Consider the following 67935-nt stretch of genomic DNA (forward strand, 5'->3'; position numbering starts at 1 on the left):
GAATGCTTCCATAACTGCTGCCTGCCTTCCATGCAGTGTAGCTCAGGACGCGCGGAATTTCCAGGCCGTGAGGCCTTGGGGGCTGTACCTGCAAGTGGCCAGGTGAGCTCCGGCAACGTGAGGCCATTCTGAAGATAGCCGGCAGGCCCCCCTGGGGCTCACTGGAGGCCTTGGTCCACATCCACCAGGCCCCATGGAAGATTCCAGGCCCGCGCTGCCACCCCAGGCCTCTCGTGGGAGCCCCTCCCCTGTCCTAGGCCTGTGACTCGGCCGGCTTACCTGGCCTCAGCGTCCTTCTGTGTCCCCATCAGTGACCGTCCTGCCATGTACCCATCTCCCAGCTAGAAACGCTGTCTCCCAACCCCCTGCCCCCATATTCAGTCTCCAACATCCTCCATCTTGCCTTCTGAGTCCCCCTGGAACAGGCTCCCTCTGCAGCCCCCGAAGGCCCCACCTCCTCTTGGGTCTCCTGCCTCTGCCCTCACTCTTCTAGACCAGGCTGTAAAGGGCCAGAGAGTAAATATGTTTGGATTTGTGGGCCAGACAGACTCTGTCAGGACTGCTCAGCTCTGTCCTTGTAGTGAAAGCACCATAGATGATAAATGAATGAGTGGGCATGGCTGTGTGTCAATAAAATTTTATTTATAAAAACAAGCCAAGGGCCACAGTTTGCTGACTCTTGATCTAGACCACCCCAACAGTGACATCAGGAGGCTCTTTCTCACTTGAAGACTTGGTACATACTTCCGCTTCTCTAAAACTTTACTATGCCTCTTCATTGCCTGGGGGAAAAGGTCCCACTCTCCTGGCTTGGCATGGAAGATTCCTCAAGGATTTGACCTGGCCTGTCTCCAACACTGCCCCCCTTTACAGCTATGTTCTCTCTCTCTCTCACTGATGCTGTTCCCTCTGCCCTACACCTTCACCAGGCAAACTCCTACTCATCCCTCAAAGCCCTGGCCTCCAAACCCCCTTCTCTGGGATTCCGCATCTGGGTCCCAAGGATAGCTTTTAGCCATACCTTCTCCTCTGCTCTTCCACACTGCAACCCAGTCCTTATTGTCTGGGCCTGGAAATATGTGTTCAGCACTGTCTTCTCCCGATCTTGGTGATCCATCCCAATCATGTCTTGGCCATGAGAACGGGTACCTTACATAAGCCAGCCAATCATGCAGTATCTCCTCCTCCTGGCGGTGGTGATTGGTCCAGAAATGGACACGTGACCCACACTGGCCAATCAAAACCTTCCCTGGGATCTTTCAGTTAGCACCAGCAAGGAGGAAACTTTCCCTCCATTGCTGAGAAGCCAGAAGGCTGTGCAGGGAGGCTGACCCGAGAGAATGAAGCAGGCCCCTCTTTTACTCAAACATCCTGACGTCAAGGTACCGTCACCGCTAATACATAGTAGGCATTTAACAAATGTCATCAATATATGACCTCCACAAATAACCCGAGCCTCCCCAATCTTCCTACCACTTGACTTTGCTCACAGCTCATATCACCTTCTTGCACACCTTACATTTGAAATACTCATTTATTTCTTATCTGGTCCATGTCTGTTCACAGTTGTTCCCAGAACCCCATGCGCTGGGCTGGCCACATAATTTGCAGGGCTCACTGCAAAATGAAAATGCAGGAAAAGAGGTGTCGTTCAAGGTGCTAAACTTTGAAGCTTTTCCCTTTCTCCCAGTGTCTCTCTCCCTGCACCCGTCACGGTTTCTTCCGTTTGCTATTCCATGTCTTTCCATAAAGAAAAATGAACCATTTGAACGACCAGCAGGAACGTTACCATTTCTGTCGTGCAATGCTGATTTTAAGTGCAAATAAATCCGAGAGCACGCCACTTGTCCACACAGCCACCGAAAGCGCACGGTTGCATCTTGCAGATTATCCACGCCTATGTGTTTTGTTCTTACCAGAACAATTGAAACGCCGTGCAAAACCAACCAACCTGTTTTCATGTCACTGTGGACGTGCGAACACGCTGCTACCACTGTGGAAGCCGGCAGGCGCAAACAGGGAGGCAAGGAGCCAGGACAAGCTACGTGGGCCTGTGGCTTCCCCGTGTTCTGCTCCCTTGTCCCATTGGACTCCACTCACGAACATGCGCTCAAAGATCAAACTGGCAGGAATTTCAAGGCGGCGACAGCAGAGCATTAAACCGAGTGTGGAGCCTTGGGCGGCTGCACAGGTCACACGTCCACAAAGCCACCCTGCTAGAGAGGTCTGGTATGCAGCAGGTGCTCAATAAATACTTACGCATGCAGTGAGTGATCAGACGTTGGAGATCATCAGATCCCCTGGGGGCTCAAGCTACTCCCGCAGCCTCAGAGGCTATGAATGGTGTCCTAGCTCCAAGTTAGAATTGGGGGTGAGGGAGGGTTAGTGGCGGGGTGTCCTCTGTGATGGGCTGAACAATGGTCCCAAAGACATTCACCCTTGATCGCAGGACCTGGGACGTGTCCCCTCACGCGGCAGAGGGGACCTTGTCAGGGCCCCCGAGGAGGGGGTGACCCTGGGTTCCCGGGGGGGCCGGCGTCCTCACGAGGTCCTCACGAGGGGGAGGCAGAGGGTGGGAGTCCCAGAGATCGGCAGACCCCGCGCTGCTGGGGGTGAGGATGGAGGGGGGGCCGCGGACCAGGAAAAGGCCGGAGCTGGGTCTCCCCGGGGGACCAGCCCTGCCCACCCTGGGATTTTAGGACTTCTGAGCCCAGAACTGTCAGGGAATGAGTGTGAGCGGTTTAAGCCCTAAATTGGTGGTGACCTGTCACAGCAACCACAGGAAACCTCTACACCCCCAACACCTGCACCCCACCTGGAGGAGTGGACCCTGCTTCATCCTTCTGAACCACTGGCCTCCTGCAAATTGATCCTTTGAATAAGGCATCGTGCTGCTACATGCAGAGATCTGAAACCCTGGTCTGAGCCCCTGTGCCCCTCGGTCAGCTGGGGACACGGAGGTCTGCACGCGGGTCCGGCTGAGCGGGGCTGCACGCCCGCCTCGGCCAGCCTCCTGGCTCGCACACCCACGTTCTTAGGTGGGTATTCTTCCCCGGAGGGTGAAGGTGAAATTCAGGAGCCCTCATGGGGCCGCTGCCTGGAAAACTCTGGTGGTTCCAACAAATCACAAATGTAGAGTCACCGCACCACCCACCGACTCCACTCCCAGGCATCCCCACCCGGAAGGACAGAAAACAGGGCCTCGGACAGAAGCCGGTGTGCGCATGTGCGCAGCACGGCCGCCCCCTGCCAGGAGGCCGGGCGACCCAGACCCGAGCCTGCTCAGCCTGCTCCGGGGTTAGGCAGAGGGGGCGTGAGTGCACTGAACGCCGCCGAATTGTTCGCTTTCACCACTAGCTTTACGTTATGTCCATTTCACCTTGCTTTTTTTTTTTTTTAAGATTGTATGTATGTATGTATGTATGTATTTAGAGCGGGCACGAGCTGGAGGAGGGGCAGAGGGAGAGGAAGAGAGAATCTTCCAGCAGACTCCCAGCTGAGCGCAGAGCCCCATGTGGGGCTCGATCCCACGACCCCGGGATCACGACCTGGGTCGATTTCAGGAGTCGGAGGCTTAAGGGCTGAGCCACCCAGGCGCCCCATCACCTCGCTTTTTAAAAAATCCTGGGTTGCAAGCTGAGGCCGCAGGCACCGCCGGCCCGGTCCCGGGGGCGGCCCCCCCGTCTGGCGAGTCCGAGACCGCTCCCGCCCACCTTGCGCCGGCGGTGCTGGGGCCTCCGGCAGCACGTCCTCGCCCACGCGTGCTCTCTCCTGGCTTCGGGCGGCCCATTTCCTAAAGACGCTCTGATGGGCGTGAAACCTGGTGTTTATGCAGAAACCGGAGAACGGGAAGTTTTAAGCTCTGACAGCTTGACATGCCCGGAGATCCCAGATGCGCCCATCCCGGGGGAGCAGAGCATTTGAGGAGCCGGGTCACTCCACGGGAGACCCCCACAAGGGGCGCACAGGCCAAGGCGGGGTGATGCCCCTTCTTTTCCCCCACTACTGCCCACCAGGCGCCCAGAGCCCCACCTTCCTGCTGCGGCCACCGGGGTGACCCAAGGCAGGTAAGGACTTAGGTGAGTCAACAGCACCTGGAAAAGGATAAGTACCTCACCTCCTGGGAGGCCCTGGGTGAGACCCCTCTGCGCACAAAGAGCAGCCTGCAGCGTGGTGGGGCCCTTCCCAGCCCAGACATCAAGGCGGCCCCACCGTTCCAGGGCTGCCGACCAAGACACCTGGGGGGGGGGTCCCCCGGGCTGAGTCCATTTCTTGGGTCAGGGGAACCAGAGAGTCCCACTTTGGAGGGGCGGCTTGTGTCCAGCACCACCCTTGGGCCTGGGCAGCTGGGGTCCAGGGGGCCTGGGGAGGAGAGCATTCCATTCCTACTGCCTGGACAGTGGGTGAGGCCGGGCCAGAGAGGCCGCCAACTTTGTGCTGATGGCTAAGAACGCTGGATTCACGGGTTTGTCAGCCCAAAGCGGTGAGCGGACCGGCGAGGGCCGAGGTGAGCTCAGGACAGGGCCGGGAGACGCGCCGGCTCAGGTCGACAGGGACACTGCGGTGGGGCGTGGGTGGGCCCTGGGTGTGGAGGGCAGGATGAGGCCTCTCAGGGACAGGTGGGAGGCGGGAGACATTGCCTTGGGGGGATCATGCTGCGTAGGGGAAGGCTGGGGGGGATGCTGTCAAGGGCTGGTGTCAGGCCGGTCCATGGCCACCCAGATTTCTGCCCAGACGTCTTGCAGAGTTGGTGGGCGGGAGGAAGGGGGGTTGTTTCTGAGAAGGGAAAGGAGTCCCTCAGGATCTAGGGGTTTCTGAGAACTGTTTCCACCTCTTCTCAGAACTGCCTCCTCCGAGTCTGTCCCAGGCCCCAGCCTGACACACATCAAACCTCCACCCAAGAGCTCTGGGGAGGGGGTGAGTTCCCTGTCCCTTGGCGCATGCAAGCAGCATGGAGAAGGGGGGCCAGGCTGGGGGAGAAGCTGTGCTCAGAATGGGTGAGGGAATGTTCTCGGCTCAGAGAGAGGCATGCCCGTCTGTTGTGGTTGTTTTGGAGTTGGGGAAACTGAGGCTCAGAGGTAGCGGACCTTCTGCAGGCCGCTCACACGAGTTTCGAGAGGCACCGATCCCCTCGAGGGAAGGGGCAACCCTGGCCACCGATGCCCAAACGAAGATGTACTTTTTCTCAAACCTCCATCACCTTCCAGCTGGGCCCAGAGACGGGGGCACCTGGGAAGCCCCCCACAGCCGTCCCGGGCAGACATGATTATTGTGATTTTGTTTGCCTGCCCCTCAGCCAGACCCAGATGGGGACACTGAGGCCCGGAGAGGGATACTCCCATGCCCCCTCCCTGGTAGTGCCTCCCCGTCGTCAGCTACCCTGCCCTGACCCCTTGGGCCATCGGGCACCCCCAGCCTAGACCTGGGAGTCCCCAGGGGTGGGGCGCACAGGGCAGGTTCACACCAGTTGCCCTGCATGCAGAGCCCCCAGCAGCAACTTCTCTTCTGGGGGGGGTCTACATAAAGGCCCACTGCACAGAGGAGTAAACTGAGGCCAGCCAGGGTGGGGAGCCAGGCCTGCCTGGGGCTGCACATTTGATGCTGGGCCAGGAACAGCTTGCTCTGAGGCCTGGCTGTGCTCCCTGCAGCCATCAGACGTGATGCAGAGCTGGGCTTCCAGCTTAGAGGCTGGGCCTGAGGTCCGTTTATGAATAACATTCCAAACAGCCCTGAACCAAGCCACCCACCCACCCACCGCCATTGGGGTTCAGGCGGTTGTGAGGGGCAGGGCGGGGACAGACCACCATTGGTGTCTGCAACAGGGAGGTGTCTCTGATTCTCCCAACCCCCCTTTATTTTTTTTTTAAAGATTTTATTTATTTATTTATTTGACAGAGAGAGACAGCGAGAGAGGGAACACAAGCAGTGGGAGTGGAAGAGGGAGAAGCAGGCTTCCCGCCGAGCAGGGAGCCCGATGCGGGGCTCGATCCCAGGACCCTGGGATCATGATCTGAGCGGAAGGCAGTCACTTAACCGACTGAGCCACCCACGCGCTACATCCCCCAAACCCCCTTTAAAATCAATCCCTGCCCCAGCCACTCTCCCCACCTCTGCACCCCTCAGCCCATGGTACCCCTTGTTTTCTGCCTCGACCTCCTTCCTTCCCTCCTGAACCTGACAGCCTCCAAGTGGCAGCAGAAGAGACTTTTCCAAAGGAAAATCAGACCGTTGCCTTCCACCCTTCTGGAGCCCCCCATGGCTCCCTCCCTTCTCAGTGAAACCCAGTCCCTGCCCCAGCCACCTACTTTTCCACCTGATCTTTGGAGCTCTCCTGTCCCTCAACCCCACCAAACAAGCCTCTTTGCTGTGCCTGCCTCAGGGCCTTTGCACACCTTCCAGTCACCTAACCAGCTCCTTCTCCTTCTTAAAAGCCCTGTCCTTGGGGAGTTCTCCCTGCCTCCCAAGCAGAGCCTCTTCATGGTCCTCCCCCCAGCCTGGTTTCCCTCCTTCAGGCCCCCTCTGGCCCCACAAACCTGGAGGAGGTCTGAGTCCAGGTCCATCTGCCACCAGCCTCTGCAACGTTGAGGTAGAGGTCTCTTGGGTCTCAATTTTGTCCAAACACTCCCTGGGTGGGGGAGTATTTGCTACCTAAGCCCTGGTCCTCAAAGAGGGGAGACCCTGCCTGATGCCCACCTTGGCCCAGGCCACAGCCCACATGGACCACACCCCCAATTCTGTGTGCTGACACCCCCACTCCATTCAGTCACGCTTCTCCAAGACCACTCTGGGCACTCCCTCCCAGCTCCGGGACGGTTCCAAGTTTCAGGCCTTTCTGGAGCCCTTTCATGCCTCTCCGACTCTCCATCTGTTCTTGGTGGCATCACTTTGCCCTTGGCCACCTCTCCCCCTCAGCCAACCTCCACCTCCAGGGAGCCCTCCCTGAACCCTCCAGTTTTCTACTTAGACATTCATTTGTTTGTCTCTATTACATAAAGAGGTCACTCCCATGTGGTCACCGCCTTGTTCCCAACACCCAGGTCAGGGGTCAGTGCCCAGGAGGTATTCTTGGTACCTCTGTGTAGACACACCAGAATGCCAGGTCTCGGTCCCACTGAGTGCTCCTGGAGACCCCTGCCTGGCCCCCTTGGGAGGGCAAGTCTCATAGACGAGGCTTGTCCAGAGGGGTGGCCCGTGAGCTGCCTGCACCATTCGCCTCCTGGGACCCCCCCATCCTATTCAAGCCTACCGAGTCCTGAAGACTTGGGGGCCTTCTTCCCCCAGAGAGTTCGGGGTGCAGGACCTTCTGGGGGATTCTCAGCCCCTCTTGGCCTCCTCCAGATACAGCAGGCACACAATGTGACAGGAGACCACCCACCAAACCCCAGCCCTCAGATCAGGGGGTGCCGCGGGACGGGGCTAAACCAGGCTCTGGGGCCCAACACCCCGGCTCACTCGACCCCTCCCATCCCCAGTGGGGACACCTGGGAAAGGTACAGAGAACCGCACAGATGCCTTGCACACCCCCGGCCAGGATTCAACTGGGGATTCTTGGCAGCAGCTGGGTCCCGCGACATGCTGAGGGCTTGTTGTATATCATCATGTCTTCCTCTCCGGGCCCGGTGGCAAGCTCACCCCATTTCACAGATGTGGAGACAGGCTGGGAGAGGGGCTGCGGTGCCCCCAGACCTCTCCAGCCCCCAGGCCTGGGTGGAGGAGATAAAGGCACGAGTCGTTATCAGCCGAGCGTTGTGACGGCTGAGCAGAAGGATTCCTTGCCGTCCTGCTGCCCATCGATCGGGCGCTCCAGCCTCCGTGGCCGGCCACGCTTAATTTATGTGGGACTGGAGAACACTAATTAAGTCTGTTTAAGAGGAAGTTAACTTTAACGCCCTGGCTGCCCGCCTCCTGCGCCTCTGGTGTGGGCACTCTTCGGCGGGCCCCAGGGAGACCCTGCACCGGCCCGGGACTGAGCTGGCACCGGCCTGCACACATCCTCCGGCGCAGACAGAGCCCGGGGCTGGCCCGTCCCCTGCCTGACGTCACCTCCAAGAGTGAGGACAAAGCCTGGCGCGCAGCGGGTGCTCAGCCGGTGCTTCTTGCTCGCACTCACACCCAGAGTGGAGTCACAAATCTGGAGGCCAAATCCGGGACACGTCCCTCCCTGCTTGAGACATTCTATGGCTCCCCAGTGCCCTCCCAAAGGAGCGCGGAGCCTTAACAGGCCCTGGAACACAGGGCTGAGGAACTCAGCCTGAGCCTCACCCGCTCTGGCCACAGCCGGTCCCCAGGGCTGCCCTCCACACCTCCGAGCCTCCGCACACGCTGGCCCCTCTGCCGGAATTCCCTTCCCTCCTCTTAGCGAGTACCCCCTTCCTCTTCCTTGGAGCTCCTCCTCCCTGCAGCCCTCGCCCTTCTCTGACTCCCCCAGCCCCCACCCCAGGTCTGGGAATGTCTGTACCCACCTCTGTCTGCAGCCTGCCTGGACTCAGCAGCCGGGGCTCCACGTGGGCCTGGATCAGAGCGGCGCACCCGGGTGTATAAGTGAGTGAGCGAACAACTGACAAGCCTCTCACGACAACCCCACGGGAGGCATTCTTCCTGCTGCCGGGCAAGACTGCTAACCTCTGAGCCTCAGTTTCCCCATCTATAAAATGAGCGCTGCGGGGGGAGGCTGTAGCTGGGTGGGCCGAGAGAGCTGCTGGCCAGCCCCCCGGGGGGCCCCTCGCGCGTGCCCATGGAGGGGGTGAGCTGAAGCTCCGCAGAGCTGAGACCCCTGGTCCTGGGGCGGGGCCCTAGCTCAGCCTGCAGAGCGAAGGACGGGTGGAGGGGACCGCGTGTGCCGAGGCCAGGAGGGTGTGGGCCTCGAGGGCCCTGGGAGATGAACGTGTTAGAGATGGCCCGGGTGGGGAGAGGCGAAGACCATGAATCCTAACTCAAGGCTGGTGTCCGAATCCTGGCCTCGACATTCGTTCGCCGCGTAACCTCTGGCATCCATGCACCTGCTTGGTCCTCTGTACAAAGGGGACAATGACTGTGTCGATGATCGCGTCGGGCGCTGTGCCTACGAGGTGAGGAAGGTGTCAGCCTCCCCCTTCGGAAACGCAGCCCGGGGCCCATTGGCCAACCACGTGGCGCGCGGCTCCGGGGAGAAGGGGCGGCGGAGGAAACCCAGCCCGACCATGTGCCAGAGGGGCCCGGAGATCCCTCAGGACAGAAGTGCCCTCCCCCTCCAGAGTCCGTGTTTATCTCTGGAGGAGACTAAAGAGACAAACTCCAAAATGCATGGAATCCTGAGGTCCCGAGACCCTAGGATGCCCACACCCCTATATGCGGGGGTTCTGACATCCAGAATCCTGGGCCCCAAGGTTGTGCCTCTTCCCATTCTCACCCTCATCTCTGTGTTGGCCCCCTCGACGCAGATTTCCGGAAGTGCCTGGCTTTACACGTGGTTTTTAAACAGCAGAACCAGGAGGAAGGACGTGGGAGAGCTTCACGGTGTGCGTTTCCCATCCGTGGGCCTCAGACACTCCGATGGGGCATCTCAGTGCAGGCTCCCCAAAGGCCAAGCCCAAGACCAGGGTTCACTGGTGAAGTGGGTTATCCTCGAGGCGAGAGGTCACTGCCAAGGGCACAGGACTGGCCATCACCCATCAGGTCCTGGAGGAACACTGGCCCTCACGTCCGGTGCCTCCAGAAGCACAGACGAGAAGAGGCACCCAGGCGCGCCAGGAACAGCAGACTCGGGCCCCCACAGGGTCTGCTGCAGGGGAGGGGGTGATCGCTGAGTGGCACCCACACTCTGGGACAGACAGTGCCCCTTCCCTCGCCAAGGTGAGCCTGGAGGGGAAAACAGACGGCAAAGAGGTCCATAAATAAACCGCCAAGACCAGTGGAGAGAGGGACGTGATGGGGGCCCCTGGGACTGGGGGGTCAGGGAGGTCAGCAGAGACAGAGGAGTTTGGATTTCCTCTGCAGGGCACTGGGGAGACACAGGCAGCTCCGGAGCAGTGGAGGGATGTGCTGACTTTTGTTCTCAAATGTCCCTGTGGACATATCCACCCAGCAGGCGGGGAGATGAATGGGAAAGCCAACCTTTCAGCATTTTCGGCGGCGGCCACCTAGCTGGTATTCGCCTTCCAGAAGGGCGGCAGGAAGCCGGTCCAGCAGATGTCAGACCCATCCTCACGGATTGCCCAGGGGCCTCGAGGCAGCTCACCTTCTGCTCTGGCCTCAGTTCTCCCTGTCGGCCCAGCGGCATGTTGGCGTAACCCTGACCTCCCGGGACACTTCAGCCTTAGCTGGCTCCTGGTGCCCGGGAGACCCCCAGACCCAGGTCTGAGCCCCCGCCCTGCAGCCCTGGCCCGCCACCCACCGGCCTCCCCTCTCAGGCAACATCTTCATTACGGAGCCGAGTTGTTTAAATAAATGAATTAATATTGACGAAACATCAGTGACCTAATAAATGATTAGTTAAGGCGCACATACATCATGCCGCGGGGACGCCGGGAGCCCTTAATTACTGCTTCGGAGGGGCGAGCAGGGCCACGGCCACTGCCCGGCACCCCTTCCTGGTGCTGGACCCCTTCCTGGCCACCAGGCTCGGGGCCAGGTCTCTCCCCGTCTCTCCATCTCTGCCCTAGCTCAGGCTCTGCCTGGTCCCAGCCTCCTTCCTGCCCCCAACATCCCTTCCCCCCAGCACCCGAGGGCCTGGTCACAGCATGACTCCTTCCTCATCCCTCCCTTATTGTGGCTCCCCAGTCCGCCCCAGAGAGACCCAAGCCCTCACCACAGCCCAGAAGAGCCCAGCCAGCACCAGCGCTGCCTCCTTCCTCCCACATCCCGCGTCCTGCCTCAGGGCCTTAGGCTACTGTACCCTCTGCCAAGAACTCAACTCCCCTCGGGGCCTGGGCAAACCCTGTTCACCTGAGGCTGCAGCCCCTCTGGGGGGGTGCCCTGGGGGGATAGCACAGGGGTACCCTGGGGGGCCTGGAGGGAAAGGGAATCTGACCAGGAGGGAACCTGGGGGGATTTCTGGGGTAGGGGTGCTCGAAGCCCAAGCCCCCAGCTGAGGCATCTCCACCATCCCCACGGCCTTTGGCCCTCCTCTGGCGCTCTTGCCCATCTGTGCCTCAGTTTCCCTAGCAGGACGTGAGGGGGAGAATGGCGCGGGGGATTCAGCAGAAGGGAAATGAGACACCAGACATTGCCTGGCTCATGTGTCCCCCTTCCCCAGCAGGGGCGCCTGGCCCTTAGGGGGCCCCCACTCGGGCGCGGACTCTGCAGCAGGCATGATGGCAGCGGACCCCCCCCCCCCCAGGCTCTCCCTGGCGCAGGGGGGAGGGTACCTGGAGAGGCCATGGCTAATGGCTCCTGAGAGGCACGGGGAGGGGGAGCCGAGCCAAGCTGAGAAGTGGGAGAGGCGCCACCACCACGGCTTTGCAGAGCTGAGGGGCAAAGGACGGGAGGAGCGGGAAGGGGAGGGGGATGGCCAGAGAGAGGCGGAGATGGAGAGGGGGGCAGACACAGGGAGAGAGAGCAGGGGGAGCCCCACTCCACTGGGCCGCGTGCAGGGGGCCTCTGAGAGGCCTGGGAGCCCTGGGCAGGCCCTTGCTGGGCATCTATGAAGCTCCTGCTGTGTGTAGGGCCCATCTGGCTGTCAGGTCTGGAATCCCCTGGGGGCGGGCAGGGGCATGCTCCCCTCCCTGGACCTCCCTCTACTCAGACCCCTCCTCCCTGCAGGTCAGTCATATTTCCTGCCTCAGGGTGCTGTTGAGGGGATGAAGTGGGTGGCCGGGGCATACAGCCACCACCCAATAAATGTGGAGGCGTTCAGGAGGATGAGGCTGGGAGAGTAGAGAGTAGTCCAAAGCCAAAGTCCAATGTAAGCGGCTGGGATTTAAATTCCTAGTATTACCATTACTGCTAAGTACTATTGTGTAGTCGATCGACAAACGCTCACCGTGGGAATATTTGGAGCTGGGCCTCGGAGGGCGGAGGGGGACATTAGGGGTGAGTGTGGGCGGAGGGCGGAGTCAGCTTGCTGCGCACAGTAGGTGTCCCACGAATGTCCGAGCCTCAGGGGAGCGAGCTTTCTCCTGATGCGTGGGAAACTGTGGTGAAGTAGCCCCCCAGCCCCCCACCCCTCCTGAGGCCCATCAGTTCCTCTCCACTCCGCCCCTCCCCGCTGGCCACCTCCTCAGTCCATACTGGCGCTCCATCTGCCTTCAGCCCTACACCCCGACCCAGGTCAAGCACCTCCCAGAGGCCTTTGCGGGTGCACAAAGGGGTAGGGATGATGGAAGGGCTGGCCGTCTCCCAAAACCAGTCCTTTACCTTCCCTCTCCAAGTGACCTCGGCAGGGAAGTTCCCCAGGAACCAGCAGGGGCAAGCGCGCTCTGGCTCAGCCACTCTGGCCCCAGCCTCAGTTTCGCTGTCTGTATAATGGGATCATGGACTCCCCCACCCCACCCCAAGTGTTGCGCGCAAAGGCTTCGCGGGACCGCAGGGGCCAATCAGGAGCCGCAGTCACTGTCTAACAGTAATAATATACCTGCTTCTATTTTTCTACGCGGTGACTCTTGGTTTCATGCGCCCCGCCCTGGCACACAGGACGCGCCGCATAAATGCAGCCGGACACGCTTGGCCTCCAGCTGTGGGCGCCCCTCTCTCGGGGGCTCTGCGCCTCGGTGTCCGCGCGCACGGACCCGGCACCGGTTAGCCACGCCCTCGTCCGGGGAGCACCGGGCCCCAGCGCCCTGCGGGGAGCCGTTTACAAGAAGCCCCGCGCTTCCCCCGCGCGGCCCCCGCCAGCCTGCCGTTCCCAGCCGGATAATCTAATCGCGTTTCCAAGGCTGCGATCGATAACCCCGAGGCGGCGCCAAAACGAGGCTCTTAAAGGGCCAGCAGCCCCGCCCAGCCTCCCCCCAGAGCCCGCCGCAGGGATGGGGGAGCCTCTGGGGAACGACAGGCTCTCCCCATCAGCAAAGCGCCTTGCGGCCCCCACTTCCGGGCTGTGTGGCCCTGAGCCAGCAGCCTGACCTCTTTGAGCCGGCAGGTGCCTCTTCTGGAAAAGGGGACCCCAGGACGCCCACCCACTGCAAACCTCCTCCACATCTGCACCCCCCTTGTCAGATGGGGAAACTGAGGCTCAGAAAGGGGACAGAGCAGATGAGGTATCTTCTGCAGGCTGGTGCTCCCTCTCCCACCAGCATGTCCACTCAGCCCCCCAATGTCCCCTGAGGCCCCCTTGGCCCTGCCTCCCCTCCTCTTTCAAGCCCAGGCTACCTGTCCCAGGATCTATACAAACACACTTAGCAATCGATGTCCCTGCAGGGCCCAGCCGATCGACCTGAGGTGGGGCCCCCCAGTGGCCCCCACGTAGGCCAGCTGCCCTGCTGAGCTGTCCCCGCCACGGCAGAGAACCAGGGGAGAAAGCCACCTCTTCCTGGTGTGTTTGGGAGACCTTCCCCTGCCTGCCTGCCTCTCTCCCTACTCTGGTCCTAAAAGGGAAAAACCTAAAAGCCCCTGACATCTTCCTGCCTGCCCAGGAGCTAGAAGGGTGAGCTGCTCAGAACTGGAATGGTGGACTCTTCCAGAGGCCATCATGGAGGAATATTCCAGAAGCAGTGACAATGGACTGAGCTAAAAGCAGGAATGGTGGACTGCTCAGTAGCAATAACAGCAGAATCTTCCAGGACAGTGAGGGCAGCCAGCTCAGGACAGAGAATGCAGGCTTGCTGCCTGGCCTGGTGTGGCTTCCAGTGCCAGCCCTGGCCAGCGCCTGGCCAGGTGGCCTTGCTATCAGCTGTAAATTGGGCCGAGGACTGGCTGGAGACCGCACCCCACACATACCGAGGGCTCCAAAGAACTGGCTTGGGCCAGACCTAGAATCTGGAAGTCAGAGAGGCCATGCCCTGGGGAAACAGAGGCCCCGGGGGGGTGGGGGTGGGGGGTCATACCATCAGTGCCTGCCCAGGGCTCACTTGACCTCTGACCCTGCTGACCCTACCCCCAGGGACCCTCTTGCTCTCTCCAAGGCTTGCCACCCCCCGCTCTGCCTGAGTGACCCCTGTCCTAACCCCACAGCATTCCCCCCACCCGGACACCCAAGCCTGACCCCACTTCCTTGTCACCTTCCGGGTCCAGGGTTGGGGCTGCAGGGGTGAGAGGAGATTGATCGAATGGCTGACCCTGTGGCCACCGTTGCCAAGGAGATGGCCCATGGGGGCTGGAGGGGTGGCCAGGGCCAGGGGGTGACAGAGGGACAGAGAGAGGGAGAGAGAGAGGAAGGGGAGGGAGAGAGGGAAGGAGAGACAGACAGAGGGAAGGACAGAGAGATGGAGGGAGGGAGCCATGGTAAAGGGGCACAGTCTTCACATCAGAGCCTCTCCTAAGCGATGCTAACAGCCCCGGGATGGGGGCTGGGAACCGGCATTCACCCACCCTTGAAAGTGCACCTTTCATGAACCACTGTCTGCAGACGTGGCCTGGAAGCCCAGACGCAGTGACCACCACCCGAGGTCACCCAGCAGGTCTGTGAGCCGGGGAAGCCAGCACATACCTGTCGTCCAGTCACACCTGGGGGGGGGCGGGGAGAGGAGGGCAGGTGTCCTGGAAGAGGGGTCAGTAGCACAGGGCTCTGCAGGATGAATAGGAGTTCGTGGGGGTAGAGCAGGGAATGGTAAGGAGGGAGGCAGCCCCTCGTATGACCCAGGATTGGAGAAGAAGTGGGTGGGTGGCCTATCAGGGAGGATCCCTTCCCTGCTCAGCAGGCACACTAATAGGGGAAACTGTTTGGCTGGGTTGTTGGAGCCGGGGAGCCGGGCCTGGATTTCCCATAATCATGCCTATGGGCTCGTCATTCAGCCCGTCCAGCTCTGAGCCGTTTATTGGGTGCCCACTGGGCGCAGACATCAGGGGTGCCTTCAGAGAGCACAGCTCTTCATGGGAGGACAGGATCAGGTCAACAAAGGAAGGAAAGGCGGTGGGGGAGAGGATCATTTGCGGGCCAGCGCTAACCAGAAGGGACGCCGAGCTGGGACACGTACATACGTGAACGTGCATAAAATGCCAGGACATGTGGACACACATGTTGGCCAGGACACGCGCATGCGTGAATATGCTGGGCAGCACATGAAAACGTGCCCCGAGACTATGCCCGAGGGCAGCAGAAGGAACATAAACAGGTCTCACACGTGCGGACACGCAAATGCGCACGCACGTGCACGGCCGCGCCAGGACGCGCGTGCACGGGCGTGAGCACGTGCCCGAGCGCGCCGGGGCACACGCGCGTTCTCGGTTCCTCCCGTGGAGCACGGGCCCGCGCGTGCACCGATCGCAGCCGCGGGCGGCGGGCGCCCCCTGGTGGGCTCGGGCCAGGGCGCGGGGCCCCGCTGCGCGTCAGGCCGGGCTCAGCGCGGAGGCCGGATGCTCGGGTCCGGGCGAGAACGGCCCGGAGGGGTTCGGGCGGGGTTCAGACCGGGCTGCCGGCTCGGGCCCCCATTCCCTTCCTCCCGGTCGAAGCCCCTCCGTCCCGCCCGTGGGCGCCCGCGCGCCCGGGTCCGGGGGGAGTCTAGCCCATTCGGTATCCCCCCACGCAGGGGCTTCCCAGGGGTCCCCCAGTGCAGGGTGGGTTCCGTGGGTGGGGGGCTCTAAGGAAGACCCGCGGCCTCACCCAGGGGCGCCGCTAGGTGGCAGCACGAGCCCAATGCGCACCTCGGGCCTGAGCCCCCACACCCGGAGCCCCTCCGCTGCCCAGCACCCTCGCGGGCACTGGCCAGTCCAGTCAGTTTCCCAGCTCCGCGATGGGTACGTGGGGGTGACTGGATTGGACGCATGCGGGGTGCAGGGCGGCCCTGGTTTTCCGGCCTGAAGCACAAGTCAGGGTCTTTGACAGAATCCAGAGGTTTAAGACAGATTCTGATCCTAAACTTTCCTAGTACCGGAAGCTTCGGATGGAGCCACCTGCAGAAAATTTCAGAATCCTGCCCCCTGGCTGATGGCAGGATGGATGCCCTAACTGCAAGAGCGGGACACACTGGGACTCCTGAGGGGTGGGGTCCTTGGGACGCAAGGGTGGATGTGACACTGAGGGACAGGCATGCTTGTAGCCAGAGACCCACACCCCCCAGGCCTGGTGAGGAAGGCCTGTCCTCACTCCCTCCACAGCTCCAGAGTTTCTGCACCTTTAAAATAATGCGGCAAAATTAGCAGCTCTGCCATCATTAATATGCAAAAATTCAAATCAGGGGGTGATTAAGCTGCAGGCCCCAGGGTGTTTCTGCTGTGACGGATTCTACTGTCAGCGAGGTGGGGATTGCTGTGCTGGCAGGGTTGGGGGAGATGTAGATCTGTGCAGTAGAGCGTCCTGGGGGGGTTGCCCACTTCCCTGCTTCCCCCCCAGCACTCTCTTTGCTGCAGCTACGTGCACAGCCCCTCCTGACCCCCTTCCCCGTGGCCTGGGGGGGGGCCCTTAATGGGGGAGCAGGTGCGCAGGGTCAGCCAAGTCAGCTCACTGTGTGGCCTGGGGGCGGAGACCCAGCAACTTGGCTGAGGGTGGCCCTGGGCCTCAGGGCCTTTGCACTGGCCATGAGCCAACCAGGATCACTCCCAGCTTCCATACCCCCTCCCTGAGACCTTCTCTGGCCACTTAGCTCTGACCCCCAGGACAGCTTCAGATGCCTATGAAGTGGCTCCTTCGTCACTGTTTCTTCCCCAGGCTGGCTGCGAGCCCCAAGGGACAAAGCCCTCCAGCCTGTGGTCCCACCAAGCACCTGTGCCCAGCACATCCCGTCCCAGGGGTCCACAACCACTGTGCAGATGGGAAACAGGCTCACAACGGGTCCCCAGCCCATGAATGGTGCCTCCCATCGGGGGAGGAATAGGGACCATAATGGGGGTACAGAGGCAGGGCCGGTCCCGTCCACTCACAGGCAGGTGAAGGTGAGGGGGGCATTCTAACGCCACAGAGTGGGCCCAGCCTTCAGCCCTGACCGCCAGAGGGGGCCAAGTGCAGGAAAGGGGAGGGGGACAGAGACAGAGAGATAGAGACAGAGAGAGAGAGAGAGACAGGAACAGAGACCCACTGAGACAAAGAGAGTGAAAGAGACGGAGAGACAGAGAGACGGCCCCAGAGCAGGGCTCCTCCCAGCCGGGGATGGAGCTGGCCCCGTGCCAGCCACCAGCTGCGGCCTCCCCTCCCCCTCCCTCCTGCGTGCAGGGTGGGGGTTGGGCCCTCGAGGAGCCCCAGCTGCCGCTGCCACACACCCCAGCCCTCAGGCCGCTGTGGCGGGCCCCACCAGCTGTCCAGGACCCCGCAGCCCCCCGGCCCAGAGAAAATGCTTTTGCCTGGGCCAGGCGCCACTCTATCTGCCCTCAGGTCGTCCCTCTGAGCCTCAGTTTCCCCACCTGTGAAATGGGGACCACTGTCCTCTCCATCCTCAGCATCCACTGAGCACCTGCTGTGGGCCAGGCCAGGCCGGGTGCGGGGGATGCGGCGGAGGCCAGGCCGGGCCCAGGGGCTGCGCTGGTGGGAGGGGGGGCACTGAACAAGCAAATCAGAATGCTGTGGATATTGGTAGGTGCGAGAAAAGGTAATAGACTAGCACAACAGGCTGGAGACTGAGGGAGAGGGGCTTCCTGGCAGGGCACCAGCTGTGCAAAGGCCCCAAGGTGGGCGTGAGACTCGAGGTCCAAGGAGCAGCCGTGAGAAGTGCTGGGGGGAGAGCACGCCAGGAGCACATGCTGGGTGCTTGCGCTCCAGTTTGCCTCTCTCCCTCTGGGCCTGCCCAGGCCCCAACACTGGCGCAGCCGTCTGAGCTCAGCTCTGGGGCCTCCCCGCGCCCCAGCATTGCTAACACGGCCAAACCACAGGCAGGGAAGAAATTAGGAGCCGGTGGGTGAATTTCTTGTTCTTCGTGCCCATTTTGTAGACCTCGTCAAAACGAGGCACAGAGAGGTCATGGGCCAGCCTGGGACCCAGAGTTCTGTCCTGCCCTGGGTCCACTGCGGGGGAGGGGGAATGGAGAAACAGTGAGGGGACCAGGCCCCTCACCCAGACGGTGGGGAGGGGAGGGCCAGGCCTGAAAACCCTAGAGCCAGGGACCTACAGGACCTGGACGCAGGGCCTTGATTCTTCTCCAGCCTCAGTACAAGTTGGGAAATTGAGACTAGCGACCTTCACAGGAGAGGATCCCTGACCCCCCCATGACCCAGTTCCTCCTGGGCAGTGTTTGGGGCTGTCCCTGCCCTCAGGAAAGGGGCTGTCCCTCCATACTCCCCCAGCACCTGCCCAGAGACCAGGAGGCTCAGTCTCTGCTTTGGTGTGACATGGACTGTAATCCCCTTTAACTGGTGAGAACTTGGGCTTTGAGTTGGGGGGGTGACCTCGCTGGACTCTGCAGCACCCCTCAGACTCTGCTCACTCTTGGATTGCCCTGGGGACGCCTCCCTGGAACACCAGGGCTTTCCCCCAGAGGACCCCAGGGCAGCCGGAGGCCTGTCCCCTCCAGGGAATGCCCAGTGAGCATTGTCACTGAGGGGGTTAGGGATACCCCTAGTGGAAACCCACCCCCATTCCGTGGCTCTGCAGGCTTACCGAACTTTAGCCGTGAGGTGGAAAACTAAACTTTCTTGTAACTTAAAAAGTGCCCCCCCACACACACAGAGAAAATAAAGTCCAACTTCTCAGCTAATTCCACTTCTTAAATATAAATATAAAGTAAGAACTGAAATTCCCCCCCACACACCCAGAGTAACCACTGAACCCTGGGGACATTTCCTCCTGCACTTTTTCGATACATGCTTTTTTTCCTTTACAAAATCTCTACACCCAAAATGGTGCCGTGGGTCTCAAACTTGTATTTTATCTGAAGTGTCCACCTGAAACATCTTTCTTGCTCAGAATATGTATGCAAACCCCATTCCTTGTAAGGCGAGGACAGCATTCCTCGTATGACTGTGTTGTAATCTTCTTGTGCATCCCTCTTTTGCTGGACACAGGTTGTTTCCAAGTATTCACTGTCACAAACCACATTCTCTTGAACATGTCGGCTGGTGCTATCATTTTTATTAGATTTATCAGTCTTAGGACTGGAATTGGAGGAGGAGTTCAGAGGGATGCAGTAGAGTTTCTTTATTGGAATACACACCCTCCCGTGGACCCCCACACCTAGTTTCATCACCACAGGATATGACCAATCTTTTACCATTTTGCCAACTGTGAGCTCAGTAAGTGTTTTCTTGTTTGTGAATTTGCATTTCTTTCATCGTGAATGACTTTAAGGTTCTTTTTCTCTGTCCCTTTAACTGCCATTCATATTTCTTCTTGTATGAACTAATGTTCATTTCTTTGCCTGGTTTTGTTTGGTTATTTTTCATTGATTTGCAGGAACTCTTTGTATATGAAGGATATAAATCCTTCTGTTACAATGTTGCAAATATTTTCCCCCAGCTGTCACACCTCATCTAACCTCCTTTGTGTGTCTGTTTAATTCAGAAGTGTTTAGTTCTTATATAGTCTCATATGAAGATTTTTCTTTTTATACATCTTGGCTTTGGGCCTTTTCTACCCCTGAAGAGGGCAAGGTGGTGGAGGGGGTATGCAAGGCCTGCCCTTTTGGAGACTCCCCACAATCCTAGGAGTACAGGGAGCTCAGATGAGTCCAAGCACTTCCCACCCACGGATGCTGCCTCACGCACTCCCTGCCGGCCATTTGAAAACTCCTGTCCGCACAAAGGCAAGTAAGGGCCAGGCCTGGGCCCAGGTGCCTGGGAACCCAGAAGGGGCTGGACATCCCCCCCGAAAGGAAGAACCAGGGAATGCCTCCCTCCCTGGGCCTCTTGGGTGACCTATTTTTGTAACTTTTTAACTTTCTCTTTAAATATGCAGTAAGGCCATGTCAAGCCGGAGTCAGGAGGGAGGACATGCGATTTAATTCCGCTTCATGGGGGCCTCAGTGTCCTCTTCTGCAAAATGGGGCCAATCACAGCCCCCCACTCTTTGGGCTGGTGGGAAGATCTCAGGAGACGCTGGGCATAAGAAACTATGTCACAGAGTGGGGCACAAAGGCAGCACCCTGGTGACCCTGTTGACCTGCCCACACGCCCCCCCCCCCCGGTAGCACAGGAGTGAACACCCACGCAGGGACTCTCCCTCAGCCAGTCCTGGGCACCGAACCCTCCACGTGGCTTTGGTCAAATGAGTGCATCCCTCTATGCCTTAGTTTCCCCATGTGCAAAATGAGCGCTATAATGGCCATCACCTCCCAGGGCCAAAGTGAGGTCCAATATGGCGTGTGCAGGGAAGATGACCTACCCCAGCCCTGATTTTCAGAAGGGAAACCAAGGCCCAAGCAGGGCAGCCTCCGCCAGTCATATAGTCACAACATGGTGGAACCAGGATTTGAACCCAGTTCTGTTGGCGAGCTGGGCCCAGGGGCTCCTGCTCGTTTCTTCCCCTAGATACTGTCTCTCAGGCCCCCAAACCTGACCTTGAGAACCAGGAGCCCTCTGCACCATGCTGCCTGTCTCTTCACTGCCACCCGCCAGACCTCTGGGCACCTGTATGTGCCACACCTCACTCCCTGCCCTTGGGGGGCCCTAAGCTGGTGAATGGCGAGGTAACCAGAAACGGCACAAAGTGAGAGGGGTTCCAAGATGGGTGGGGGTCTGGTTTGCTCTGGGCACCTGGGAGGCTTCCTGGAGGAGGCAGCACCCGAGCTGAGAGCTGAAGGATGAGGAAGAGACGGCCAGGCACAAGGAGAGGAGCACACAGCCAGGGCCAAGATGTTTGAGGAGCAGCAAGAAGGGGCTGCGGCGGGCTGGTGAGGCTGTGCGGTGGGGGTGGGCTGGACTGGGGCAGGGGAGGAGTCTGTGCAGCTTCCCCACTCCAGACAGAGCGGCCAGGACTGGGCTGCCACCACGAACTGCCAGGTGCTCCCCGTGGCCCTCAGCACCAGGCTTGCTCAGTGGCACCCTCTTCCTGGTCACCCTCACCAGCCTGGGCCTTTCAGGGTCAGCGCCCCGTGGGAGCCCCCAGGGACACCACATTGCCCTCCTGGCTTTGCCCCAGAACCGCTCAGTAAAACCCAAGCTCCTCAGAGTAGCAAGGTGCTGGTGGCTAAGATTCTTGCATTTCTGGAAAGCACCAGGAAACAGGTGAAGGAGCTTGGCCAGGCAAGTAAACCAGGTGTGTGAGCCTCGCCAGCCTCAAGGTGGGGCTGGGGCTCGAGACTCCGTTTCCCCATCTGAGCAGTGGGGGTGATTTGCACAGCCTCATCTGTGAAGCTCCGGGGAGCCGAAGAACACCGGGAGAAGAGGGTTGCCCTTGGTGTGGCGAAGTCGACAGGAGCACCCCGTGCGGCCACAGGCAGAGGTCAGTGAGGCCGCCCCGTGGGTGGGTGTGTGGGCAGGCAGCGGGAACCCGGCCCGGCTCCCTGTCCCCTGCCCACACCCCCCTCCCCGGGAACTAGGGCGGGCAATGCCCCTGGGGGCTGCTGGGGAGGCACCCCATGTTTGCACAGGCCACCCCGGAATGTGGTGGGACAGGCCCTGGGGGCCCCTGAGTCAGGAGCTACAGGCACTGGGCCAGGAGGGGGAAGGGCCACCCTTGGCAGGTGGCGCTGGTCCTGTGGGTGGATGGGCACAAGGCAAGGTGGGGGCCCAGGTGGAAAGAGGCTCAGTGTGGTTGGGTTTGGTCCACAGCTGGGGGCTCAGCCCGGGTGCGGGGCTCAGTCCAGGGTCGGGGTTCGGCCCAGGTTAGGGCTTCTTCACTCACTCCTCGCTTGCTCGCTGGTTGCCCCCGGTGCACAGCCCTCCAGCCAGGCACGGCTCCGTCCCGCGGGCCTGGGCATGGGCGGGAAATGAATTTTCTGTGTGTAATTCATTCCTGCCACCAGCTCTAAGATGTCCCTGCTGGGAGAAGGGCACCACTATTAATGCCCCCAGCCCCCCGCCCCACACCCAGCCCTGATGGGTGGCTGTCTCTTCACCACCCGCCCCATCGCAAGCCTCCAGTCCCCCTCAAACCTATCCCCGGTCCACGCACTCTTCACCCCCAGGGGCCAGCCCTTCTCTCCCCCTAATGTCTATCTCCACCCGTGCCCCCCCCACCAGCCCTCCTCCACACAGCAGCCATAAGAACCACATCCCTCTCCTGCTCAGATCCCTGCCATGGCTCCCTAGGGCCCGCACCATTAGGGCCCGACCCACGCTCTGACCTTGGCTCCTTCACCTTCCATTTCCCTGGGCTTAGGCCTCATACCTCGAAGTCTCCTTAAATACACCAAATACACCGCGTGCAGTCCCGCCTCCCAGACTTTGTCCCTGCACATCGCCCACTGATGTTTCTCACCCTCTGGTCACACCCAAGTGTCTCTGCCCTGGGGCTCCACCCCACTGAGGTCAGGGTCCTGCGGGGGCACATTCAGAGCCCCTTCTGGATCTTTATCTGGTGCCTGGCAATGGGAGGCATGAGGCTGGTGTGCTGGCCGGTGTCTGCCCATTTCCCAGCTCTCCTGGCCCCCTGGCTCCCCAGGACACGGCTGGGGTGGAGGGGCAGGGGTCGATCACCGCTGGGTCCCCTTCCTTGGACTTAGAGCTGCAAGGGCCGGAGAAATCAGGCCTGGGGAGGGGCTGGTGGTCTGGCTGCTCCCCATCCCACTTTACACCCAGCACGGCAGCAGCTCCTTCCTCCGGGATGACCTGTCAGCCCCAGGCCAAGCATCAGGCCCTCTAGAAACCTCCCTCCCAGAAACCAGGGAGAAGGAATGAAGGAAGGAACGCATGAGCCCTGACCCAGGCCACCCAGGGTGAGCATGCCCATGTCTGGGTCAGGCCCCTCCGTGGGGGTCTGAATGGACCGAGAAGCCCCCAGCTCCAGAGGCACCCGTCCCCGCCGCATGAGTGCACACTGGGGGTGGGGAGATGTCTGTGCCAGGGGTCTGGCTTGAGTGATAAGTGCCCCTCCCTCCCGCCAGGGCTTCTGAAAAGCAGGGAGGAGCAGTGCGTGTTGCAGGGGGGCGGGGGGGCTCTGCTCACACCCCAAGGGAACGGTCCCATTTTGGAGACAAATGAAAACAGATGTCAGGAGGATGGCCCCAAAGTCCTAGATTCAGTTACATTCTGTCTGTGTGGAGGACCCTGGCCTGCACATGTACTGTGTCTCTTCCGGAAGCCTGCCCTACCATGTCTGTGTTCTAGCCCTCGTCCCCCCTGCTCACTGGTGAGGATCCGTTCTTGGCATTCGTCTTTCCAACCAGAAATGGGGTTCTCTCCCGCAACGTGGGGTCCCCAGCCTGGGGCCAGCGCACAGTAGGTGTGGCTTGTGTGGAAGGAGGAAGCAGGTGGGGCGGGCAGGGCTCGGGCTCCTGCCTGCCCAGGCCAAGCGGGCGGGCGCGCACCCAGAGGAGAACAAAGGCCGCAGGCAAGCAGGCAGGCGGGGGTGGGCGGGCTGTGGGCCGGCCTCAAGGGGCCCCTGGCACCAGCCACTGGCGGCATGTCCCCATGCCAGGGCCTTGTGGGGCTCACCCAGGCCTCGGGGCTGGGCAGAGGTGGCCCCGTGCGGGGGCCCCCACGGGCCGCTCCACCCAGTGACTCAGCCCGGGCTGGGCCTCCCCAGGGAGGACAGTGGTGGCCTGTGGGCGCCAGGAGGGCCTCCTGGCAGGTGTGAGCCCCGGGGCGACACTGGACCCAGGGAGGGCCTAAGCCTCAGTTTCTTCATCTGTACAATGGGTCTCATCGCTCAGTCATGGGCACCTGACAGCCAAACAGATGGATGCAAAGAGTCACATTTGGAACTAAAGGGGGGCCTCTGATTGCCCACCTTGCCTTGGAGGGCAGATGCAGGGCGTCTGGGTCTCAGGCGCCACCGTGGCCCCGTGTCCAGCACCAAGCGAGGCGCACGGTGCGGTCCGTGATGGATCTTTCCCGTTTCAGTGAGTGTGTTGAGGGCCACTCGGGGAATGGTAACCCCAGTGCTATGGTTCAGGCCCTGAGCGTTCTTGGGGAAGGGAGGACTGACATACCCTGAGCGAGGCTGGGGACCCTGAGAGGCCTGGGCCCCAGCCTGCTCCGTGAGAACCTCCCCAGGCTGGGAGGAAGCTGGAGTGAGTCTAGACCTGTAGCGTCAGGGTTGGGCCACAGGGAGCGGCTGGGGACTGAGGGGGCCTTTATGCCGTCCGAGACACAGGTCCATCAGTGGGGAGAGGTTGAGGGATGCAGCCTCAAGCTGTGGGCGCTGACTCTGCACCCATCACTGTGCCTTCCATTTTCCTGTTGGGGAAACTGAGGCTGAGAGCATGTCAAGAATTCGCACGAGGTCACAGTGAGGGAGGGAGGAATGAGGAATTCGAACCCAGACCCCAAGACCCACACCTCCCTCTCCAGGCATGCAGCACAGGGAAATTCTCTGAGCCAGAAAAGGTCAGGGTGAGGGTCAGCCGAATTTGGGTGTAGCAAGAGGGGCCTGTGACTTTGTTAGAAGGCCCCTGAGCCCTCTGGCCTCTCCTTAGAGTCTTCTCCACTCACCCTGCACCCTGGACCACCACTTTGTTTCCTGGGCTGGGGGCAGCACTGAACTAGGGTGATTTGGGGTTTCCAGGTGTGAGTGGAAAAGCATTCCAGGCAGAGAGCACAGCAAGGACGACGGCCTGGAGGTGAGCGTGAGCCTGGCAGGTTCCAAAACAGCCAAGAGGCTCTGGTGGCCAGAGTCTGTTGGGTCAGGAGGATAGTGGCCTCTTCCCAGGCCTGGAAGGAAGTGTGGCTTTCTGGGGACACAGGAAGCAGCGAAAGATTGTGATAGTTCTTTAAAAAGATTTTATTTATTTGAGTGAAAGAGAGAGAATGAGAGAGAGCACAAGAGAGGCAGAGGCAGAGGCAGAGGGAGAAGCAGGCTCCCCGCCCAGAAGGGAGCCCGATGCAGGACTCGATCCCAGGACTCTGGGATCATGACCTAAGCCGAAGGCAGATGCTTCACCGGCAGAGCCACCCAGGGGCCCCAAGATTGTGACATTTTCATTTGTAGTTTTATTATTCCCATCCTGTAGGGTCTGTGGTCCTTCAAAGCTGGAGAGCCCCTGGATGTGCGAAGAATTTCGGACCTAAAAAGAGACACAGACCACCCCGACCATCAAAAGGCTGGATCCTGCCTCAGCCAGATGAGCAAACTGAGACTCGGGTAGGAGAAAGCAAGCAGCAAGTCAGAGGCACACGGGGGGCTCCCCGCCGTGGGCCTCTCTACCCTGAAACAGAGCTGGCTTCCATTGCCCTGCCAGCAAAATGGGTTCAAATCCTGTCCTCCGGCGTTGGTGCCCGCTCTCAACACCCAGCACCGGGGGCCAGCCCTAGGAACTGAGACACGACCTAGTCCGAGAGGCCGCGCGGGCGGCCACGCAAACCTGACAATAAAACCCCAAACCCCACCCCCATTGCTTCTCTGGGCCTAACGCTCCGAGAGTCCCACCTCTTTCTTCGCTAGACCTCGCGGAGGAGGCGGGGAGGGGGCGGGGCCGCGTCACGAATGGCCGATAATCCCGCCGATCACACTTTCGCCCCTCCGATTGGCCACCGCTGCCCTGCCTTATCTTTCCGTCTCACGGTCCCTGCCCTCTTGCGTCACGGGTGCGTTTCCACCGTGCGTGCGCCTCCGCGCTGGGAGATAGTCCCGGCCCCCTCCCCGCGCCCTTTGCCGCCGCCCTACCCGGGCGCCCCTGCTCCCAGGCCCCAGGCTGCACGAGGCCCCAGCCGCTTCCCGCGAGCGCGCAGGAAGACGAGCCGCGGGCCCGGCGCGGGCCGAACGGGCGGCGGCGGAGGGATCCGCGGCGGCGCCGGGCGGAGCGCGGGGCGGGGCGCGGGCGGGGCTTGGCGGGGGCGGGGCCGCGCGCGGGGCGGGGGGCGGAACATGTCTCCCGCCGCAGGAAGATGAGGCAGCGGCGGCGGCCGCGGGCGTAGCGGGCCGGACCGAGCCCAGCGACGCGGGCGGCGGGCAGCGCGAGCTCCGCACACGCCGCCTCCGCCAGCGCCCCGGCCGCGCACGGGCCCCGCGGGGCGGGCCGCACGGGAGGCCCGGGCCAGCGCCGCCGCCGCCGCCGCCCACGCGCGACCCTCGGGGGCCCGGCGCGACGCCCCTTTGTCCGGGGGGGCCGTTCATGCCGCCGCCCCCCGCGCGCTGCGGGCCCGGCCGCGCCGAGCAGGTGAGCACGCCGGGACCGCGGGGCCCCGCGGCTTTGTGCGAAGTTGGCCCGCCCCCCTCCCCCCGCCGCCGCCGCCGCCGCCGCCGCCGCGGGCCCGGGACGTTGGGGCGGGGGCGCCGTCCGGGGGTGCTTCCCCGCCGCGCCGCGGGCCGGGCGTCATTGTTCTCCAACTTTCCGCGCCGCGCCCCCCGCCCGCCGGGCCGCACTTAGCGAAACTTTGCGGCGCGGCGGGCGGGCGGGGCGGGCGGCCGGCGGCGAGGGCCCCCTCCACGGGCGCCGGAGTTTGGAGGGGGCGGGGGGAGCGTCCTTTTGTCTGGCGGGGAAGGTGCGGTGGCGCGCCCCGCGGGCGCAGGTTGAGGGCCGGGCCGGGGGGTTGGGGGGGCCGGGGCGCGAACATCTGCTCCGCGTTAGCGCGGCCCGGGGCGGCGGCGGCGTTGGGCGGCGGGCGGCCCGGCTTCAAAGGCTCCCGGGCCGCCCGCCTGCACCGGCCGTGGCGGGCGGGGTGGGGGCGGGGCGGGGTGGGGGCCCCGGGCCTCCCGGGCCCCCGGCCGCTCGCAGCGCCTCCCCCTCCGTCCGAGGCCGCTCCAGTTCCCCAGAATCCTGCGACACCCCATAAGTTTCCAGCCCCCCCCAGGTCTGCTTTGAAATCGGTTTCAACCACCCCACAAAAAAGTACGGTTTCGTACTCCTCAACAAAGTCAGTTTCACACGTCCTCCGGGGAAGAAAAGACCTGGCGGGGGAGGGGGCGCTGGGGCAGCCGTTTCACACCTCGTCCCGAGGTGGCAAACAAAGCGGGGGTTTCTCCGCTTCCGAAGCGGGGTCTCCCTCGACCCTGGAACCCCCTCCGCCCCGCAGCCGCCCGGGAAGCCCGGGACCGAAGCCGGAGGGGCTGCGCGCTCCCCTCCGCTTCCTTTCCTGGGGGGTGGGGGGAATGGGGGCCAGGCAGGTGAGCCTCCACCCGCGCTCTAGAATGGAGGCCCCTGGGGCCGTGCGGGGGAAACCCTGCTTTGGGGACACCCTCCCACCCCCGGAGCGGGAGGCAAGGGATGTTTTCAAAGTTGCTTAAAAATAATTCCCGGATACATCGTGACAATAAAACAACCTAGGGTGGTGGTGGTGGTGGTGGTTTTTTTTTTTTTTTCTCCTGCTCTGAGTTCAGTTGTTTTTTTTGTGGGGGGAGGAGGTTAAGGGTGGAGGGGAGCTTTGTAGGTAGGTCCCTGCACCGGGCACCCTCCCCATTTTCAGTGGGGAATCAGGCCGTTGTGCCTTTTTATTGAAGATTGTTTTTAGCTTTGAATTTGGGGGCGACCTGGTTTACAACACGCTGTGACAGCTGTTGGGGGGCGGGGGTCACAAAATTTCCCTTGGGATGGGGCCTGGGCTGCCCTCCCCCTTCCCTGGCGGTGGCAAGCCTGGGGGGGGGGGTTGGAAAGGAGAGATGGGAGGGGGAGAGGGGCGGGTTCTGGCGGATTGGTGATGGGACCACTCCCACCCTGCGTGCAGTTTAAAATTTGCAATCTGATTCCCTGGTGGTCTTGGAGGGAGTTTAGGGAATGTGCATTTGCGGACTCCCCCCCCCCCCATTGTTCAAACTCCCTGAGGGCTCTGGGGAGAGGTCTCCAGGGACCCAAACCAGGGAGTCCTGGCTGCCCTGCCCCCAGCCCCAGGGTCACGAAGGGGCTCATTCTGGGAAGACCCCAAGCCCTCAGGGCCGTTAGAAGGGCTTTTTAAAACAGCTCTCCCACTCCCCATCTGTCCACCTTTGCCACAGTCACTCAGACCTCTTCTTTGCTCTTCCTGTTCCCGTGTGTCCATCTCCTCCTCTGTAGGGCCGTCTCTAGGCCTGAGGTGCCCACCTTGGGCCCTGGAGAATGAACCAGCCACAGAGGATGGCGCCCGTGGGCACAGACAAGGAGCTCAGTGATCTCCTGGACTTCAGCATGGTAAGCCAGGGCCCCGCCTTCCCGGGCTCCCGCCCTGCCTCTGTGTGGGCCTGCTCCCCCAGGCTTCCTGGGACAGAAGCATCTGCCAGAAATACCCCAACAGCCAAGAGCCAGACCTCAAACTTGGCTGGGTGGAGGGTTCCCCGGTGGGAGGGGGGCTGGAGGATCTGGGGTGCGGTGGGGTGCATGGGCTATGGGCCAGCAGTGGCCTTGGCCTCCTGACCTGGAAAATGGGTGTGATCGGGGTTATTATTGCCGTGTGGGTACAAAAGAAGGAAAAAAAAAAGGCACCCAGCACCGAGACGACTGGCGTGGGGCCTGAGTGAGGCAGAGAAGCACAGTTGGTGAAGTCTACCTCCTCAGTTACTCAGCCACAGGGGGACCAGCGTGATGGGTGGTCAGGAGCGGGGTGCCGGGGCAGGTGGCCGTAGGAGATCTGGAGAGTGTGGGAATCCCTGGGCAGCACAGCCTGGAAGAAACACTCTGACCTGGCGGTAGCTGCGACTGTCACTCCCATGACTACCGTCATTCCAAGGTGGCGAGGCAGGCCCAGGCGGCACCGCCTGGCCCGACAGAGCTCCCGGGAGGGTGCTGGCTCCCGGGCATCACACAGCTCAGCTGGGCCCTTGGGAGCCGGGAGTGGCGGCCTCGGTGTGCTCATCTGTGCAGTGGGTCATCTGTCACCAGTGTCGGGTGGTCCGGGTGTCCTCTGAACCTCTGCAGCCTGCCCGTGGACACTTCCCTGAGTCCTGCTCCCACTCCTGCACCAGGAGGCACTATTTTGATTTGAAACGGGGTGGGGGAGGGTACTTTCAGTCTGAATTTCACCCTCCACCAGGACGAGGCCCAGGCCACTGAGGCCTGTCGAAAACAAAAGTCCCCAAACCGAAACGACACCAGCCATCCTGTGGAAAAACACAGCCCACGGGACAGAGGGCTCTGGCTCCGGAAGGGCCATAGTGGTATTTTTGAGCCATTTTTAAGCCCCATTTTATTTTTGCTTCCCCGGCTGAGTAACCCAGAGTGCAGCTCAGTTGTTTTTTTGTTAAACTGACAGGTCACAGACTATTGAGCTGGAACAGACTGGGGTGGGGGTGGGTGGTGGGCACAGGGTCAGACCTGGCCCCTTTGCCTCTTCTATCCAAGAGCCTTGAACCCGTCGTTCCCACACCCCTTCTGTCTGGTGGGTCCTAACGTCTCCTCCACCCCAGTTCCGAAACAGTGACCCATTTCACAGTTGAGGAAATTAAGGCCGAGGGGTAAAGTGCCCTGTGTCTTCCCTCGGGGTGAACCTGGAGCTGGATTTCCACTCCCCGTCCTTGTTGTCACAAGGAGAGAGGCCTGGTCAGGTCACTGGGCACAGACAGCCCCCGCCTCCTCCTCCGTCACTTCTCGGTCTCCTTGTAGGTGCTCCCTCCCGCCTACCCCAGAAAAACCAGGTGGATTTATGTTTTAAATTCACTTGGTCTTAGACTGAGGAAAGGTTTGAAGGGAAGTGTTTGCGGGTCCAAGTTCTTGTGCAGCAGAAGAGGTGACTGTCAGAGCAACACGAAGAAACAGCTAAGCCGTGGCGTCAGCCGCTGTCCCTGCCAGGCCCTGAGTCTCCACAGTTAGAAAGGAAGCTCCTCAGGGCACGGAGGGCACGTGGGCTCTGAGCAGTGGGGGACGCCTGCGTGGTTGGCTTTCAGTGTCCCGTGTGGTCAGGGCCCTGGGCCCATTTCACAGAAGACTGAGGCTGCAGGGTAAGGGGGGGCAGTGTCAGGGCTGACAGGGCCCAGTGCCCCTGTGGCAGACGCCACGTCAGTGCAGCCCCTGGTACCCTAGGGGACAAAACAAAGACTTGGAATGGGCCCCCCCCACCCCCAGGGGCTTGGCTGCTGACCCCCAGGCCTAGGGTCCAGTTGGTTCTGACTGTGGCTCAGCTAACCCCTCCCTCAGTGCAGGCCTCAGTTTCCCCAGTGGGGCAGGAGCCTATGTGGGAAATAGGGCCCTGGGGAGGCTGGGCCAGTTGAATGAGCACAGCCACGCCCCCGGAGGGGGTTGCAGACCCAGTGAGAACCTGCTTCCCGCCAGGCTCCACGCCTCCCATGAGCCCCTGCTGCCCCGCCCGCCAGGGCCAGCTGAGCACATGGTCTCTGTTTCTCTCCTGTGGAACGGGGCGTGGGGACAGGGCTCGTGACGCTGCCCTGAGAGCCCTGCCCATAGGCACTGTGCCCTCACCTCCTGGCTGCGCGGGGTAGGTAGGGGGCTGGGGGGGTCAGCAGCTGCCCAGTGAGCCCCTGGCCCTGACTCCGGCCACCTTTAATCACTTGGGCCCTAGATGGAGTCTAGGGCACGGACGTGTTTTGTTTTGTGTGGCAAAAGGGTTTGTTGATGTTGGGTTTTCTTGGCTAATGCTCCTAAGCTGTTTAATCCTGAGGGACTTAACACGGTGGGTTTGGGTAAACCGGGTGGGGGGGGAGGGAGGGAGGAGCAGAGGCAGCCTTTCCACACGGCGCCCAGGAGAACCACCAAGTCACCTGTTGGGGGGTGGGCACAGCCTTTCCCAGGTCCCTCCAGCTTCCTGGCGTTCTGGGCCTCAGCTTCTCCTGAGGGGCAGATGTGATGAGGGCCCCAGGCAGCCAGTGAATACAGAACCTGGCACGTGGGGGACACTTGACCCAGGTCACCCCCCTCCCATCCCAGTGACTGGGCAGAGCTGTCCTCCCCACATGCCTGCCGCTCAGGGTCAGGGGCGTGCAGGACAGGAGGGGATTCTGGCCTGGGGAAAGGCCTGTGCGCAGCTCACCCTCGCTGCTGGGCTGGGAGCGATCCTTTAACTTTTTAAAGCTGAAACTTAAGGAAAACTTTGTATTGTTTCTGAGAGCAAGTAAAGGGTTTCCAGTCCTGAAATCAGTTACTCCAGCTGCAAACAGCAGAGTTTTTATTTTTTAATATTATTTAAGTAAATTCTGCACTCACCCAGTGTGGGGCTCGAACTCACGACACCAAGATCAAGAGTTGCCTGTTCCACCGACGGAGCCGGCCGGGCGTCCTCCCAGCAGAGTGTCTAAATTCTACCAGATGTGCTATTACCGGCAGCAGGACGGACCCGCAGGCAGAGCTGGGTCCTGGCCCCCACACTCCCCTCTCTGTCTCTTCCCACAGATGTTCCCCCTGCCTGTGGCCAACGGCAAGGGCCGGCCCACCTCCCTGGCTGGTGCCCAGTTTGGAGGCTCAGGTAGGACCCCGTGGCTTGGGGCAGCGGGTGGGCTGGGAGCACCGGGTGGGGCACGGTGCTGGGGCCACTCAGAGGGGACATCAGAGGAGGACGTGCTTGGGGGCGGCACCCAGCCGAGTGGGATGGGGGTGAGGGGCCTGGGGCTGAGGGGCACATGTGAGGTGGGGACTTGAGCCTCCTGGGTCCCCATGGCCCCTGTGGGGCCCTGGGTCTCCAGTTTAAGGGGGAGGTGGAGGCCCAGGAGTTGCTGGAATCAGCCCTCACTAAGTCTTGCCCACGTTATGAGTCCGGGGAGAGGCCCGGCTCTTGGCTGTTTTTTCAGATACACGTTAGGGGAGTACCGTGCATGGGACCCAGCACTGGGATGGCTGACCATCCTGCTGAGGACACGGGGGTTCCCGGGATCTGGGGTTTTGAACATTCAAACTAGGAATGTCCTCAGCAAACCTGGATGAGTCGGTCGCCCTACCAGGCACTGAGGGCCCACGACATGGCAGGAGGAGGACAGATCTTTCTTTCCTGCTGGAGGCACGTGCCACAGGGGTTAGGCAGCAGAGTAGTAAGGAGGAGGTGGTCACAGCCGAGGTGCTCAGGGACGGTCTTCAGGGAGGTCCTGTTTGAGCAGAGACCTGAGGGGGGTTCAAAGTGAGGGGCACAGCCTGTGCAAAGGTCCTGGGGCAGGACCAGGCCTGATGTGTTAGAGGAAGAGCAAGGAGGAGCAGTGTGCCTGGAGCAGACTGAGCGGAGGGGGGAGGGGAGTGCAGGGAGGAACGAGGAAGGTCCTGCAGGGCCTTGGGGTCTCGGGAGGACTTGGGCTTTTACTCCAGGGAGGTGGGAGTCCTGGAGGGCTGTGGGCAGAGAGGGGTGCCTTGTGTACATTGGAGAGTCCAGCCTGGCTGTTGGTGGGATTTGGGGGAGCCCCTCAGGGAGACCAGGATCTTCTGCCACTCTTTGGATTTTGGCATCTTTCAGGGTCTCAGGATTGGGTGTGCGTCCTTCTGTGACTCTGGGATTTGGGGTGGAAGGTTCTTTCTTGGAGTTGTCTGTGAATTCCATTGGGGTATCCAGTGTGTTCTGGCTGGAGGAGGAGAGGTTTTCAGGGGTGCGTTGTGTTCAGGCACCCTCCACAAGGAGAGGGACATTTTGTCATGTCCCCCCCCCACCGTGCTGGCCTTCCCCTCTGCCTGAGGAAGTGGCTGCAGGGCTGGACAGAGTCCTCTCTGAGCTGTGGAAATCCCCACAGGCCATCTCGCTCCCTCCTTCTAGAAGTATCTCCCAGGACCTAGGGTGCTACCCTTTCTCTGGCTTGGGCAGAGGGTCAGGTTCTGGGGGTCTCCTTGGTGGAGATGGCAGAGGCATGCCCTTGTCTCCCGCTGGGCCTCTGCCCCAGGCTGTCTTCCCTCTTCCGGTGTCCACTTGGGACCAGCAGCCCCGAGTCATCGAAGCCGCAGCTCCTAGGGGAGGTGCCCCTCCAAGCTGCCCACTTCTGGCCCTGCCCTGACCACTTTGGATGGGGACAGGGTGTGGTGGTTCCAGCCTGGGAGACCCCCGTCCTGGGTATGCAGCCAGGGGCCCCTCACCCAGTTCAGTTCAAGCCGTTACCACCAGCTTGAGCCTGGTGTGGCTGGGGACGTGGGACCGGGAACCCTAAGACCGGAGCAAAAGGGCCCGTCCTCGCTGCCACTCCAGGCACGAGACTCTGCCGCCGGCATGAGGTGGCGTGACCGTGAGCCTCAGTTTCTTCATTTGTAAAAGGGCGTGTGCCAGCGGCCAGGTGAGTCAGCGAGGCCGGGGGTGTGAGTGCTTTGTAAACTGGAGGTGTGGGCGTGTCTCGGTGCAGCCCTCCTGGCCCTGCCCTCAGACCTGGGAGCCTCAGGACCTGGGCTTGGCCAGAACCCCAGGGTGCTCCCTGCTCTGAGCTCACTTCTCCATCTTCTTCCTGGTGGGGCTGGAGACACCGGGAAGGGGGCAGGTTGCTGGTCTGTTGGCAGGTGGGCCCGGGGAAGGTCCGCCCCCGTCAGAGCGAGGCAGCTCACCCTCCTTCAGCTGGTCGTGCGTGCTTGCCAGGGGCTCCCAGATGCTCGTGGGCCCCGCCAGCCTCGCGCCTCCTCGGGGCCGGTCCACCTTGTGCATCCTGGTCTGGTGGACCTTCACGTCACCTAAGTCAGCCTGTGCCCTTGGGTCCGTTCTGTTAGCAAGTGGGCGGCGGCTCTGAAGGTCAGTGCGTGGAAGGGCTGCTTGAGAAGTGGTGGCAGAGGGACGTGAACCACTTGAGGGGGTGGGGAGGTCTTCTGGTTCGTATCTGGATCGGAGAACCCTCAAGAGGAGAACGCGTCCCCATCCCCTCTCTCTTGGGAGACCATGAGGCACAGAGCCGCGTGACAGCGCATCATCTGCTGGAAACCGCAGGGTCCGAGGCCGCCCCGGACACCAGGAAGAGCGTACGGATGGGGCAAAGGACACCTGTTTATCATTTCTGGGCAGCTTTCTTGTTAGCAGAATTGTGAAAGTAACACGTGCTTAGGGTGACACTCCTACACTCGGGGACTGTCGAAGACCGCGCCAGCACCGGCCGGGGCAGGTGTCCCGTGGAGGTGGACTGCCCACGAGCGTGCCCCTCCGGCCCGGCCCCTTCTCCAGCACAGGTCTTCAAACTTCCCCTCCCACTTTATGGGTGACAAGGAATATGCCGTTCCAGGGAGCATTTATGACACTCGTGATGTGTGGTCACCTTTTCAGAAGCTCATCGGCCATGAGTTCTTTTTTGATGAGTTTTCCATTACTGTCTTGAGCCCCCGCCCCCCGCCCCTCTTTGGAGTTGATCAGTTTCTTCGGAATCATTATAGACAGACGGGCAGTTAGAACTGCACACCCGTAGCATGGGAGCCGACCTTGGTACCACCCAGGCGTGATCAGTGTGAGTGCGGGGGTGGGCGGCTGTCTGCACACTTCTAGCCTGCATGGAGCGCCATCAGCCCACCGCCACAGTTCAGACGCAGAGCTGTTATCGCTGCCCGCTACCTCGTAGTCATACCCACCCGACTCCCTTCACCCCTGGCGGCCACAGACTATTCTCCAGCTCTGGTTTTGTGATGTTGAGAATGTCAGGAGTACGTGAAACCACGTGAGATTGTGTAGCCTTCTGAGATTGGCTTTTCTCACTGAGCAGAATTCCCTGGACACCCGTCCAGGTTGTTGGCTGTATCCGCCGTATCGTAGTTTTTCTTTGCTGCCCAATGAGCTTTTAACAACGGCAACACTAATACTTATCGACCACGATTTACTTCAATATTTGTTGAGCGCTGTATTCCAGGCACCAAGCCTGGATCATTTGAGTCCTTAGTCCTCACGGGTTGGTGAAATAAGCAAGATTATCGTTCTCGTTGCACTTACGGTGAGTTTAGTAACCATCCCAAGTAACTCCCTGGTGCTGCTTTCCTGTGGTGTCCTTTATCCCTATTCTCTAGTGCTCTTATTGATTTGTAAGAACTCTTTGCATAGGAAGGATGTTAGTCTTTTGTGAGCTATGTTGCAGTTTATTTCCTAACTTTATAACTTGTTAACAGTGTTTTTTGATTGGTCTCAGTGTTTTACACATTAAATTTGTGTGTTGTCAGATCTTTCCATTTATGGCGTTCTAGCCTTGGTGCCATTTCTGAGAAATCCTTAGGAATCAGATGACACTGTTCATTCAGCAGTGGGGGTCTCGAAAGCCCTTGCTTCTTGCTGCATCAGGCTGAGGAGTGAGGAGGGTATGGGAAAAGATGCAGGAGGGCAGAGGAGCATAGATTGGTTGGTGGTCCTTGGCCGAGCAGAGCCACGAGAAAGAAGCAGGAGGTAGAGAATCTTGACCGTGAAGTGGTCACGGGCTCACAGCAGTTCCCAGCCTAGTGCACACGTTGGGCTCACCCGTGGGACTACACCTGAGCTCTGTTGGAAAGGCTGGGAGGGGGTCTGTAATAGCTTCCGGGTGATTCTGGGGGGTGCCTGTCCTCCGTAGAAGCACGTGTCCGTGAGAGGCCACACCCCCTTTATGAAAACAGACTGCATGCTGGTCACAGTGAAAACTTCTAACGTAAGAGAAGAAAAAGATTCAAGTATAAGCTGTGTCCCATGAGAAAAGTGCAGTAAAACTAGAAAAGAGCAAAGAGTAGAACGAAATAAAAAGCCTGACTATCTGGAAATGTCAGAATTCTGTTTATGCACCTCTTGGGTTAAAGCATTAACGCAGCCCGGCGGAGGGGACCGAGACCGTTGGAGCCGAGAGGTGCGGGCCGAGCTGTGCGTGGAGCTGTGCTTGGGGGAGGATCGTGCGTGCCCGGACAGGTAGCTCCGGGAAGGAGTGCGTCCGCGCTAGGGAACCGGAGAGCAGCTGAGTCGTGCCTGGGAGTCACGCCCGGGATGCGCCTTGGCGTCGGTTTGGAGGGCGCTTCCTCAGGTGCCAGGTGGCCGTGAACTTCTGTGTCCTCCTCTCATCTTTCTGTCTCTTCCTGCCTCAGTGCGCCTGGTGGTAGTTGCCAGCGCTTTGCGGTGTGTCCCGGTCTTGCCCCCACTGTGCTTTTGCAGGGCCCCCCACACACATTGAGACAACGCGGTTCTGTGTCCTGATCTTGGGGAGGCTCACACCACGGCCCTGCCCCAAAGGGAAGCCCTGTTGGGATGTGTTAGAGCATCGACTTCATAGCTGACTTTGAGAAGGAACCATCCGTCTACACTGCAGTTTCCTGAGGTCAGAACCCGGTTTTTCCCCCGTCTGTTCAGGTTCTCTCTCTCGACCTGTACAGCTTTGAGGAGAAACTTCAGAAACTGACGTATGGGACACTTGGCTCTTCTACGGTTCTGTTTTGTTCTGTCCCGCCTTCTCCGGTGAGGGTGGTCTAGGTATTCTAGAAGTTTCCATGCCATGGTTTGGGGACCTTGTTCGTCCTGCTTGCCTCCTGACATCCCTGTTGGTGCTCTTCCCTTGGTTTGGTTTTCTGGCTGACCAGTCCAGCCATCCTCAGGCCCCTCACCTGCCGCATCCCAGTGCAGACGCCGTGTGCCTTTTTGCAGTGGCCGGCGTTTCTAGAAACGCAGGCGTGTGCTCCTGGGCTTGTCGGGCTCGTCAGCAGGACTGGGCCTGATGCGGGTGGTCGCCTGGAGGTCCATCCTCCCGTAGGTGTGTGTTTATCACAGTTGGGGCGCTTTCCTCTGGTCCCACGTGACGTCCACAGTGAGCGTGGTCTTGACTTTCCTTCTCCACGTCCTGGTACTGTCCCCAGGTGCGGTCTGTGCCCCGCGTCAGCCGCCAGGCAGATCGGCCCGCTCCGGCCCCGCGCTTTGCCCACGGTCCTTAGTCGCGTGGGCAGGGGCTTCTGTCAGCGATCTCTGAGTGAGACCCATCCCTGGTGCTGGGGGAGCCGGCCCACCTCCCCGTTTGCATTCGAGCCCCTTTTTCCTGCAGTGATTCCTGTTGAGATTTTGTTGGTGCCTCGTCAGCTCCGGGGTGTCTGAGGGGAAAACCCTCACTTGGGACACAGGGTGACGTGGCTGGCGTGGCCTTCAGCAGCTTCCAGAGTCGCGCCTGTCCCCGTTTGTCAGGACGCAGAGTCCACGCCTCGGTTCGGAGTCTAGTGGCGTTTTCTTTCAGTTCTTTGTCCTTGATTCAGCTGCCTCTGATCTCTTACTGATTTTTCTTCCGAGGAACGGGCGTCACTGTCAGACTGACGTTCTCCGTCGCACTGCTCTTCTCTCCCCGACTTCTCCCAGACCTGTGGCTGGTTGGCCTGTGTTTGACTTCGGACTGTGGGCCGGCGCGCTCGTCGACCTCCCATTTGGGGCCTGGTGTCGCTGGTCACACTTTTCTGTTGGGGTTGCATTCTGCAGGGTCCGGTGGCCATAGTTACACGGACTTCTATTATTTTTTAGAAATATTTGATACTTTCTTTTAAAAAACGTTCCTGTTGAGTCAAGTTCCTTTGGAGAGTTCTGATTTCCAGGCTGGGGGCGAGCGTCTGTCCCCCGTCTCATATCGAGGTCCTCGGTGCAGAGTCCGGGTGCGGCTGGAGCCCTGGCCCCGTTGGGAAGACCCAGAGCCTCCCGCCCTCGCCACGGCAGGGCCCGCTCTGCTGCCGCACACGTGCCCTTGAGGTGCAGCGGGGCGTGGGGCCGTGGGGTCTGTGCCTGCCGCACGACCGTATTCCCATTTTAGTGTGTTCCGTGTCAGGGACCAAGAGCAGCGCCCCTTTCTCCGCGAGCATGTCTGTGGGTCTCTGCGTCTGCCCCCCAGGGCTCGTGCATGGCGGGAGGACTGGGTTCTGGGGCTCCTGGGGCTCAGGTCAGTGGGGTTGTCTCTCTCGGTCCAGCCTGTCCTCAGTGAAGGCTCGCCCCTCGGGCTGGGACTTGGATGCGGGCCTTCCAGCTGCTCCTCACTGTGTCGCATGGTGCGTCTGCGCGGCGGCGGGTGCGTGGCCTCCCAAGCTCGGCCGGAGCTGTGTTCTGCCGGTGCCAGGCTCGCAGAGTGCGGGACGCTGACTGCTGACTTCGTGGTTTGGATGACGTGTGGGAGCCTCCCGTTTCTGGCTTTTCCAACCCCAAGGGGAAACCAGACGTCCCTTTCCTGCAGGAAAGCACAGGGATGAGCCTCTCCGCCACCCTGCTGACTGGCATAATTGATCGCCCCTCGTAGAAAACGTGGTTTCTCTTTGTGAGAATCTGGGCCCAGTGGTTACTGGGGGGCCCTGAGCAGGTGACCTCACCTCTCCCCACGGCTGCTGCAAGGATTCGGTGGGCGCAGCTCGCCGACCCGAGCGCTCTCCCGGTCTCCGCGTGGTGGTGTCTCAGCGGCCACCCACGCCCGGCGGTCCACAGCGACCCTCCAGCAAGCCGGCGTGGGCGGTGCTCCCCACGGCCTCTGGGAGGTCTCCTGGCCCACCCGCCTCCCGTCTCGCGCTCCGGCCGAGCTGAGCCGTGCACCCTCGTCCATCCTGGACGTCAGGAGCACGTGTGTGCGCCTCTCTCATCCCCTTCTTTGCGTTTTCGTTCATTTTTGCCGGCGGGCTGTACGGGTCCGCGGCTCAGACGTGCGCCGTCAGCTCCACGCAGGGTGTGGTTTCAGGCTGGGTCTCGCTGTGCGCTGTCCCGGTTGTCGCGGAGCGCTGTCCGTCTCCACCACGTGGGTGGCCCGGAGCGCCCTTCCCACATGGCTGCTGCCCTTCAAAGTCTCCTGTGGATTTCTGGGGTTGCCGCTCTGCTTGTTTTTTCCTGCTTTCTCGCCTTTTCTGTCTGAAATCTCTTCTACTTCAGAAGCCCCCAGGCTCCTTAATACCTTGAGGGTGCTGGGTGGCTGCTGCCTCAGATGGTCTTTTGCTGGGATAAACCCTAAGTCCGGAATCCCGGTTCATCTTTGGCGTCCCACGTGTGTTTCTGTCTTCTGTCTGTTCTTGCAGAGAGACCCCAGGTTGGCTTCTGAGCTCATATTGGGGGGCAGGTTCTCCCATCCCCACACTCAGCTACCACACGGGTCCCCTTGAGCCTGAAGCAGGACGAGGGTCTTCCTGAAATTTGCGGGGGCGGGGGGCAGCTTCTGTAGTTGGGTGGGCCCCGTTTCTCTGAATTACCACGTGTTTGTGGGACCCACCTTACACGAGGCCGGCTGCCATCAGGGAAGCCCCAGGGTTGTTGCGTAGGAGCAAAGTCCCAGGTTTGGGGGTCCTCCTGCTCTTAGAAAGGGTGGGGTGTGGCCTCTACTTACTTCCTCTTCTGTCTCCAGTCTGCTTGCGCTCAGGTCATGCGGGGACCCCTGCTTTCCTGCCCCCACACTTGGGCGGATGTAGCGAGGGCTCCGGGCCTGTCCGTCACCTGCATCTGGCTTGCGTGCTGCTGGTCTCACATCCTACCGGCGACATTCTCTAACCCACTTCTGATCCTTTTCAGAACAAGGTGGGGAGGGGGCTGTTCTGGCCCCGGCCAACCCTGGGAACTTACTAAATTTGAAGTTATGCAGACCAGAAAAGGAAGCATTCTTGGGTGTGAACAGAAGGCAGAGGATAAAGCAGAGGGGTGGGAATATGGAGGCTGAGTGAGCCTGGGTTCAGGCCTGCATGCCCCTTGCAGGTCCCCCCCCAGTTTTGAAATGATACAGGAATTTAAAAGTTGACCCCCGGGGCACCTGGGTGGCTCAGTCGGTTGAGCGTCTGACTCTTGGTTTGAGCTCAGGTCATGATCTCAGGGTCGTGGGATCGAGCCCCATGTCAGGTTCCATGAAGTCTGCTCCATATTCTCTCTCTTTTCTCTCCCCTCGAATAAATAAATTAAAAAAAAAAAAAGTTAACCCCCAAGATCCCAGGAAGAGAGGCCTCCCCTGTGGGAGCCCACAGCCCCAGCCGAGGAAGGGCTGCCCCCAAATCCAAACTGGTGTCGATCTCGCTCCTCCACGAGCCCCCGGGGCCGCATCTAGGGGGGGCTGCCTGACGAGCCCGGCAGTTTGGGGGGATTTCGTTGTGAGAGGGAGAGCTGACTGGCTTAGTGTCGTCGCCGCCTGATAAACTGCAGGAAGAACAGAGTTCTGTGAGCGCTTCCAGGTAGTTCTCGGACGTTGTTGGTTTTAGATGCCGTCGCCGTCACCTGAGTGTGGTGTTGCTGTTGTTACTGTTTCAGTCGTTGGGTTCTGGGGCCGCATTGTCCGTCACTGCAGCCACGAGCCACGTATAGTCATCTGAGTTCACGTGTATTAAAAGTCCCGCAGGTTCCTTCCAGCCATCATGCTGGCCACGTTGGTGATGAGCAGCCACCCGAGGCCGGGAGAGGGCAGGCAGACGGGGCGGGTGCTGTGCAAGTGCTCTCGGACGCAGGTTCATTAGTGGCTGGTGCAGCCACGGAGTGAGGCGTGGACGTTGCTGAGGCTGTTTGCAGGGGCCAGCCCTGCGTGGGCAACACTGGGAATACACAGAGGACCCCAGGCTCAGAGGGGACGGCCAGGCGACTTCCCTGAAGGAGGGTGAAGAATCTGCGGTGTGGGGACCGGCAGGGCAGAACTCGGGCGGGCGTGTAGGTGGGGGTCCGCTCATGGGTTGGGGCTGGCGAGGGATGAGCTGGCGGAAGGAGGGTGGTGGAGAGGGATCTGGTCTCTGCCCTGAGGGCCGTGGGGAGCTGCGGGGGCTGCTGGTGGGGCAGAGCCAGGTTTTGCTTCGGAAAGCTCCATCGAGCTCCCTGGGCCTGGCGGTGGGCAGGAGACCCCGGGTGGCGGGGTGCGGGGGGGGGAGCGCTGCTGCAGGATGAGCCAGGGATGTGGCGGAGGGGACAGGGAAGGCAGGCTCTGACCTGCGGGCAGCGGGAGGGAGGGAGAGCGGACAGCTCTGGGGGTCTAGCCTGGGCACCTGGGTGAGGGAGCACTCACAGAGCCGGGCTCGGGACCACCTGGGTTTTGCCTGCCCCACACCGTAACCCCGGCCCTGGTACCCACGTCTGTCGGTGGGGCTTCTTCCCACAGAGTAACCGGCTTCGGGAATCTTCCTCCTACTGGGGTTGGCTGAGCTTCTGCACAGAGGGCCAGCGACCTCTCTGTTCTGTCTCTGCAGGAACAAACGGGCCTGGTCACACGTCAATAACACTCGATTTAGAAAGCAGGAGGCGTGGGGGTGGTGATGGGGGGCTGGCTTCGTATCTGGGCTGCAGTTTGCCCACCCAGGCCCAGGGCAGTCCAGCACGCGACGGGCCGGTGTCTGCTGGGGGCCTGTCCGAGCCCAGCCCCCAGGGCCGCGGGGGAGGGGGCTTGGCGGGCACCAGGTCTCGCTGAGGGCCAGTGGTGCCGCCCACTCTGCAGCCCAGGCCTCCATCCCCATGGCCCCCTGGGCAGGTGGGTGGCTTCCTTCCCCCCAGCTCCAGCTGGTGCTGGAGCTCCAACCTGTGGGCCCGGCAGAGCTCCTTCTGCCCTCTGCCCTGTCCCGGGCCCGCTTCTGCCTGAGGCAGCCTCCCGCCGCGTGGGCTCGGAACCTCCAGCCTTAAAGAAGGAAGGCGTGAAAAGATTACGTTCTGACAGCAGGGCTTTAGGCTATTAGAACGTGGACCGGGAATGTTATGAATATTCATAATGGTTATTAAAATGTACGATTAATGGGGGGGTTGATAACTGTTAGTGGAGTGGTGGGGGAGGGGCCGTCCCTAGTTTTGACATCTCTAGGAGAGGGGAGGCCGGGGGCCGGTGAGGGCTTTCTCCAGGAAGGGCAGAGCCAGACCTGGTTGCCTCCGCCAGGAGCTTGTGGGGTCCCCGTGGGTGCGAGGCCCCGAGCCCCGGGGTACCCTTCATGCTGCCAGCTCCACAGGGGCTGGGCTGCAGGCGCCCAGTTGGAGTTGTCCTCAGACGTGGTCTGTCGTGCTCTTGGGACGTGGCCTCCCTGGTCACCGTGGTGGGGTCCTGGCACCTCCAGGGGCATGTTGTGGGTGGCTGCAGGGGTGGGGGCTGCTCCAGAAGGAGAGGGGTAGCAGACAAGTGGGTGTAGAGGGAAACTGAGGCTTGGGCTGCTGGTACTTTGCCCAAGGTCGCCCCTGCTTCACCGGCCACTCTGTTCCCCAGTGTGGATCCCCCAAACCTGGTGGCTAATGGCGGGAGCCCCTGCGGGTGCGGCCCCTCCACCCCTGGCTAAGGCAGCCCCCCCCTGCAACTACGGTGGAAATTTTTGATTAGAAAATAAAATCTGAATGTGGTGTATGCATATTCATTAGGTTGAAGGATTAGTATGCATAATTATGCAAATAAGGCAGCAATTAAACACCAGTTTGGGGGATGATTAACACAAAGGCATTGCAATAAGATGAAATTTGAAAGAAGTTTCTGATAAAGATGAGCAGGGGGAGGGGGGAGGGGAGGTGGGCTGGCTGAAGGATTCTTTTTTTTTTTTTTTAAAGATTTTATTTATTTATTCATGAGAAACAGAGAGAGAGAGAGAGAGAGAGAGAGAGGCAGAGGGAGAAGCAGACTCCCAAGGAGCAGGGAGCCCGATGTGGGACTCGATCCCAGGACCCTGAGATCATGACCTGAGCCGAAGGCAGACGCCCAACCATCTGAGCCACCCAGGCGCCCTGGCTGAAGGATTCTTGCTGGGGTTCTTGCCATCTCCCCAAAGTCCAGCTGTGTGGGGTCACAGGGCAGCTGGGGGGGGGTTGTGCCTGGCCCCCACGGCGGGGCTGGGCACAGGTCCCTCCAGCCCACCTCTCCCCAGCCTGACTTGGGTCCTGCAGAGTGGGGTGTGTTCATCCTCCTGTTTCCAGAGGAGGGAAACTGAGGACAGAGTGGTACTGGGGCCAGGCCGGGGGCTCAGGGCCTGCCCTACGTGTGTTTGTCAGGCCTCGTGGTCTTGTTGCCTCTGGTGGATGGGGTCAGAGCCCCGGCCCAGGAAGGCTGTGTGCCTCCTGGTGGGGGGGGGGGGTAGTCCTGGGTGGTGCCTGGGAGTGTTTGGGGGGAGATAAGGGTCCCGCCCTGCCCTGCCCCACCGCTCCAGACCTAGATCCTCTGTCACGCTGGTTAACCCCCACTATGCCGTGGGCCTCTCATAAGTGGGGCTCCATTCAACCCGAAGGGGCTGCCAGCCTGGGCCAGTGGCAGCTGTGCTGTTATTTCAACAAAGGAGTGGCTTCGTTTCCCGATTTGTCAGTGATGGGAAGGGAGAGACTCCCACTTCCCTGAGATCAGAGCTTTCGCGGTGCCCTTGTGAACCTTTCTTGCAGGGTCAGGAGGGACTGAGCCTGATTCAGATGCCCCAGTCCCTCGTGGTCAGGGCTGGACCGGAGGGAGAAACTAGATGCTGGGGGGAGGAGGCTCTGAGAGTGAGGGCTCTGCCCAGGGTGGGCATCATGGCTGGGGCTTTGGTGGATGGGTAGGAGTTTGCTGGCAGAGGCAACTGGTAGAATTGTTTTTTGAACTGTGGGCCTTAAGGGTGTCTGGAGTGCTTCCTACTAATGGCAGTTGTTTGTCTTGTTTTTTAAGATTTTATTTTTTGGGCACCTGGGTGGCTCAGTCAGTTGGGCGTCTGCCTTCAGCTCAGGTCATGATCTCAGGGTCCTGAGATCAAGTCCCGCATCGGGCTCCCTGCTCCACGGGGAGCCTGCTGCTTCCTCTGTCTCTCTCTGTTTCTTGTGAATAAATAAGTAAAATCTTTGGGGAAAAAAAAAAAGGGTTTTATTTTTAAGTAACATCTATAGTCAGCGTGGGGCTTAAACTTACAATCCTGAGGTCAAGAGTTGCATGTCCACCAACTGAGCCGGCCGGGCACCCCCTTGGCAGTTTAAATATGGGCAGAGCGAGGGTTGGGTAAGGCCAGACAGGCTCCAGGGCCAGGCTGGGTCAGGAAGGGCCCGGAAAAGCAGCTGAGTTGAAGGAGGGCTTCTCCCTGAACTGGTGGAAGCCACAGCGGGCTTCAGAGCAGGGTGGCGGTGAGGGTGACCCTAACTCTCTTCTGTTGCCCTGCAGGTCTGGAGGACCGGCCCAGCTCGGGCTCCTGGGGCACCAGCGACCAGAACAGCTCCTCCTTTGACCCCAGCCGGGTAAGGAGTCTCTGTGAGGCCCGAGACCAGGGTTTCCCTTCTCTGGGTTGGGGAGTGTATGGGAAACTGAGGCTCACAGGGCGAAGTCAGAGGCCAAGCTGGTCTCCTGGGGCCATAGGCCCAGGGACGTGGATTCAGGCCCTGACTCGGGCACTTACGGGCACGCCTGCCTCCTGGAGCTCATCTCCCCAGCACCCCTCATAGCCATCTGCCTCCACAGACCTATGGTGACGGCACGCACTTCAGTGAGCCCCACGGCAGTCTCTCTTCATCCACATTCCTGGGCCCGGGGCTTGGAGGTGAGTGTCCGTGCGGCACCGTCCCCTCCCCTCATGCTCCCCTGTGATCCTCCGGGTGTGGCCAGTGTGCTCAGGGCAGCTGTGCTTCGGCGGATTCTCCCAGCGCAGAGGGTGTGGGTGGCTGTGGCCTGCTGCCCATGGGAGAGCAGCCTCAGGAGTCCCGGCAACTCAAGGAGGTGGTCAGAGCCGGGCTGGGCCCTTCTGAGGCTGGCCAAGAAAGTCAGGATTCGGGCAGGCCTGGGCTTAGTCCCTCCCACTGGGACCCAGGTGAGGACTGTCCCTTCTGGAGCCTCGGTGTCCAACTGGAGGACTGGGATCTTCACAGCACTTTCCGTGTGGCGGGTCATGAGGCCTCGCCCAGCTCCCGGGGCCCCGCAGCCTCCCCCACCTGCAGACGGGCCCCCTGAGGATGAGTACCAAGGGACCTGTGCGGGGCTCCCTGGCTTGTGGGAGCTGGCGGAGGCTCAGCCTCTGGGACCATGAGGGCCCGCATGAATGGGTGGCTGTGAGGGCCCCCGGGACTGGGTGCACGGTGGGAGCTGGACAGGCAAGCATGGCGCCCGGGAAGGGAGGGGGGAAGGGCAGCGTCCAGAGACCGCTTGTGAGCCCATCTCCCAGACCAGGAGGGTAAAGGCCAGCCCCGCGTGTGGCCTGGGGTGGCCTGTGCACCTGCAGGGACTCCGGTTACTTCTGCCGGTTCCTTCCTCCCGCGTCTTCCTGATGTGGGCAGTTTCCCACGGCCAGGCCTGGTCAGCAGGGCCCGGAGCCCAGCTGGGTCCCAGGCCCGCCACGTGGCACCCAGGCCCGCCTGGCGAGCTGGCGGGGAGGTGGGCACAGTGCAAGCCTCGCAGGGCTTCATGCTGTGGCCCCCGGCCTGGTCTGGCTCCCCAGCTCTCATCCCACCTGACGTGCAGGCCCGGGGCATGGATTTAGGCACTTCTCTGTGCTCACAGGGTCCCTTCACAGAACCTCCATTTTCTCTCCTTGCCATCCTCATCCTGCGTCTCAGGAAGCCCCTATTCGGTGCCTGCCGTATGCAGGGCCTGAACCCCAACACCCCATTCTTGCAGGGGGAGCTGAGAGTCTGGGAGGGGAAGCCACCTTCCTGGGCCGAGCCCAGAGCTGTGGCTGGGCGGGCCAGCCTTGCTTCACATGCTGACCCTGGGAGGAAGGAAGCGCAGGCTCCACACCCCCTTCCCCACCCCCACCACGTTGACTCCTTGGACTGGGGCAGCCCCCCCACACCCCACCCCCCGCCTCTGGCCTCCAGGCCTGGTTTGCTGATCCTTCCACGGGCCCAGCATTGCCTGCCCTGAGGGGTCATGGGGGCAGGACTGTGGGCACAGCCTCTGGAGCCCTGCCCCCCCAAACCCCCAGCAGCACCTGCTCCAACAGTTTGGCCAAAATTGTAATTTTATGCTAAAGAAACTGGGAGATTTTTTCTCTAGCTTGAGAGTAATTCCAGTTAATTGTCCGAGCATCTGAATTTTTGTCTCACATCAAGGCTGGTAACGGTCCACCCTCAGTGGACACCAGCACCCGGCTGAAGCCTGATTGAGCCAGGGACTCTGCTTCAGGGGAGGCTAGATCCAGGCGTCCGTCTGCACTGGTCCTGCTGGGCAGCCTCTGTCCCCACAGCGCCAGGTCTTGCCTGCCCACATGGGGGAAGGGCCCCTTCTCACCCGGGGACGTCACGTGCTCGTTGATGAGCTAACGGCTGGCTGGGTGCTGAACCTCGCAGGTGCACAGGACCCCCAGCCTGTCCCTGGAACCTAGCCCCCTGGGAGCTGAGGCCTCACGCCTGCGAATGGAGGAAGGGGAGGGCAGTGGGGGCGCTGGTGGTGTGCTGAGTCCTCTGAAGGTCATCTTGGGACAGTGTCTGTCCCGACCCCTGCTTGTCCCCCAGGCTGACGGGGAGACCAGCATCCCACCGAAGTTCTCTGGGTGTTGTGCACAGAGGACACGCCCCCTGTGTGCAGGCCTGTGCCTGGTGCTGGGTCCCTGTCGGGACCTGCCACCCCCGGGGTCAGCTCCTAGCGAGTCTCTTCTCCCCCAGGCAAGGGCAGCGAGCGGAGCACGTACGCCGGCTTCGGGAGAGAGGCAGGTGTTGGCGGCTTGAGTCAGGTGAGATCCGCGTCTGAGGCCCGGGTCCTGGGTCTGCTGATCCTGGATAGGTGGGGGGCTGCAGTCACTTGTCTGCCCCACCACCTTTGCCCCGGGGTTGTCGTCTGATCTGCAGAGGGTTCCTTGGCTGAGCCGAGTGCTGGTCACCTGCAGCAGGACCGCGCCCTGGGCCGGACCAGCTGGGTGTGGACGGGGCAAGGGGAATGCTGGGGAGGCCACAGCCCCCGCCCCATGGCTCCCGGACCTGGGGTCCAGGCTGGGGGTTGCCGTGCACAGCTGGAGGGGTCTGAGAGACACGTGCCCACCCCCAAGTGGCAGATGGGGACACGGAGGCCAGCCTGGTAGCTCGAAGGCCCTGCCCCCACTACCCCCAGGCTGGCCCTAGGGTCCCCTGGCCTCCTAGGCAGCCCAACCCACAGGTGCCCGGCACAGCTGACCCAGCCGAGAGGCTGATGCAGGGGGTGGGGGCAGGTGGACAATGACCAGCCACCGTGGTCCCCTGCCTGTGACTCCTCAGTGCAGCTAGGCCTCATCCCACAAGGTGCCCCCTGTTTGCACGCTGTGTCATACCCAGAGTAGAGCCCCCGGGGCGTCCCCTCTGTCTCCACAACACCCATACCCATTTTACAGATGGGCAAGCTGAGGCACGGGGCTGCCAGTCACTCGAGCTGCAGAACTGGCTTGAACTCCAGTTGTTTCTGCTCTTGAGGGAAGAAAGCCTGTCTCAAATTAAAATATGCTGAATTAAACCATTTACCTTAAAAAAAAAAAAAAAAAGTGTGCATGGAGTCAGCCTGGCAGGTTTCTTTGACACCTAGACGCGGGTTTTGCATGTTGAGCCTCCTTGGAGTGGGGGCTGCAGGGTTGTTGGCAACAGTTTTGTCTCTCAGTCTTTATTCAGGGAAAGAACTGTGGCTTGGGGCCGGTCGCATCTTAGATCAGAGGGACGTCCTGAGCAGGGCAGGCAGGGAGCTCCCGCTGAGGGTCCCTGTCGCCCCTCATGAGGGTCTGAGCAGCCCCCGCCTTCGCGCCAGCGTGTTTGCTGGCAGAACTGGCCCAGGAGCCAGGGCTGGGCCGGGGGCGAGCCTCGGCCTCCTGACCATCTCCCCCTCTCGTCCCCCAGGCTGGCTTCCTGCCCAGCGAGCTGGCCCTCGGCAGCCCCGGGCCACTGTCCCCTTCAGGCACCAAGGGCAGCTCCCAGTATTACTCCTACCCCGGCCACCCTCGGCGGAGAGCCGCGGAGAGCGGACTGGGTGAGTGGGGGGCCCGGGGCGGGGGTGGACAGCCGTGGCACAGGCTGCCGGGGGGCGGGCGGTTCGCCCAGAGAGGAGCAGATGCCCTCCTCGGTGCTGCGTCCTGCAGGGTCGCTGCCCCCCGGCGCCGGGCGGGAGCACTAGGTCGGGGTCACGTGAGCCCCTGGCCGCGGCGTCCCTGCCGACAGGCGGGCCGGACGCGCCTCGCTCGGTGCCTGCTGTCGGCGCTCCCGCGCGGTGACTCCCGCCTGACGCGGGTTTGCCCCGCTGGACCGTCAGGCCATCTCCCGCTCGGGAGCACCGGCCGGCACCGCTGACGCTGCGCGGGGGCATCTTAAATGGCAGCGTTAGCCACCGAGCGCAGAATTGCGGGAACCAGGGCGCTCGATAGTCCACGAGGACTCCGGGCTCCAGCACCGCAGGCGGGTGTTGCACGGCCCACCTCCGCTGGGTCGCGTGTGTTGGCGACTCGGGCTGTCCCTGTCGGCCGCGCGTCTGAGGGGCTACAGAAGCCCGGCGGGTCGAGATTTAGGGTCCCTGAGTTGAGCGAGGAGGGGGACTGCCAAGCACAGGACCCAGGGCGGGGAGGCGTGACTGTGGGGGCGTGGGGAGGGATGCCCCGCTGCGGACCCCACCCCAGTTCCACACACCCCCAGACCTGTACAGATGGGCCTGGGACCGCATTTCAGTTGTTTCGCCACCGGGAAAGCTGGGGGGCTCTGTCCGCCACCGCCTCTGCCCGCATCCCTGGCTGGCTGGGGTGGGAGCCAGGCTGACCCGGCTCGCTTACTCGTCTTGCTCCTCACAGACACGCAGCCCAAGAAGGTCCGGAAGGTGCCGCCGGGTCTCCCGTCCTCAGTGAGTTGTGGGATGGAGTGGGGTCCCACAGGCCAAGTGCCCAGGCTCGGGGGCCCTCTCTGTGGGGTTACACAGCGTGTCACGGGGGGAGGGGGCACTTCTGCCCTGAGGCTGTCACTCTGACGCAGCCAGTCCCCGCGGGCTCTAGCTCAGACCCCTCCTGTAGGAGAGCCCGATGTTCTTTGTGGCCAAGGCACCTTGGAACGGTGTGAGGGGGCCCTGGCAGCGGGAGTGGGTTGGGGGTGCCCTGGGGGTCCGGGTTCACAGGGTGTCAGGCCCAGCAGATGGCGCTGGGCTGGGCGGGGCTCACCGTGCCACGCTCCGGCGATTTGCTGGGGTCCCCGGCTCGGCCGCCGCCCTCTCCGCCTGGCCTCCTGCGCTGGCCCCAGGGTCCGGGTCAGGGCTGGCACTGTGCTCTGCGGCTGGGAGGTGCAGGTCAGGCTCTTTGAAGATCTGGTGTGGGAGATCATCGACCCCCTGCTTCCCCATCTGAGTCCCCACCCCGGTCCCCTGGAACATCAGAGCTGAGCACCCCAGAGCCTGACTGAGCCACGGCCACACCCCGCTTCTGGTCTGTGCCAGGGCATTGCCAGCTGATCCTGGCACTTTCCTGCCGGCCCGGCCTCAGCTCCAGGCAGCACCAGCCGATCAAAGTTGCCACGATCCTAGAACTTCCTGCCACCTTGCGGGCGGGCTGCTCCCCCAGGGCCCTGCCTCTGCAGCCTGCACGTCTTCTGTGATCAGGGCTGGGGCCTTGGGGGCTTCCAGGACAGGGAACGAGGAAGGAGGAAGGGCTGGGGGCATCGCAGATGGGCTCTGACGGATCATGAAGGGTTGGCTGGATGAAGGAGGGGGAAAGCATTCTTGGTAGGGGGTCCAGCCTGCAAAGGCCTCTGGTACCAGAGGCTGGAACTGGGGACGGGAGGCGGGACAGGGAGGTGGAGGGTGGAGAAGGACCAGGAGAAAGGATGCCACTCGAGCCTTGAGTGCTGGGCCAGGGGAAAGCTGAGAGCGGCACAGAGCGATGGGGTGGTAGGTGGAGGGCAAGACTGGGGACGGGGACCTCCCCATCTCACTCGAGCCCTCCTGCCTGACCGCATCTGTCCATCTGCAGGTGTACCCGTCCAGCTCAGGTGATGACTATGGCAGGGACACCACCGCCTATCCATCTGCCAAGACCCCCAGCAGCGCCTATCCCCCCCCGTTCTACATGGCAGGTGTGTGGGGGCTCACCTGAGACAGTTGGGGCTCCGGGTCCCTCGGCAGCCCGCCCTCACCATCTGCCCCTCCACAGATGGCAGCCTGCACCCTTCGGCCGAGCTCTGGAGCCCCTCGGGCCAGGCAGGCTTTGGGCCCATGCTGGGTGGGGGCTCGTCGCCCCTGCCCCTCCCGCCCGGTGGTGGCAGCTCCGTGGGGACTGGCGGCGGCGGCGGGTTTGGCAGCCTGCACCAGCACGAGCGCATGGTAGGCCCGCGTGATGGGCGGGGGCGGGGGCGGGCATGGGGGCAGCGCCCCCGACGGATCCCCCGTGACCCCATCCCCATCCACAGGGCTACCAGCTGCACGGGACAGAGGTGAACGGCGGGCTCCCGGCAGTGTCCACCTTCTCCTCCGCCCCCACGGCCGCCTATGGCGGGGTCTCCAGCCACACGCCCCCCGTCAGTGGGGCCGACGGTCTCATGGGTACTGGCCCTCTTCACCCCGCTTCAGATGGGGCCCCTCCAAGCTTGAAGCCTGGCTGGGTGCAGGAGCCAGGCCCTCGTCACTCACGTCCTTCCTCTCCTGGGCCTGCCCCGCACATGAGCTCAGGCTCCTTGGGCCACATCTGTGATGTTTGGAAATGGCCCTTTGAAGAATGGCTCCCCAGTTTACATCTGGGGAAACTGAGGCTCCAAGGAAAATGGCTCACGCGGGTTCTGCTCCCTACCTGCCTGTCCCTAGAGCCTCTGTGGCGGCAGGGGGCAGGATTTCAGGCTGTTAACCAAAATCAGGGGCTGCCCAGTGCTGGGTGGGGGCGTCCATGCTCGGCAGCCAAACATACGGGAGCTCCCGGGTGCGGGGGATGCCCCTTCCCTGAGGTTGGGCTTCACCTCTCTCCACCCCCCAGGCTCCCGCGGGACAACTGCCGGCAGCTCTGGGGACGCCCTTGGGAAGGCATTGGCCTCGGTGAGGCGTGGGACACGGTGGGGCAGGGGTGGCTGGGCTGGGGAGCCCCCGAGGCTGGTCCCTGACTGGTGGCCCCGTGTCTCTTCTCATCCCTTTTGCAGATCTACTCCCCAGATCACTCAAGCAATAACTTCTCCTCCAGCCCCTCAACCCCCGTGGGCTCCCCACAGGGCCTAGCAGGTCTGGGGGTGTTGCTGGGGAGGGGTGGGGGGTACATCTGGCGCGTGCAGCCCTCAGTGGGTGGAGAGCTGGAGGGACCTCCTGCCTCAGGGCTTATGTTCCCATGGGCATCCAGGGAAGGCTCTCTGGAGGAGGTGGTCTCCAGGGCAGTCCATGTTTGGTGTGAACAGTGACGGGCAGGTGGGATCTCGCAGGGCAGGGCAGAGGGTCCAACAGCCAGAGTAACAGGCCCAGACTCCCCAATGTGGACAGCGTTTGTCCACCCGGTATGTGATAGGCACCAATTGCATGCCCTGGGTTTGGCTCTGCCAAGGGGGCCAGGTCCTCCTGTCCCCAAGAAGACCTACCTGGGGGTCAGCTCGTGGTGAGGTTTTATTAGACACCCCGCAGGGCCTCACCTCTGCAGCGGGAGTCCTCAGGGACGCTCGCCTCGCCCTGGCCCGTGCAGGGCCCCCGGGGTGAACCTCTGCCCAGCTCTGGCTCCAGCTGCTGGTACGGCAGGCTGGGCCCTGGGGCACCTACCACGTGTGCCGCTGGGCTGCCTTCCCTGTAGGAAGTGGGGCCTGGATTTTGGAGCCGGGAACCTGTCTACTGGGTGGGTTCCCAGTAACTGCCTGGCTGGCCTGGCCGGGGCTGAGTTTCCATCGGCCCTGTGGGCGTGGGGCCCCCGTGTGGCCAGCCCAGGCATCTCAGGCCCCTGGCCCACTCTCCACCCAGCCTCTCCCTCTGTCTCTGAGTCCGGCTGCTCAGACACCCAGCCTCAGGTGCCCCTGTTGACGTGCCACCTACCCCTTCCAGGGACGTCGCAGTGGCCCCGACCAGGAGCCCCCGGTGCCTTATCGCCTAGCTATGATGGGGGTCTCCACAGCCTGGTGAGCTTCCTGCCCCAGCCTTCCGGGGCTGGTTGGGGGCTGTCCCTCGGTGCGTGTGGCCAGGCCGGGGAGGGGGTGCCCCCTCATGGGAGCGCCCGGGGTGGGGGGCATGGTACACGTGGGTACAAGACTCACGGGGACTCTGGGGGGGGAGGTGGCCTGGGAGAGTGGCTCAGCGTGTCTGCTGTGGCCAGTTTATAGAACTTGGAAACCGTGGCCCCTAAGAGCCACGAGGCCCCCGTGACTGGTGGAGTTTACAGGGCAGGCCCTTTGATGGTTCATTTGTCGGGCGTAAGGTCCGGAGCTGTCACCCTGGCGTTGGCCAGCGAGGATGCAAGTTGTGCGCAGGCCCCGCGGGGCCGTGTGGGGTCCCAGAGGCCCAGGCCTTGACCGCCTCCCCCCTCCGCCCCGCAGCAGAACAAGATGGAGGACCACCTGGACGAGGCCATCCACGTGCTGCGCAGCCACGCGGTGGGCACCGCAGCGGACGTGCACGGGCTGCTGCCTGGCCACGGAGCTCTGGCCTCCGGCTTTGCTGGCCCCGTCATGCCGCTGGGTGGGCGACACGCTGGCCTGGTGAGTGCCGCTGGCGGGTGGGCGGGGCAGGGGGCCAGGGCGGCGCAGCCCTGACGAGCCCACTCCGCTGTCCGCAGGGGGGAGGCGGCCACTCGGAAGACAGCCTCGTGGGCGGCGGCAGCCTCATGCACAACCACGTGGCCCTCCCCAGCCAGCCCAGCAGCCTCCCTGACCTGGCTCGGCCACCGGACTCCTACAGTGGTAAGTCTCAGCGTTGGGGCCCGGGGAGGGGCGGCCAGTGCCCCGATCCCCTGCGCAGAGCCCGGCTGGTGCGTGGTGTGCCCCTAAACGACCTCCTCCTCTGGAGAGCGGTGACCTAGGGCTCATCCCGGAGGGACTGAGAGCCGCCAGGCGCTGGGGTGGGTCCCTCACTGTACGCAGCGTCCCTTTGCCCTGCACCGGGAAGCCCTTTGGGAGGCTTCCTGAAGGGCGGTACGAGCCCTCACTCGTCCCGTGTTCGGCGGCTTAGTTCATGCCGCTCAGCCAGCCGCTGCGTGTTGAGCCCCGGCTGTGGGCTTGGGTCTCCTGTAGGCCCCTGGGCGGTAAACTGGGAATTAAACAAAAAGCCCCGTCCCTGGGGGGTGACCCACAGTGGGCTAAATGCAGCAGGAACGGGGCTAGGGGAAAGTGGGGAGGGGTGCAGGGATCCTTGTGGTTTTAAAGATGATGGCAGGGCAAGATTGTGCCGTTTGGGCAGAGCTAGAGAGGAAGAGAGGCAGACAGAGCCCGGGGTGGTGCGTGGGGAGAGGCCCTGGGGCAGGACCGACCTGGTGTGCTGGACAAGTAGTGAGGAGCCCTGTGTTGGGTAGGAGAGGGAGGTGGGAGGTCAGGGAGGTGACAGGGCAAGTCCTGCAGGGTCCTGTGGATGTGGGAGGGCTTGGGCTTTGACCCTGAGGGACCTGGGAGCCCTGGAGGGCTGCCCCCAGAGCAGGGACCTGCCGGACTCTGTGCCCACAGGGCGCCCTCTGGCGGCAGCAGGGAGACTGGGGCGACCGGACCATGTGTGGCACCGGAAGCCGCGGGTGGAGGGGACTGTGCTGGTCCAGGAAGGGTGGGGTGGGGGCAAGTTCTGGGTTCTGAAGGCAGAGATCCCACAGGCTTCGCAGATGTGGAGGTGGTGGTGGGGTTCGGGTCTGGAGTTCAGGGAGGGTGCCGTCCAGGCATCCTGGGCACTTGGTGGAGCTCAGAGCCAGGTCCGTGGGCAGAGTCGCCAGTCAGAGCGAGTGGACAGAGCCCCAGCCTGAGCATCGTGCCGCCTGGGTGGGGGGCTCCTGAGGTGAGGACCCACTGGGGCAGCATGGGGTCAGGGTGGTGGCTGGTGGCTGGTGGGCCATGAATTTTTCTGGAAAAGACCAAGGAGGTGACAGCACTTTGCACGAGGCTGGAGGGAGGAGGTGGTGATGGGCCAGTGAGGGTCTCGTGGTCACCGGTCCCAGGGGCGCAGACACGGACTCTGCCACCGTGGGGGCAACCGCGGCCGGAGAGGGTGCAGGGACTCTCTGCCTGGCCACTGCCTGGTGTCCCGAGCCCCCAGAAACCCCCCGCACACCCCACATTAGGGCAGGTTCTCTTGTCCTGTCCAGGGGCCCTCCCCATCCCAGCCTCCCCACACCCCTCAAAACCCACTTGAGTTTGACAGCCAGCGATGCTCTGTGTTTCTTGATTTTTACCACTTTATGCCAGGGGTCTCTCTGGGATACGTACAGTCGTCACGACTCGGGACAGGGGGCTCCTGGCATTGGGTGGGTGGGGCTGGGGTGCGACTTGACCTCTCACAGTGCCCAGGACGCCCTGATGTCCGTGCTGTGGGACGGGGGTTTCCGGAGCTGAATCTCTTATCCCAGCTTCTCCCCCTCCCCTGCCTTCCCCTGCCCTCCCCTCCGCTACCCTCCTAGTTCATCTGTTGCTCAGCCCAGGCCCCATTCCCGGTGCGTGTTTTGCTCTCACCGAGTGTCGAGTTCAGCATTGCTGTGTGCCTTCAAACCCTGTATTTCATGACATGGTTTTGGGCTTTTGTAAAATTGGTATCTGGCTGGCATGTTGGGGCTGAGGACGGACCCTGGCCCTGATGCGGGACGTTAGGTTGTTTCCAACTGTCTGCTTTTGCGCTAGGTGCTTTCTGGAACGTTCTGGAATGTGTCTCCAGAGTGTGCACAAGAGTTCTCGGGTGTGATTCCAGGTTGTGGGGTTTGGAGGCACGCATGTGTCCACCTTCCCCAGAGAATGCCGGACTGTCCCAAACTGGCCATGCCAACTTTCTCCCACAGGCGATACTTCACGTTGTAGGACCCTGTCGTTTGGCCAGCTTCATGACTTGCTGGATCCCGATTTGCATTTCCTCAGTTTATTGGTGCAGGGAAGCGGATTTCCACGCGGCCATATCCGCTTCTTGTGTCTGAATTGCCCATTTGGGAGCTTTCCCTATTTTCCTGTTGAGCTCCTGGTTCTTTTCTTGTTGATTTGTAGGAGTTCTTTACAAATTATGGAGACCAAGCCCTCACTGGTTTATACAGGACATGTATTTTCCTTTTTTTTAAAAGATTTTATTTATCTGACAGAGACACAGCGAGAGAGGGAACACAAGCAGGGGGAGTGAGAGAGGGAGAAGCAGGCCTCCCGCCGAGCAGGGAGCCCGATGCGGGGCTCGATCCCAGGACCCCGGGACCATGACCTGAGCCGAAGGCAGACGCTTAAAGACTGAGCCACCCGGGCGCCCCAAGGACAGTTATTTTCTATCCCGTGGCATATCTTCTTATCTCTTGGTGGTATCCTGGCAATCAGAAATTCTCAATTAGGATACAGTCCAGTTTATCAGTTTGTTTCTTCTTTCAAGAACAGCTCGTTTAGTATTTTAGGAGATACTGAGTCATAGCAGGATTTCAGTGCATTTTCTTCTGAAGGTTGTCAGGTCTTAGTTTGGAGCTGGTGACTGGTGTGAGGTAGGGACCTGATTCTAGGTGTGTTTTCTGTTTTATCGTTGGGGGTTTTTTGTTTGTTTTTTGGGTTTTTTTGCAAACGGAGGCCTGGCTTTCCCCAGACACCTCACTGCCTCCCACGAGGGGCAGAAGGGGTTTGTCAGGTGGCCCTGGATGTGCCCAGATGCTAAGCGCAGGCCTGTTGCAGGACTCGGGCGCGCCGGGGCTGTCTCGGGTGCCAGTGAGATCAAACGGGAGGAGAAGGAGGACGAGGAGAACACTTCCGTGGCCGACAACTCCGAGGAGGAGAAGAAGGAGCTGAAGCCCCCCCGCACTCGGACCAGGTGCCCGCCCCTCCTCAGCCCCCGGCCCGGCCCGCCTGTCGGGACGCACGCACATGCACACGCACACGCACATGCACACGCAGTCCGCTCCGCGGGGCCGTCGGCGGGCCCCCCGCCTGCCCCCCGCCTCACTGTCTCCCTCTGGCCCCCGGGCCCCCCCCATAGCCCGGACGAGGACGAGGACGACCTTCTCCCCCCAGAGCAGAAGGCTGAGCGGGAGAAGGAGCGCCGGGTGGCCAATAACGCTCGGGAGCGGCTGCGGGTCCGAGACATCAATGAGGCTTTTAAGGAGCTGGGGCGCATGTGCCAGCTGCACCTGAGCAGCGAGAAGCCCCAGACCAAACTGCTCGTCCTGCACCAGGCCGTGTCGGTCATCCTGAACCTGGAGCAGCAGGTGCGAGGTCAGTGGGGGCGCCGCTCCCCTCCCCGCCAGCGCTGCCCTCGCTCCCCCGCTCCTGGAGCCGGCCCCGCCCCCTGCTGTGACCGCCCCGCCCCCTGCTGTGACCGCCCCGCCCCCCCGCTGTGACCGCCCCGCCCCCCGCACCACAGTCACTGTCCCCTCTGGAAATGGGACGATGACACTCTCTGGACCCCTAGCTCTGCAGATCTGGGCACTTTGGCTCTCAATTCCGTCCCTGGACCCCGTGGATGCCCGCCCACCCAGCCCTCCTTTCTTGGGAAGGCTCTAGTCCTTTGGCTGAGGCCCCTGTGCCCCAGGGCCAGAGGTCACTGTTGCTCCGAACAGACACATTGTTGTGGGGCCACTTCAGCCCATCAGCCCCCATCTACAGGTGGGGTCCCCCACCCCCGTTTCCCAGGGCCGGGTGAGGGTCCGGAAGGGCCCCCATGTGACTTGGCTCCCCAGCTCAGCTGCTTCCTTAACTAAGCCTCCCGCGCCTGGCGCCCGTTAACCCTTTCTCTCCTGCAGCGCTGTCACTTGGACCGGAGTTGGGGCCCTCGCCCCCCCGGCCTGCTGTCCCCTCAGCTCTGAGGGTTCTGTGTTTCCATGGTGGTGCCCGCCTCTCTGCTCTCTGCCTCTCGCACTCCACCCCCATCCCAGCCCATCCGTCCCTCCGCTTCCACGGCAGCCCCTCCTACCTCGCACTTGCTGCCCAAGCCCTGGATGGCAGGGCTGCGACCTTGGGGTCTTTCCTCCCCCAAAGCCCCCCAGTTGGGACTTGAGGGAAGAAAGGAGACCAAGGGGTGCACCAGCCTCAGGCCTGTCAGTTTGGTCTGCGCGCTTGTCCTGGGCTCCGGGGGCCGCCGCCGCCACCTGGCGGGATCCACTCAGGCCCAAGGGCGGGTGGGCGGGTGGGTAGACAAGGGCACAGTCTCACAGCCCCCCCCCGCCACTGTGGGAGCAGGACAGGGCCCCCGGGAGCTGCTCACATGCAGGCGCCTCGGCCCGTCCTCCACCTCTGGGGCGCACACCAGGGCCGGGCCTTCACCCACTCTGTCTCACGTTCCCCCGGACCAGGCGTGGCGGGTGTCCCGTTGCCATTTGCCCCCATCCCGCCCAGGAGGAGACAGTGACTTGCGCCGAGCCCCGTGGTAGGGCCTGAGCCAGGCTTTGGACCTCGTGGGCAGGTGTCTGAGCGTTCCAGAGTCCTGTGTGGCCGGGGCCCGGTACACAGCAGGTGCTCAGTAACGTCACCGCCCAGGGCAGACGGGGCGTTCGCAGTAGTGATGAGAGGCCCGGGGAGCCGACGCTCCCCGCCCACACTGGGGGCCCCTGGCCGCTGCGCCTGGTGGCCATTCCACGGCCCGCTCTTGGGGCTGCCGGAGTCCAGTGCGGGCAGGGGCGGGCGTCGGGCCTTTGCCTCTTCTCTGCCTCTCCCACCCACACTGGTCGGGTCAGGCCTAGCACTCCCGTACCCAGCTGCGCTGAGCCGGGAAGATCATCCCGGGGGGGCTCTGGGCCTCCCCTGCCCTCCCGGCCCTGGGGACAGTCCCACGGTGCTCTCCTTGGGGTGTCGCCACACACACAGCCTTGCCCGTGGCCAGGCCGCAGGCGCACAGAGACAGGCACACGCCCCGCGTGCACGGGGGCGCGCACACGCGCACACGCACGCGCAGCCCGCAGGCCCCGGCCTGCCCGCCCGCCCCGGCTGCTGACTGACAGCGGCCCCGGTGCTGTAACCCAGCAGTACGGAGGACGTGCTGTCCCTGGAGGAGAAAGACCTGAGGGACCGGGAGAGGCGCATGGCCAATAACGCACGGGAGCGGGTGCGCGTGCGGGACATTAACGAGGCCTTCCGGGAGCTGGGGCGCATGTGCCAGATGCACCTCAAGTCGGACAAGGCGCAGACCAAGCTGCTCATCCTGCAGCAGGCCGTGCAGGTCATCCTGGGCCTGGAGCAGCAGGTGCGAGGTAGGCTTCCAGGCCAGGTGTCCCGCCCCGTCCAGTCCCCCCGCCCGTCCCTGCGTGCAGGCTCCAGGCGCGCCGTCCACGCCTCAGTGGGAGCACTCGGAGCCCCGAACGGCAGTCTGCTCTTCACGGCCCCCTGCGCCCACCGCCTGCCTCCCTGAGGGACCCTCTCCCACATTGCTCTCCCCCTCCCCCCAGAGCGTAACCTGAACCCCAAAGCGGCTTGCTTGAAGCGGCGAGAAGAGGAGAAGGTGTCGGGTGTGGTCGGAGACCCCCAGATGGTGCTTTCGGCCGCCCACCCAGGCCTGAGCGAGGCCCACAACCCCGCGGGGCACATGTGAGGAGGGGCGCCGTGCGGGACCAGTGAGCCGGCCCGGTCCCTGCCGCACGCATGCACGCCTGTGAGGAGCACGGAGCCCGCGCCACCGGGGGGGGGCTGTGGGGGGGGCTGCCCCTCCCCCGCCCCCAGCCCCGGGCCTCACTGCCTTGACGCCGTGGGACTTCCCCGATGGATCCTGAAACCGCAGCCCGGGCGAACGGGGCAGTTTTGTTTTGTTTTGTTTGTAAACAAAACCGGAAAGCAAGATACACACTTTGTCAGAAAAGATGAAAAAATGCCTTAAGTAGAAAACGCGGGAGAGTCCAAACCTACCACTTGCCGGAGGGAGAAGCAAGAGGGCTCGCCTCGCGGAGCCGCCGTGAATCGTGCCTACGCCTGACCTGTGTCTTAAGGAAAATAAAGAACGTTAGTTAGATTTTTTTTAATGTATTAGGAAATTAGCAAGGAGGATGCCTTTGGTCTCTTTTTTTTTTTTTTAAGCTTTTTTGCATACGTTTTGTAAGCAACAAATTTTTTGTATAAAAGTCTCGTGTCTCTTGCTATTTCTGCTGCTGTCTCTAGAACTGAGCGTTGCATTTCATGATCAACCAGATTATTAAAAGTTGTATTAAAAAGACCCAGTGTAAACCTGAGGTCCCCCCCCCCCCCCCCGCTCTGGGAGCCGCTGGTCACAGGGAGCGATGGCGGATGTTGTCTCCTCGTTGCTTTTTCAGAGGTCGGGTGGTTTCCTGGCTTCGTGTATCTGGGGCGTGGTGGGCAGGCCTTTCCCTGACGGGGGTTCTCCTTCCGGGGTTCCTTGCTCCATCCTCTCCCCTTCCTTGGGAAGGGGGTGGGGGTGTCTGCAGGGAGGCAGTGCCCCTCCCACGTGGGATTGCCGAGGACCCCAGGCACTTCCCCACGGCCCTCGCACCCCACAAGCTGCACACCTCCCCAAGTCGGATTTTGTTGGGACCGACGTTTCTGGGCATAGGGACCATACCACAGGAGCATGATGTTGGGGGGCCTCCCCAGACACCCCGTCCTTCGTTCCTTTGACCTGCGGACCTGGGCCTGTTCTCTGATCTCTGGCGGAGGGCCTGCAGACAACTCAGGGCCAGCACAGCAACCCCGACCCCAAGTGACTGTTCCCCAAACCCTGAAGCCCCCAGGCTTTGCACTTGATCATCTATAAGAGCAGGAGGGTGGGCCACATCCCAAGCGCAGCTCCTAGGCCTCCCAAAGTCCCGTCTGGTCTCATGTCACCAGGCGGAACCAACCCCACGCAGGACTGCCCCAGGCTTAAACTGAAGGTCCCTGCAGTCCCAGGGACACCAGGACAGGTGGCCCCTAGATGTATCCCCCAGGTGCGGGCTCAGGCCTGCTGGGCTGGGCTCCTTTGCTCTGTAACACACCCCCCCCCCCAAACACAGGCCTCAGGGACCCTAGGGTGGCCGCGTTCACTCCCGCACACCAGCTTGCCTGACGTCCGCCCGGGGCCTCCCCACCCTCCGGGGCAGCGGGCTGCCTGAGGCCCTCCAACCCCGTGACTGGCACTCCCCCAGGCCAGGGAGCGGGGCACCCCAAGGGAAGCACCAGGCAGGACCTGCGGGCTGCCTCCCAGGCCCCGAGGTCACCTGGGTCCTCCCATTGGGCCCACTGCCCCACCCCCAGACCGGGCAGCGGGCAGTGGCTGGCAAGGGGCTCCCTGGTGACTGCCCTGGTCTGTGTGGGTCTGGTGGGTCCTGCCTCGGTGTCCCTCTCGCTCGGCTTCTGGTCTCACACGGAGCCTCTGCCCCCCGCCCCCCGCCCCCCGGCTGCTGCCGGACTGTGGATTGCCCGTAAGTGGTCCTGGGGGCCGGGAGGAGCCCGGAGTATGGGAAAACTGCCGAGTGCCTCAAGGTAACTGGTTTTCAAACAAAACTTTAAGAAAAAAAATTTCATACAAGGGTCAACGCGGCTGGCTGGATTCTTTGGGATGTTTTAAGGGAGCCTCTCTGAAGTGGACCTGGAGACCTGTGTATCACGGCACTGTAGCATAAACGTGACATCGTGCGGCCACACGCTGTCCCCTGCGCCTTTCAGCTGCCGTGTGCTTCCAGGCGGGAAGCGGCTGCCACGTCAGGCAGGGGACACGGGGTTCCGCAGCACACGCAGACGCGGAGCCCTCGGCCCTGGGTCTGAGTCTCTGGGGGCAGCGGCCACGGAGTCCACACTCGGGGTTGGGGCCTCAAACCACCGGGATTTATTCTCTCTCGTTCCGGGGCCAGGCGCCCCAGATCCAAGCGTGGCGGGGCCGCGCGCCCTCTGCAGGCTCCAGGGCACGGTCCCTCCTGCCTCTCCCGGCTCCCGAGGCTCCGGGCGTCCCTCGGCGTGCGGCCGCGTCGCCCCAGTGCCTGCCTCGGTGGCACGTGGCTGTGTCCCCATGCGTCTGCGCCCAGACTTCCCTCTTCCGAGGACAGCAGTCGCTGCAGCACGGCCTCCCCCCTCCTGTATGGCCTCACCTGACCTGACTGTACCTGCAAAGGTCCTGAATCCAAGGAAGGTCCCGTTCACAGGTCCCGGGGGCAGGACTTGAGCGTGTCTCTTTGGGGGACAGATACAACGGTGGTTTGACTGGGGCCACGGTGAGCAAAGCCAGCAAAGTCACAGAGTGACAGGGAGGGGCCCATGGTGATTCCACGTTCTAGAACCAAAGCGCCTCGGGTCAGGCGGGGAACCCGCACTTGTACTGAGGGGTCCTGGGGGTCTGGACATGGGACCGGCTCACGGGGGAAAGCCACTCCCTGAGAGGCTGCCTGTTAATTTTTAAAGTTAATAATGTAATATGCCAAAGCCCACTGAATTATGCACATTAAGTGTGTAAATAGGATGGTGTGTGAACATCATCAAAAAAGGTGTTTATGGGCGCCTGGGTGGTTCAGTTAGTTAACTGCTTCAGCTCATGATCCCGGGGTCCCAGGATCGAGCCCCGAGTCGGGCTCCCTGCTCAGCGAGGAGTCTGCTTCTCCCTCTGACCCTCCCCCCTCTCGTGCTCTCTCTCTCTCATTCTCTCTCTCTCAAATAAAATCTTTAAAGGTGTTTTTTATTTTTTTTAAGATTTTATTTTTAACTCATCTCCACACCCAACATGGGGCTCGAACTCATAACCCCGAGATTGAGAGTCACATGCTCTTCCCACTGTGCCAGTTGGTAGCCCCTCAAAAAAGGTGTTTAAAAATAGATCACAATGGTGCTAAAATCTTCCTTCAGTGAGGGATCCCCTCCCTATCCCAGCAAGGATCCGCTCCGTGGAAATCTCTGGAAGGAGCATCTCTTTGCCCCGCTCAGGGAACTGCAGGGGCAGAGACCGGACGGAAACTCGGTGCAAAGGGTGTGCCCACGTCTTGGCGGCAGCAATGGTGTCCTGAGCACGTTCGAAGGGTGCAGGTCACTCTGTGCTTGTCACAGACCTTCTGCCGGCCCCCGGCCAGCCCTCCGAGCCCTCCTGCTCCCAGGAAGACACACACAGCCCGGGCCTGACACGAACCCCAGGCGGCCCTGCCACCCCCAGCCAGGGCAGACAGGGACAGCCCCTCGGAGACCAGGGCAGACAAGGACAGCCCCGCGGCACTGTGGCGGGACGGTGGGACCTCTGAAAGAGCACCCCCATGTCCGACCCCGGAACCGGGGATCCGGGCCTTACTCGGGAAAGGGGCCTTTGCAGGTGTAATTGCAGATGCTGAGATGAGCTCATCCTGGAGTAGGATGGGCCCCAAAACAATGACGAGCATCCTGATGAGAGGAGACACCACGTGACAAAGGCGGAGGTGGGAGGGACAGCGGGAGTGCAGCCCTGTGACACCCGCATGGGGGGCTTGCGGCCTCCACGGCGGGGACAGCGTGAAACCCCGTTGTTTTAAGCCACCCAGCGTGCAGCCGTCACCGTGACCATGGGGAACAGGGAGCGTGTGTGTCCTTCCTAAAGCAGTAAAACGCCCCAATACAGCGGGAACCCCACGCCTCACTGGCAGGAACGAGAACAGGTGCAACTCCTCCAGAACGGTTTGGCTGGCGGACCCCTGGGCGCCTGACACTGACCTCACCTTCTACAGCAGGTACACCTCAGTTTAAAAAAAAAGCCGGGTGGTTTCGTCCACGGTTCAACACAGGCTCCCCGCTGCGAGCCAGCCGGCCCCCCAGAACCCTCTCCAGAGGGATGAAGACACGCGTCCATGCAAAGACCTGGACAGGGCTATTCACGGGCCACAGCTGTGATCGCCGAAACCCGGAAACAACCCGAATGCCCTCCAGCAGGTGAGCGGGTCAGCACACAGGTCCGCCTCTCTGTGGAACGCGACTCAGCAGCAGAAGGAAGGCACCAGGGACTCTCAGAATTAACTGTGCAGCATGCAAACAGCCAGACACCAAGGAGAACACACTGTATGCCTCCCTGTATAGAAAAGTCTAGAAAATGCAGGTGAGGGTGCCTGGGTGGCTCAGTTAGTTGGGCGACTGCCTTCGGCTCAGGTCATGATCCTGGAGTCCCGGGATCGAGTCCCGCATCGGGCTCCCTGCTCAGCGGGGAGTCTGCTTCTCCCTCTGACCCTCCTCCCTTTCATGCTCTCTCTCATTCTCTCTCTCTCAAATAAATAAATAAAATCTTTAAAAAAAAAGAAAAAGAAAAAGAAAATGCAGGTGAACCGACCGGAGACAGCAGATAAGTGCTCACGGGGGCCAGGAGGGGGTGGGCGAGGGTCCAGACGGGCAGGAGGAAAAGCCAGTGGGCACCCCGGCTGTCCCGGTGGCGGTTCCATGGGCACACACACGTCCAAAGACCAAGCTGTACGTGTTCAGTACGTGCCTCTGCCCCATTTCCACAGGAGGCCCAGGAGAACCAGTCTCAGGGTATCTTCTGCAATGATCAGGAAAGAGGTGCCATCTTCCTTCGAGGGCTGCTGGAATGCTGACCTAGAGTTTCCACATGCCACTGCTCAGAGGGAGCTCACCAGAGGGCAAGGACAACAGAGGCAAGAAGAGCTGAGAGATGCAGAGAGAGATTCGTGATAATATTGCTAGACTCCTGGATCCAGCCGTGCCTGAAGCCATCCAACATGCCATAAACCTTCTTTTCTCTTGGGGGCGCCTGGGTGGCTCAGTCGTTAAGCGTCTGCCTTCGGTTCAGGTCATGATTCCAGGATCCTGGGATCGAGCCCCACATTACGCTTCCTGCTGGGCGGGGAGCCTGCTTCTCCCTCTCCCACCGCCCCTGCTTGTGTTCCCTCTCTCGCTATGTATCTCTCTGTCAAATAAATAAATACAATTTTTTTTTAAAGATTTTATTTATTTATTTGAGAGAGAGAGAATGAGAGAGAGAAAGCACATGAGAGGGGGGAGGGTCAGAGGGAGAAGCAGACTCCCCGCCGAGCAGGGAGCCCGACGTGGGACTCGATCCAGGGACTCCAGGATCATGACCTGAGCTGAAGGCAGTCGCTTAACCAACTGAGCCACCCAGGCGCCCAATAAATACAATTTTTAAAAAACAAAATAAAAAACAAAAACTTCTTTTCTCTTAAACTGGTTTTTGTATTTTATCACTGCAAAGGAAAACATTCTGCCTTATGAGCTGAAATACATTAAGCAGAAGGAGCAACGAGGCAGGCCATTAGGAACTGCTTGGATCCAGGACCTGCAGCCCGCAGGCCTCTGACCATCTCCACTCACTTTTTTTAAAAGATTTTTATTGGGGCGCCTGGGTGGCTCGGTCGTTGGGCTTCTGCCTTCGGCTCAGGTCATGACCCCAGGGTCCTGGGATCGAGCCCCGCATCGGGCTCCCTGCTCAGCAGGAAGCCTGCTTCTCCCTCTCCCACTCCCCCTGCTTGTGTTCCCTCTCTCACTGTCTCTCTCTGTCAAATAAATAAATAAATAATCTTTAAAAAATAAAAATAAAAAATAAAAGATTTTTATTGACTTGAGACAGAGAGAGAGAGAGAGAGAATGAGCGGGGGGAGGGGCAGAGGAAGAGGGAGAGAGAATCCCAAGCCGACACCCAAACTGGGGCTCATCTCACTACCCTGAGATCACGACCTGAGCTGAAACCAAGAGTCTGATGCTTAACTGACTGAGCCACCCAGGCGCCCCTCTACTCATTTTTTCAGGCAGCTTTATTCCGTCTCTCTCCTCTCTCTCAACATCTTCATGACGGCCTCTACATCCCATTTTTTAAGTCTGCACCAACAGATCTCTTCTGACCCCAAGCTCAAATCCCCAGAGCACCTGTAAAGATCGAGAAACAATGTCCAATCCAGCAACAAGCAGCTCTGGTGCCCCGACCGTGGGCTCTACCTGTCGGTGCCGGGACCCAGCCGCAGTGGGTGGCCCGGGCCAGCTCAGGACCTGCAGCCCCTCCCCCCCCCCCCCCCCCCCCCGGGAACTGCCACCTTGCAGGACACGGAGGCGCAGGTGCCGGGAGGAGAGCAAGGCGGGGCAGCGGCCGGGGCTTACCTCCGGGGCTCACCTCCGGGCCTGCACCCGACGCTGGGGCCCCAGAGGCAGTGACGGCGGCAGGCGAGGCCCCGCCCGCCCCGGGGTTCCATCCACTAGCGGAACCGGGCCCTCCGCGTTGGCTCCAGGAGCCAGGCCTCCGAGCGACAGCTCCCGGGAAGCACACGGAGGCCGGGAAGCACGGCCGACGGCCCCAGGGGCGGCTTCCGATCGCACCCTTCCCTCGGTGCGACTCCGGCCAAGGTCCTTCCCCGCCGGGCCTCAGTTTCCCTAACTGCAAATACAGCCTTGGCTTGTAGTAAAGACACAAAATCACCAGCCAAGTGTCGGGGGCTGTGCTTGGCTGCCGCAGGCTGCGCCGCTGGGGACCACCCTGGCCGCCGGCGAGGGGACATCACCCGCGTCGCCGGGTCTGGCGCTCAGAAGAGCCCTCCTCACCCCCCAGACCTGCCCACTCTCGGCCGCATCTAACGACTTCCGACCCTCCCCGGAAGTGACTGCAAGGTTTTCCGGGTCTGCGCGCGCAACAACCAATGCCGCCCGTCGCCAAACGGGCAGCTCGCTCGGGACGGGGGCCTCCCCGTGCGCCTGCGCGCTGCTGCCGCCGCGCCTGCGTAGTGTAGCCGGGCGGCCGCCGGGGTCACCCTGAGCTGCCGACTGCGCCGCGATGCTGAGCAGGTTCCTGGGCCCCCGTTACCGTGAGCTGGCCAAAAACTGGTGAGCATGTGCTCCCGGCCCCCGCCGTCCGCAGTCGGCACCCGTCGTGCTACCGGGTCCCAGATGGGACGGGCGCAGAGCGGCGGGGCGGCCGGTCCGGCGCGCACGTACGAGCCAGCTCCTCATCCCTACCTGGACGGGCTGACACGGCCGCCCGCTGTCTGTCCAGCGCCTTCGGCTCGGGCTCCCCGGGGCCGACCAGGACGGCGGGGAAGGCTCCTGGGACGTTCCTGACCCTCGGAGCTGGGGTGCCCGCCGAGGCGCCAGGTGGGGTGGCGGGGCCGCGGCTGTCACTGGGGAGACAGGCGGGGGGCGTGGTGGTGGTTCGTCCTCTGTGGAGGTGGCGGTGGCAGCCCTCCCGGTCCAGCGTCCCAGGCACGTGGCTGACCGTGATCCGGCCGTATATCGCCGGCCATCGGCCCTCCACTGGTCAGCCGTGGCTGCAGGGCAGGTGGCCCCGCACAGCTTCAAACCACAAACACGTATTCCCTCGCAGTTTGTGTGGGTCAGGAGCGCGGGCACACCCGAGCTCGGCCCACCACACCGGCTCAGGAGGCTGCAGTCTCCTCCAAGGGCTCTTTTGAGGGGGTCTTTCCAAGCGCAAGTATGTGATTGTTGGCGGACCCCCTGTAGGGCAGCTCAGGTGGCAGCCGGCTTCCCGCAGAGGAGGAGCAAGCCAGAGCACCTGTGCTGGAAGCTTGTGCTCCTGAGGTCACCTGTGCGAGTCTCGCTCATTAGAGACCAGAGACTGGGTCCTGCTCACACTCCGAGGGAGGAGGTGCACCGGGCGTGAGCATCAGGAGGGACTGTTGGGGCCACTGCGGACTCTAACCAATCACAGGACATAAGTGAGGGGTGGCCGTCCTGGCTGAAAGCGAGACTCAGCTCCGTGCTGCACCATGCAGCCGTGTGTCATCGGGGAGGTGGCCTGCCCTTCCTGTGCTGTGTGCTCCTGTAAGACCCAGACCTTGATACCTCCCTCAGTCCCATAGCTGTCCCTGGCCAGCTGTAAACTGCATAGTTGGGGCCTGCATGCAGGCTTTACCTGTTGTGAATGGGTGGTTATGAGCTTGGGTTGTTCAAATTTTCTTTTGAGCAAATTCCTCAAAAAAAATCTCCAGAAGATTCTCACGTGAAAGCAGGTGGGTGTGAAGTTGCCTCAGGGTCTCCTGCTTTGTGCCCACCCCATTGTCAGAAGGATGTGTCCATACACTGGGCAGGAGGGGTGGGTGTGTTGTGGGCGCTGGATAAACGGAAGCTTGGCGTGGGAGGGGGAGAGAGACCCAGAGATGCAGCTGGAAGGGTGACCCCTGAGCAGGACCTGACCCCTGCTGTTCTCTGGCAGGATGCCCACAGCAGGCATGTGGGGCGCTGTGGGCACTGTGGGGCTGGTGTGGGCCACGGACTGGCGGCTGATTCTGGACTGGGTGCCCTACATCAACAGCAAGTTTAAGAAGGACGATTAAACTGACCCTCCTCAGACCCCTCTGGTAAGTTTTGGCGGCTGTTAGCAGGTGAATCCTGTGATGCCCACATGGCTGAGGACTGGGGCTTCCATGAGGCTGGTTCTCCATGCCCCCAGAGCTAGGGTGGTAGGTCTGGGAGGCTCACCTGGACTATTCACCTGGGAGAATCCTGCCTGTCGACACAAGCTGCCAACCAGCATCCCTGGTTTGTGGGCCTGGGGGATGGGCAGTGGCCCAGGGTGCTCCATCCTGGAGGCTGACTGCGCCCCACATCCCAATCTCCCCCGCCTGGGTGTGACAGAGGGGTGCCCCATTTTACAAATGGGGAAAGTGGAAGCTGACCCACAGCTGCTGGCCTCCCAGGGGTTGCTGCTTGAGCCGTAACGACCCCTTGGACTCTTCCATTTGTCTCCGACGTGGCTGTCCACTGTGCCGACCACATGATAGGCCAGAGTGCACGTGCCTCTTGCATCTCCATTCTACAGATGGGCCCCAGGCCATGCCGCAACTAAGCGGTCTACCTAGACTTGATTTCGGAGCCTGGCTGCAGTGTGCGTAGCTTCTCATCACTCAGCTCCTCCCTTCTTACAAGAACAGGAGCCAGGAGTCTTGTGCTCCCCCTGCCTTGTCTCCCATCCAGGTGTCTGCTGATGCTGTCTCCCGTGGGAGCCCCTGCAGTGCCCGGACCAGCCCACACCCTCAGGATGGGCCTCAAGGAAAGTGACAGCATGACTGACTGTTTCTGAGAATAGCTTTCATGTTTGAATGCACACAGCATTAAACCTTGCTCTGAAACCTGCCGCACCTGGACATGGTCATGCTAGGGGCTTGGTTATCTTGACTGCAGCCGTGGTGGTGGGAGTGACCCAGGGGTCCGTGGCTGTGGCACAGATTGATCACTCACGGTGTTTAATGTGTAACACCTGTGCAGGGTGTTTATCACCACCTTGAGAAGTCACCTCACAGCTCAGTAGTGTCAGACAGCAAACATCCATTACCTCTCGATTTCTGTGGGCGAGAATTTAGGAGTAACTTAGCTGCACGGCCTGGCTCCGGATCACTCATGAGGATGCAGTCAAGGTGTCCGCTGGGGCTGCCTCATGAGAAGGCTGGGCCGGGGCGGGAG

The 67935-nt window shown here is 61.6% G+C and overlaps 2 protein-coding genes across 16 annotated transcripts; both read left to right on the plus strand.

Moving 5' to 3' along the window:
- The first annotated feature begins 25907 nt into the window (after nucleotides 1-25907).
- On the plus strand, nucleotides 25908-58783 carry TCF3 (transcription factor 3). 15 transcript variants are annotated; one of them, XR_013442366.1, is made up of 19 exons: nucleotides 25908-26189; nucleotides 28020-28133; nucleotides 31281-31353; nucleotides 43799-43872; nucleotides 44093-44171; nucleotides 46228-46295; nucleotides 47419-47548; nucleotides 48357-48406; nucleotides 49521-49623; nucleotides 49701-49870; nucleotides 49957-50089; nucleotides 50514-50572; nucleotides 50674-50752; nucleotides 51551-51624; nucleotides 52039-52200; nucleotides 52278-52401; nucleotides 55324-55459; nucleotides 55665-55853; nucleotides 58026-58157. XR_013442366.1 is itself a non-coding variant. In XM_078058100.1 (19 exons), exons 2-19 carry the CDS (start codon nucleotides 28062-28064, stop codon nucleotides 58166-58168), a joined length of 1962 nt encoding a protein of 653 aa, XP_077914226.1. In that variant the 5' UTR covers nucleotides 25908-26189; nucleotides 28020-28061; the 3' UTR covers nucleotides 58169-58783. The 15 variants fall into 15 exon arrangements, 10 of the variants coding, with proteins under 10 accessions (XP_077914226.1, XP_077914237.1, XP_077914247.1 ...); XR_013442365.1 differs by lacking the exon at nucleotides 58026-58157 and adding an exon at nucleotides 57604-57737; XR_013442363.1 differs by lacking the exon at nucleotides 58026-58157 and adding an exon at nucleotides 57604-57734 and having other exon boundaries at nucleotides 55665-55860.
- Nucleotides 58784-65185: 6402 nt separating this feature from the next.
- UQCR11 (ubiquinol-cytochrome c reductase, complex III subunit XI) lies at nucleotides 65186-67609 on the plus strand. The gene is made up of 3 exons (XM_036075735.2): nucleotides 65186-65343; nucleotides 66689-66833; nucleotides 67450-67609. Exons 1-2 carry the CDS (start codon nucleotides 65294-65296, stop codon nucleotides 66807-66809), a joined length of 171 nt encoding a protein of 56 aa, XP_035931628.1. The 5' UTR covers nucleotides 65186-65293; the 3' UTR covers nucleotides 66810-66833; nucleotides 67450-67609.
- The last annotated feature ends 326 nt before the right edge of the window (nucleotides 67610-67935 follow it).

The sequence above is a fragment of the Halichoerus grypus genome, chromosome 1, assembly GCF_964656455.1.
Source record: "Halichoerus grypus chromosome 1, mHalGry1.hap1.1, whole genome shotgun sequence".
In the NCBI taxonomy this organism is placed as follows: domain Eukaryota; kingdom Metazoa; phylum Chordata; class Mammalia; order Carnivora; family Phocidae; genus Halichoerus; species Halichoerus grypus.

What these genes read in the sequence shown, in the direction of transcription:
- UQCR11 (XM_036075735.2), top strand. Translation starts at nt 65,294, where the DNA reads ATGCTGAGCAGGTTCCTGGGCCCCCGTTACCGTGAGCTGGCCAAAAAC. An exon ending in CGTGAGCTGGCCAAAAACTG is followed by an intron (nt 65,344 to 66,688) that starts GTGAGCATGTGC and finishes GTTCTCTGGCAG; the next exon opens with GATGCCCACAGCAGGCATGT.
- TCF3 (XM_078058094.1), top strand. Translation starts at nt 28,062, where the DNA reads ATGAACCAGCCACAGAGGATGGCGCCCGTGGGCACAGACAAGGAGCTC. An exon ending in TGCCCAGTTTGGAGGCTCAG is followed by an intron (nt 31,354 to 43,798) that starts GTAGGACCCCGT and finishes GTTGCCCTGCAG; the next exon opens with GTCTGGAGGACCGGCCCAGC. An exon ending in TTGGGAAGGCATTGGCCTCG is followed by an intron (nt 50,573 to 50,673) that starts GTGAGGCGTGGG and finishes TCCCTTTTGCAG; the next exon opens with ATCTACTCCCCAGATCACTC.